The 53,054-nt window shown below is 44.0% G+C and overlaps 1 protein-coding gene across 2 annotated transcripts; it reads left to right on the forward strand.

Moving 5' to 3' along the window:
• Positions 1-3,353: 3,353 nt before the first annotated feature.
• On the forward strand, positions 3,354-50,011 carry LOC119460372 (signal recognition particle subunit SRP72). 2 transcript variants are annotated; one of them, XM_037721414.2, is made up of 17 exons: positions 3,356-3,566; positions 3,961-4,078; positions 4,193-4,313; positions 4,408-4,473; positions 5,195-5,269; positions 5,341-5,458; positions 7,012-7,084; positions 7,176-7,256; positions 9,900-9,957; positions 12,807-13,073; positions 15,807-15,944; positions 27,833-27,928; positions 32,448-32,629; positions 34,825-35,000; positions 39,875-39,994; positions 43,906-43,945; positions 49,817-50,011. In XM_037721414.2, the coding sequence occupies exons 1-17, from the start codon at positions 3,461-3,463 to the stop codon at positions 49,968-49,970; spliced, it is 1,989 nt and encodes a 662-aa protein (XP_037577342.1). In that variant the 5' UTR covers positions 3,356-3,460; the 3' UTR covers positions 49,971-50,011. The 2 variants fall into 2 exon arrangements, 1 of the variants encoding a protein (XP_037577342.1); XR_007466657.1 differs by lacking the exon at positions 49,817-50,011 and having other exon boundaries at positions 3,354-3,566; positions 34,825-35,006; positions 39,880-39,994.
• Positions 50,012-53,054: the final 3,043 nt, after the last annotated feature.

The raw sequence follows: 53,054 nt of genomic DNA on the forward strand, positions 1-53,054 counted from the left end.
AACATATAACCACATAGACTTACGGGAACGCACAGTTACAGTTATACGTAAACTAATTGTCACATTATATAAAATGATGTTGAATATATACAATGTAGACAATGGGCACTTTCATTTTGTAGTGATGCTATGAGATGTGTATTCACAGATAAACGCGCAGCAGCTTCAACAGTTACAAGCACGCGGCCTGCATAGACAATTCTGCGGGTCCCCTTAAAACGTAACAGTCGTACTTTCTCTGCTGCACTCTAGAATGATATAACTTTTTTTCTTCTTGTTATTACCATAGAATAGTTTGTTGCCGCATTTAGCGTAATTCTTTTTACTTGACTTCATTATAGAACGCGGTCTGAAATATATATATATATATATATATATATATATATATATATATATATTTAGAACCTTCATAGAACCTTAAGATATCTTCAGATAGCAACATATGGGCCGTTGTTTTACCTCGGTCACATTTACTTTATAAATTTAAGCAATACTTTCTCTCAAAATCTTAATTGTGCTCTCCGATGACGTTCAGAATTATGCTGCAGATATGATATGAAAAAGCTACTGTAGAGTGAAATTAAACTGGCAAATGGTTTGATCCACACACGACTTGCAGTAGGTCATTAGCAGTTAGATGGTTTGCAAACAAATCTCTTACAAGAGTATGCTACTTTTATTTAAGTAGTGGTGTTGGTGGGTTGTGGCAACAGGTGGGCTTAGCCTGACAATCAAGGCCGGCAACTGCTCCTTCCGAGTGTCTGTTACAATATCACTGCGGTATTGTACCACATGTCAATAAAACCATTCTCTTCCTAAAGGGGCCCTAAACACTTTTAACTAATCATAGAATGGCCTCACTATTAAATGACGTCGTCTCACGAATCTTATGCCGCAAAAAGTTTTCCAATCCTCCAACTAAAAGGATTGGAAAACTTTTTGCGGCATAAGATCCGTGAGACGACGTCATTTAATATACCCGCCATATATACCCCGAATTATATACAACTAATCTATGCCAGTATTGTAACACCAGAGCCACACTAGATCACATCCTATGGGCATGTCCAGCATTAATCAGCAATACTGGGGTCGCGGCCTTCAATGAGGGCCTTCGGGCGCGTTGGGGGACTGCGCTGCTCAGTTCAGGCCTGGACCAGCAACTGTGGGCTATCCAGCAGGCCGAGGAAGCTGCCAGGAGACACGGTCTCTCCGCTGGCTCCTAGGTGGGAACCCAGCCCAGCAATCTGCCGGAAATAAATAAAGTTCTTCTCTCTCTCTCTCTCTCTCTCCAACTAAAAGTGAAGTTACAACATCAATGCAAGACTATTTTCCTGCCTGCTAGCGTGCTGGAAGCTACATAGAGTAGAAGCCAAGACTGCAAAGTCCCGGTATATTAGGCAATACTACGCAATCTTTAAAGGCCACACACAGCTGATGCAGCTATGGCCAGTGCAAAAATGAAATGATTTTTGCCCTTTTGCGATTGCATTAACTCAAAAGTAGGAATTATGTATTACTGAGAATGCATGGCGGCTGCACGGCCGCCATTATCCGCCATGCTGACTCTATGATTGGCTGTCGATAGATCACGTGCTTTGAAGTTTGTGCCAAGGTATGTATGACCTTGGTTTGTGCCGGGAAGCGGCTTCTTTTGCAAAATGCAATTTTGCGTTTTCATCAAGATGCCGAAACGTGACGTGGAGCTGCAAATTTAATCGACTAATACTTTTTTCTGGTCCTTGGCAGCTATACTGCGACGTTAGCGCTTAAAAAAGAAAGTGATCGGTAGCGTGCTGAAGCCCGTGCAATTCATCTGCAATTTCGCAAGTGCAAGTGGCAATATCAGCATGCCCGGCGTCTGTTATTTACAAGAACGAAGCAGAAAAAAAAGCATAAACTAAACTGATAAGCAAAACTGGTTGCAAGATGCATTTTATCTGCGATATTTGGGTGCTTTAAAGGAATTTTAATATTTCTTTATGGGAGTACTGACACAAAAATTTTCGAACTTGTTTTTTCTGCTGTAATAAGTAGCTAATGACCCAGTAATCACGGCGCGAAACCTCATTTGCTTCAGAGCGCGACAGATAATTATTTGGAGTCTTCTTTGCAGCGACCAGTCGAAGTTTCGGTTTCAGAGAGCAACGAGATGGGAGAAGAGGGATTGTAAACACAGTGAGCACGTAATCGCACAAAACTGTGACGTGTTCAAGCCAGCGCGCTCGCAGGCGAGCGAGCCTCGTGTTGTTAGTTGTCTGCTACGCCTGCACGAGCTTTGCGATGTCGTTGCCGTCCTCGTTTTCGTCGTCCAGCGGCGACTATTTCCTCCAGGCGGGAGTCGCCACCGTATGACGTGGCCAACCACTTTTGATTCGATCCACTACAGGCGAGCTGGCGATCGCTGGGAAACGGTATTCGTAAAGCCCCTATATTTATACCGTCATTCCAGCGACGCAGGCGGCGCTGGGACACGTTAGCAAGGCGAACTTCGTAGAGACGATTGTTGGGGCGGCTGCGCTGACCGCTGACATGCACACTTTCGAGGTCACTTTACGCTAACAGTTATCTCTTGTCAGAAAAAAAAAAAAAAAAAAAAAAAAAACCGCCGATTTTTGTGCCGCCCTCAGCGGCGAACGAGGCCAACGTCTCGACCAGAAAAAAAAAAAAAAAAAAAAAAAAAAACCCACAGCGGGACAATCGGAGCGGCGATAAACTTGCTCGCCGGCCCCGCCTCGACGGCAGCGCAAACTCGTGACGTAGCGTTTTCTTGGTTATTTACAATCATGGAGGAAGGAAAATTTTTTTTGCCTCCATGTTTACAATCATTACGGTGGCTAGAGTCTAGATCTTCTAGGCACTATAGTCTAGACACTGTACCATGCACCGTACAATCATGTTTATTACACATGGAGGTAAAAAATACTCCTTCCTTTTTTTTCCTTCCTCATGTGTTTACAATCTCTCATTGATGTCAATGTCGCGAGGTGCTGCGCTTTGCGGGTGGCTGCGCACACGTACTTTTAAATTTGATTTTAAATATGTTCTAAGCTATATTTGCCGCTGATATTTTGTAAACGATGTGTGTGTGTCCACCTAAATCGATCGCACGAGTTATCTCGACTTCAAATTTTTGTGTCAGTACTCCTTTAACAGACGGGATAAAAGCGTCTGCTATGCGTTTTATTTAGAGACCGCGTCATCGTCTCCACACACAGGAGTTTAATTTTTTTCAGTACTTTATCAGGAGTTTTAGTTAGTCTTCGGTTATTTTAAGAGTGCTCTTTTATTTTTGACATCGATGCCTTGATTTACGAAATGTGTTAGCAGGCACCCAGGGGGCGCCGTGATCGGCCGGCCACATAGCTGTTGTCCATCGCTGGAGGCAACGAGGCAAGCGAAGCTGGCAGAAGTTGGTAAAGTTTGTGTCGTGTGTTTTTTTTTGTTTTCTGCCTGAAACATGGCTCAAACGAACACATCGGCTGCTCTGTCTGGGTTTTACCTTGAGCTTAGCCGTTGCGGGAAGAGCGGAGAGTACGACCGAGCCCTAAAGGTTTGTGACAAAAGTAAGTACATCTTCACATGATATATGTGCGCACTCATGTTGTGGTCTGTCTCGCTGTTTTTACCACTTAGAGCGCGTGATTAGTAGGTGTACACGCCTCACTTAATGTTAATGGTCTGTTTCTATTATTAACTTCCACTGAAATCCAGTCGCGATCACCGTTATTCGTCCAGTCCATATGGCGACACCCTTGCATACCATTAACTACTAAACAGTGCGTACTCGTTTGTATTGCTCAGTACCGATTAGTGCTTGTTGCAGACAAGGTATAAAACATTGGCTGTCTTCGTTCCAAATGAATTAACTGCTGTCAGTTAACCAACGCTCACTATTAAACGTGTTGCGTTACTTTGACATCCGCGTGTAGTACCTAACCGGTTTCTGTTCTGTTTCAGTCTTGCATGAGTTTCCGACGGAAGAAAAAGCGCTGCAGTGCAAAGTGGTGTGCCTAATACAATTAGGAAACTTCAAGGATGCAATCGACGTCGTCAATAAGAACTCCAAAAACATCGGGTATGTATGCAACTGTCGTAGCTGACTCGCGAGATTTAGTTTAGTGTATTTAGCATATAAAACACAGCTAACTATGATTGTGTACATTAATTTGCCCTGTTTATTTTGCCACAGGGACATGGCTTTTGAGAAGGCATATTGTCTGTACCGATTGAATGACACCAAGGAGGCGTGGAACTTGTTGAGTAGCATTACTACGCAGAGCTTTAGAGTTAAGGAGTTGAAAGCACAAGTGGTATGTGGCGTTGAAATACATCCAAAGTACTTTAACTATAATGCCAGTTGTGAAGTTGTGTTCAAAAGAAACTCTGTTCTTTCACTTATTACAGCTCTATAGGCTTGAAAACTACCAGGAATGCTTTGAAGTCTACAAGGACCTGATCAAGAACTCGGAGGTTAGTTGTTTGATATCTAACTGCTCATTCCAAGTAGTGAGAGGAGTACCATACTTTCTAAGAAGAATGTGAGGTTTCAGCACCGAACATCACATTGCGTGGTTGTCATGAGAATTTTGTTTAAGGAGGTTATGCGAGTTGTCTCATTTAAAATACTGGCCTACTTATATTTAGGTGCTGTGGAAAACAAAGTAGAGTATGTGCATACTTGGCAACCTTCATAATTTTTCATAAAGCTTATGAACTAGGACTAGTTCTACAATTTTCGAAAGAAATGCATTCTATCCTCTCTTTCCCCTTCGGTGTTGTGTCCGCGTAGTTTTTTAGAAATTATTAATTTCCCAGGCTGGCAGATATGTATGTGTGGACATAGAACTGTATCTGGTGACACAAGGTGGACAGCAATGAATGTTTTCTCCCAGGTGAAGCACAAATGTGCTGAAAACTTTTATGCTGTGCTAAAGTTTACTCACTTGACATATTCCTAATTTTTCAGGCAGTAAAGGGTATGCTGGCTTTATTGTTGATAAAATGTTTGCACTTTTATTGCATGCTTTCAAAGCGAGAACATTGAAGCGATAAACATAAGATATACACCAGAGCACTTGTCAGCCAAATGAAAACGGTTAAATAAGGTTTACAGAAGCTTTCCCTGCATGATTACTGTTAGTCTGAACAGCAACACCACATTTTTTGTTTTTGTTTTTTTGTCTCTTTTAAGGATGAGTATGAAGAGGAAAGACAAACAAATCTTGCAGCTGTCATAGCATCTTTGACAATGCAGACTCAACATGAGGTATGTGCTTTTGATATTTTAATGCCTGGAAGCAAGCTTGTGCTGTTCTGATGGTGTGGACACACTTTCAGGTGAAGGGTGCTCCAAGTTTAGGAGAAGGTTCATATGAGTTGTGCTACAACAAAGCTTGCAGCTTGCTGGGTCTGGCAAAGTATGCTGATGCACTTCAGAAGCTTGTGCAAGCTGAAGGCAAGAATTTTTTCCCATTGCTTTATCATATTTAAGTGTGACTACAAACTTTTACTGTGTTAAACTCATTCTTATTAGTTGATTTTGGTTAGCTTCAGGTACAAAAGTGTTTTTTTAATTAAGGGAGGCTATTTTCTTTGTTCACTCTATGCCATATTCCATAGTGGGACAAAGTGAAAAAATTGAACAGAGTGGTTCACAAAATTGGATGTTGTTCTATGCTTCTCTTTAAACAACCGCAAAACTTCGAGTTATTCGTGGGAGGCTGCTAAATATTTTATTACGTGAAAAAGGCATCCATTTTAATGGAATGAATGCTCTTATGATAAGTGTATCTGAAAAGAATATATTGTATGTAATTGAATTTCATTTTAAGAAAGCAAGAACACCATGTCTCGCACTAAAAGTGGTAATACGAGAAATAACAAATTTGGAAGTATGCACAGTGTATCATTATTCAGTAACTATGTCAATTCTACACACCACAAAAAAGTAAATGCCAGCTGGCCATTTCTGGCTATAGCCAGCTGGCCTTTGCTTTGGTGGTCGGGTGTGCATTCAGAATGTATGCACTATAATGCAGAGCTCATTGCTAATGTGAGTGTATGGCACGTGACGTGCTTTACAGGAAGCTATTTATGTTTGCTACCCTTATGGCACTTCAGTCTGACATAGTTATGTTGAGGTGAACCCACCAACCGAAGCTAAAAACAAAACTGGACCATGAAGAGATGGTTGTGTGTGACATGGTCTAATAGTTGTTGCTGTTGTGATTGGTGCTGGAGCCAGGGTCTTCAGTTCTCTTTAACCCACCGGATCATGCTTTCTTTAGCAAAGGCAGTTATAGATGTACATAAACTGTAATTGCTGTGACATCTGCTAAGATTTCATCACATGAGCAATTCATGTGCAGTAAAGATCTCTTTGAATGCAGTGCAGTTGGATGAATATTCGATCTCCAAAATGAAAGCAGAAATATGGCTGCAGTTTTACACCTACCTTCTCCCTAACCTCTGCCCTATCTTGTGTGAGTTACAAAATGTTTCTCTGGTGCAATAGTAAGATAGGTAACAGAACAGGTCGTATACCCCTTGTGGTTTCTTGCGTAATTGTTGGAGTCATCTCAGACTGCGAGTGTGCCTGTGGAGGTGCCAGTGCCTGAGTGTTTGCTGCAAACTTTTGGTCCTCCTGGTGATTTGGGATGTCAATGGCCTTCTCCCCTTCGTGGCTTGCCCTTTTACCTGGGTCAGCTCTGGGAGTGGCAGGTGCCGAAGTGGTGATGTTTTCTCGGAAAGGAGGGCAATGAACTCGACAAAGGCAGGCGATCTGGAGCGTTGCCCTAACTTGCGATGCTAAATTTCAGGCTCACCATAACACTACTCATTCGTAATAACTTTAGCAGAGTGAAATTTCATTGCATTAGGTCATTATTGTGGAAAAGTTTCATGAGTTGGGACAAGTTTTTCAATTCCTGTTGACTACTAAGAAGTTGTGCATGACAAATACACTGAGATTATGTTACTGTACAACTGCCTATTTTGCACTGTCAACAGAACTATGCAAAAAGTCGCTAGAAGAAGATGATGTACCTGAGGATGAAATTGAGGAAGAGCTGGCCATTGTGAGGTATGCTAGTGCTAGATGATCTCATGCCTTCGGCAGTTGCCCAGTTTGGGCCAAGGTGTCTAAGCACTTTTTTTTTTTCTTTTTTTTTCAGGACACAGCTAGGCTATGCCAAGCAGAGGTTAGGCTTCCCTGACCAGGCCATGAAACTTTACAATCTAACACTCAAACAGCGGTGAGTAGACTCCTGTAGTATTCCTGATATGAAAGCGGATTGCATAGAGCTTGGTTCTCAGCATTTTCTTTTGGTTTATGTAATTCAAGGTCAGTTGTGGGCCTGTGATGGAACAAATTGTTTTTATTCTGCAAAAGTGATGCCATTGCGAGGTTTTGTAATTTCTCTTCCAAGAAACTGAAAAGACCAAAAGTGAGGAGGCTTTAGCTTGGGACAAAGTCAAATTTGCCTTTGAAAGTACTGCATAAAAATTATGGAAATGCTCTCTATGGGCTACTGCGCAATCACTTTTAATACCCCTGTCAGACGGGCATCCGCAAACTCCTTTTAACTCCCTCGTCTTTATGTTGAGGGAGATGCATGCGATGTCACACGGTCGCCCTTCCACTTAGGGAGTTTAACGGAGCTTTTGGTCAAGGGAGATCGGCGATCTCCCTCAGCGGCTGAAGGGAGTACTCTCGTGCCCAGGCTTGTTGTCGTAAAGCTGAGAATTTAATTATTTTTGCATTAAAAATAATGTCGAGTGTTTTTCAAAACAGTTCTGTTGAAATAAATAAACGTTCAAGTGCAAATCAGCATACTCGCCATGCCGCAAAGGAACACAGAGAAGCACATGGTGGCTAGCGTCGCTGTCAGCACTGCTATGTTTAGCGAGTGCACTTTGATTTTTAGCAAGGTGTATGTTTTTCGCATCAAATATAATAAATAGTGTTTTTTATAGAAGGAGCGTTAATTATAATAGCTACGAGCGTAATTAGAAGTTACATTTTTGTAATTCTACAAACATCAAACGCCGCTGATAGCGCCTCTGGCGGCTTCTTATGAAAACTTGTTATTGGCCGTGTGACACGGCCACAACTTCCTTAAGGTCGAACTCCCTTAGGAAGTTTCGCGCTCCCTTATCCTAAAGGAGTTTGTGGGTGCCCGTGTGACACGGGTATAACAAGACTTGTTGCATTCAGGAGAAAAAGTTAAATGCTACTGACTGTTCAAAGCAAGATGTGCAAGGTGGTCAAAATTAGTCCGGAGTCCTCCACTACGGCATGCCTCATAATCCGAACTGGTTTTGGCTCGTAAGACCCCAGAAAGAAGAAGGCTGTTCAAAGCGTAATTTCGATCTAGGGCCTCAAAATTTGTTACAAAAATTGTATAAAAATTAAAAAAAAATAGAAGCACCAAGTTTACGGCTTCCCAACTCTGCACCAAAAACTGATACTGCAATTCTGTAAGCTGCACCCTATAAGACTGGCTAAAGCTGACAAAATACGAAGTACTTGTTGAGCGCTTACATGAAATTTCCACATTGGTTACACGAGTCTTGCGGAATCTAGTTGCAGAACATTGGTATGTTTCAGAATTATGTATAATTATCCATTTTGTCTTCTTTGGCTGTTCTGATTGATGCAGCCCAGAGTGTTATATCTGTTCTCATTGAGAAGTTATTGTTCTTCTGTTTGAAAAATTTCTGATTTTAAGCAAGTTTCTTTTAAAATGTTATAGCCATAAATAAAAAATCTGCTCCAAACATTTGGTAGATGTTAATATCACTCTTAAATGCAATGAGGGGGCTTATCATAATCACTTCAGTGAATGCCAAGCAGGACGATTTCTCTGGTCCCATGTATATTTAGTAGCTCATGATATAAAGCTTCCTCTTATGTGGCCTGCTCTAAGCAACCTCTAGACATTGGTGTTTATATAACCAAGTATGTTTTTCTTGTTGCATTGTACGAGGCCTTTACTGATGTGTTCCTTGTTTGGTCTCTTGCTTAATGTGCGAAAATTTGATTTCTGTTATGCCTACGTGGCCCTCTTGTGTGGACCTTAGTCAGCCTAGCTTGTCCGTAAGCAGATAAATGGGGCATTGAACCTTGCGCCTCTGGTGATGCACATACTGTATTGCGCACCATAGGTGTATAGCATGTATGAAGAAGGAGGGGCGGCACAAGTTGAGTGCACATTAATTCTAACAGAATATGAAACAAGAAGCACTGCTAAGGCGGATGCCCCCACAGGCTCTTATTTACATGCCTGAGCATCATGGATTGGGCTAGTTGGTAATTTTTTACGATCACTAGAGTCAACGTGAAAGCAGGACACAGGACCAGATTACAACCGACAGGCTTGTAATCTTGGTTGAAGTCTTGTCTTGTGTCATGCTTTAGCACTATGGCCTGAGAGCAAGGGTGTAGCCAGGTATTTCGGGAGGTGTTAGGTTAGCCTCTCCCAAAATACCCTCCCCTCAAGCCTGGGCATTCTTTTTCATAACAAGATGAGGATAAAACCACCGGTAAAGTATGATCAAGAAACAGCATTTTGTTTTACCAACAGCTGATACATTCCCATTGGAGAAAACATTTCGGGAAAGGTTAAAGAAAAGTCTGGTTTAATCTGCAATGTTTCAAAGATGAAGTTGAAAAATGAAAACCTCTTAATAAAAGCAAAATGGCTAAGGGACAGCTGTTGAAGGCACGAAGTATGGCCTGCAGTATAGTTTGCTCCCCTCCCCCTTGCTAGTAGAAAGCCCTCCGTACACCCATGCTACATACACTGAGCAGGTGTGGCTAACAAAATGAGCTGGACACAAATGTGCATGTTTTTTAATACATTCGTTGTCTATAGTTGAATGCCATTTTGTTACAGACCTTCTGACAATGCCATCATAGCTGTGGCAGCTAACAACATTGTAACAATAAACAAGGTAAGAAAATCTGTCTTCTTATGCATGTTTACTTATTTTCAAGTTACTTGCTGCTAACAAAACATATAGTAGTACGTGTACACGTTTGCATCCCTGAGGCCTTCCAGGATCACATGATACTCAACATGTGCACTTGCAGCAGGGCCCTCTGTTGAAGAGCTTGGAAGCGAAAGCTTATATAATGTTATTAATGGGACATTTTGAGGACTGCTGCAGTGATGCATAGTTTGCAAGAAAGTATCACATCTATTCCTCGTTTTCTCTATGCAGTACTAGTTTCTTGAATGTTCATTGATGTGCATACGTGCCAGTGCAAAATTATGGGACATGATTGAGTCACGTAAATCATAGGAGGTATAGGGGACTGCCATAGTGACACAATAAAAAAATGCTGCAATGTCAATTTATGGCCACAATCAGTTTTCAAACAAGTGTCACATCTATGCCTCGTTATAGAGTGTGTATTGGTTTGTTTGATATTCGATGGTGTGCCTCAGTGCCAGTACAAAAGATGTTCAGAATGAGCAATTGTTAGACTAGATTTCCAGGCTAAAGTTGCCTGCACCTTTCACTATCACCACCATTGCCAACTCTGGCACCTTGGGCAAGTTGGAATAAGTGCAGTAAAGAGAAATATTGAGCAGGGTTCGTACATGTCCTTGAAATCCTTGTATACCCTTGAAATTGTAAAAAGAGATTCAAGGGGGGGGGGGGGGGGGGCGGGGCTTAAAACTTCTTGAAAATAGATGCGCCCCTTGATTTTCTTCAAAACTAGGTTAGGGGGCAACTTCTGAACATTCAAAGTAATATACTCCGCATTGGTGCTATGCCGTGGGCACTGCCAATGATCCTATATAATTTCATTTGAGGGTTAGCCAAGCGATTGCAGTCTGGCATGTCCACAGCCACTGACAACAGGTTTAAATTGCCATTGTAGTGGTAGACGAAGCCAGATCAAGCGTCCAAATAATTGCAACCATCGTGGCTCTATTTTTTGAGGCCTGCACTCTAGAAAAATGCCTGGAGGAACGTAAGTTTCAGCCATTTGGCTTTAATGTGACGAGTATCTTTGAGTGAAGCCAGACACTACTTACCCCTATTGAGCAAAATGTGCCACAAGGCGATCCACATTGTTAAAATAAGAAAGTCGACTTTGAAAAGCCACCTGAAGAGCTTGAAGTGTGTGTGTAATGCAGTGACTGTCTTCGTTTAAAGAATTGCAGCTAAGAAGTAGATTTGAATATTTTTTAGTTTGTTATGACTGGGGGGGGGGGGGGGGGTTTAGTTTCAACCTCCTTGAATTTTGGCCTTCATCAACCTGGAAATCCTTAAATTGTCCCTGAATTTTGCATTGGATGTTCTGTACCAGCCCTGTTTGAGTTAAACTAAACTGATGGGTTGCCCTTCTTGAATTGTGAATAGGCCAGTCTTACTGTTAGGAGACTTAGTAAGCCAGGAAGAATGCATCTGTGTAAAGCAGGTGTTGACAGCACCTAGAAAGTTGTGCACTGTTTCCTTGCGACAGCATCTACTTGATGCAAGTTAGTTGTGTACCAATAAAATAATGACTACATTGCATTCAAAAGTAGATGTCTACACTGAATCATTTCTCTCTACAGTATGTGTCAGTGCTTTTGATGAAGTTATTATTGGTCAAGTTTTTTGCATGGTTCTATATGTAAATGCTTAATGACACGATGCTGTCCACCAGGATTGTTCCAGGAGCCTGTGAAGTATTTTTAACGCTGAAACATAAACATTTACTAAACGGAGTGAGTTTTTTGCCGCAAGTAGGTAGTTATATTGAGCTTCGATTCCTATATGCAAACATTGATCCTGTTCCTAACTTGATGTTATGCCATATGCTCAGCCAATTTTCATGATGTGTTGCAAATATTCATTTCCAACAAGCAAAGTGTGTGATGTATTTGTCTGAGGGCAGCAAAGCCTGTGAGCACTGGTCAATCAGCTAGCTCACACACGTAGGTGCACCACCTGCTTGTTATGCTGAATATTTACGCTGGATTTTTTATATGTGTAACAAACAAATGTTTGAAACAGGGATTTTATTTCAGTTTTTAAATGCTTTAATAAAAGTTCATTTACATTTAAAGCATTAGGTGGTTGCTGTCTATGCCATGAAAATTCCATCACCACAACAGGCTGCTACATTGTTTCTGGATACGGTCAACCTTAGGGTTAGCTTCATTTTGGCCATAAATCCAGGTAATTGGGCCTAGCTATAAAAAATGCTTGCATAACAAATTGCTTAATAGTATGAAATAAAGTTTGGTTGGTTATCATCACCTGGTGGCTTACATAAATTTAGCACTGCCTGGTAGTGGTGCTGTAATGTGGGCTGAAACATGCTGTACATTCACTGATTATAGAGGATGCCCCATGCTGTGCATTTTGGCCACAATAACAGTACGATTATTGTGTGGCATAAAATTCATGAATAGACATCAGGCAAAGCCACATCATTGTTGTGCTCATTGTGGTTGTTGCTCTAGTGGTGTTGCAATTGGAACACCTGTACTGTGCAAGTCTATTGTGGATTGATTTGCACCATTATTCTTGTTCACATTTATAGTGAGCATTTGCTGTAATGAACATTGAATTTTGTTTCTGATGCTACTTTGCTGATAACAAGTTTGTTCAGCTGTATATTTACAATTTGCTGAGATAGCAGTGCAAAAACACATGATCTGGGGCCATAAATAAATGACTGCAGTGTTTCAGATAATGGCTGAGTTCATGTTACTAGTGTAGGCTACAGTACTAAAGGATTCCAAAAGGAGTGCGTGTGAATAAGAAATATTTGTTGCTTTGTAATTTGCACTGCACAGGACCAGAACATGTTCGACTCCAAGAAAAAAATCAAGATGGCAGTGGCTGAAGGGCTGGAGAGCAAACTGACGTCACAGCAACGACGGGCCATAGCGCTCAATCACTGCCTGCTGTTGTACCACACAGGTCAGCTAGACCAATGTGTGAAGGCTGTCACCATATTAGAAAAGAATTTTACAAATTCTGCTGACGAGGCGGTATTGCTTCGAGCTGCAACAATGCACTGTAAGGACAAGCAACTTGAGAAGGTCGTGCAACTACTCAAGGCAAGTCAACCTTGAACACTTTTGTGGTTCTGACCTAAAGGGGCCATGTGACGTAAAGGGGCTGTGTGACACATTGAACATGTAGATTTTATTTTCTGTTAGTATGGGTTTTTGTAATGCCTCACCTGCTATGAAGTTCTGGCGTCAGAGTATTTATATTTTAATCTGCTCTAAAATGCAATGTTCTTGCTGACTGCAGTGGCATGCGGTAGTGACTTCTCATGGTGAATGTGATATGCTGCTTACTGGAATTGGTTGGGTGTGCACTTGGAACCTTTTTCTGATATTAGACAATACTTTAATGAAGTTTTACAGCCTTTTAGTCTAAAAAGCAAGCGCAAGAATAAACATTACAATACTATCTAGTTTGAAATCGTGGTACAGGGGCAGTGATGAGAGCACTGCTGACCACTTCAACTTTAAGCATACTTCACTTTCTTTGGATGCGCCCCATCTTTCTCCCCCATTCTCCCAAACTTACTTCTTTTTTCTCTCTCTCCTGTTTAGGTGTAGGCTGAAATCGGCAAGTGCTTCTCGGCTATCGCATGACCTACTCAGGGCATTAGTAGTGTTGGTGTGCACTTCCAAAATGGTGCCGCAAGAAAATGCGGGGGCTAGGCGTAGCGACAAGTCCACCTTAATATGCAAGTTTCCAGTACAGGGCCGGTATAATGTATAGATTCCTTTTGCTCTCTTCTATTTCTTTCTTATCATGCATTGCTTACAACTGGCTGATCCTGGTGATGACGTAGGCAGAGCGCTGTTCAGACCATTGATCATGCATAGAAAGAAAAAGAATTCGAATCGAATTGCTACGTTATTCTGGCCAGAGTTGATGAAAGCACTACTTGATGTCATTGGTAGTATATAGCATACTGGGTAACTTGAGCCAAGGATTTTTTAAAAAGCGGAAAACTGCAGCCATCATCTGGCACTCCATGAACTACTTTTTATGTTCTGCTAAATTAGTTAATTAACTAAGATGAATTATGAAAAATGTTTTATACAATGAAATCCCAATTGTAACTCTCTTAATTCAAATTGACTGATAGTTTGAACTGTTCTGTTGGTCCTGGCAAAGTCCTGTGTATTTGAATAGTGAAAAACTCTCCCTGAATTTGAGATAAAAAAAATGCGCAACGGTTATTTCGAAAAAAATTCTGACTCCCATTGCCTGCATTTTGGAAAAACCCGAGCCAAAGGCAAAGGCTCAATGCATAGGTACCGTAAAGATGATGCGGAAGGATGTGCGGGAAGCCGAGACAGAACCGGAGCAAGTAGCGTGGCTCACGCTCTGCTTTTCCCACCTTTTCCCAGCAGGAAGGAGCCCCCATTGTGCACTTGATAACACTCACCTGCCCTTCTCCCCTTTTCTCTCTCTCCTACCATGCGCTTGATCACACTACTGTGTGACTGATCACGTCATCTCCAACATTGGGCATGCCAGAGGACGGTGCACATCAATCCACCATCCTTCTCAGCTCACCCTCGCATGTTTTCCCTCGCAACCACAGCAAGCACCGCGCTAGGCGCAATCTTATCGCACTTGGATTTTATACGGAATCTAGACTTTTTCAATGCCTGTACAGTGATGGTTTTTGTTTTACCACACTATAGATCGGGCACTATATTTAAAGGCGCTCTTTCTAGTTTGAACTCAGTTTTATTTGAATAAATTTCTGATCCCCTCGGAATTCGAACAAACAAGATTCAACTGTATTCACTTTAGAGCTAAACACATTTCGTTACATTGTAGAGAGGCTTCAGAAACAACCAATCCAGTGTTTTGTGGCCACGTACCTTGTGCGTGGTGCTTTTTATCGTCATTTAAAGAAAGTGTGTGGAAGAAAAAAAAAAAAAAAACGTGACTGTGCTCATGCACTATCATATCGCATGCGATGTAGCATGCGATGGCTTGACTACCACTTATCAGATACGAAGGCACGTCCTTTTCATGCACAGCCGTAGCACGTGCTGATGCACTCTCAACCTGATGCCGGCAGTGGTGGCTGCTCACTTTGCCACGGTCGGCGTGCGTGCTTCGTTCACTCTAATTTTGGTCACACGCTAGAAGTTGTGAAAGGCCGTCCACGTAACGCTCTACTGCAAAAATTTTGAAAAGGGTTTCAGTAGTGGCAGATACAGAAACAAAGGAAATGTTGGAAGGCCATTGTGCGATGAGGCAACCTACCTTTCCTGCAGCGGACTCTCTCCCCATTGCCTCAGCCAGCACCCATGAGTGATATCTTTGTTGCTTTATACCACATCGGAGCCGAGGACCCACCTCGTTCTCACTGCTGTTCTCACTGCTGCTGACTTTTTGTGCACTACAGGCAATCTGTATGATGTGGAAGTGCCATTTCACTTCGAGTAATCCCGCTCAATGCTGCAGTGACTCCTACGAGGAGAAGCGTGCATGCTTTTGTTTGAATTTTATGGTGTGCATCAGTATAATATGTTGCCGACATGGTCGTCACCGTGTGATCTATGCACTGCAGTTGTCTTGTTTGCAATACTCAGATCTTTTGAAAGGCCCTTTAAGTGACACATAATTTGAAAAATGCTTTGTAATTTGATTTTACAATTCTGTGATTCATATCAATTCTATATGCTTTTTTCTTTTTTTAATGCAACGTTTTGATATAGTGCCCTGTATTTTGGTTTAGTGTAGCCAAGGGTGATTCAATATGTGGAGAAGCATGTCTTGATAAAAATGTCTGCCTTTTTCTTTAGGAATATGCTGAACGCCACCCGAGCCGGTCACTGTCAATGTCGCTTACCTTGGCTCAGCTGCTGTTGTCCCAAGGGCACCTCAGCGACTGCTGTGACATCCTGAAGTCACTTGGCACCACAACCTACAAACTTGGAATTGTGCGTACATGCTGTGTTTGAGACTGATTTACTTGTAGCACTTAGCGTCATATGTTAGTGCACGTTCATTTTTTGTTATCTGTGGTGTTTGTTTACCTTAAACACAATGTATGCCCCTCGACAGACAATGTATCCTCAAACCCTGGATTATAATTAAGATAATGAGTTATTTCAAGAGATACTCAAGAAGAAAATGATTTGAGCTGTGTTAGTACATTAGTACCCTTTTACAATGACAAAAAAGCCACTCTTTTCATAAGAAAAGGCCTGGTAAGTCATTAAAAAACGAAAGACAGGTGGCAACACTGCCTTAAAGATCCAGCATCAGCTTGCCACGATGTCATGGATTTTAATGGTGTCTGCTCACGCCGATTTAATTTTTAATCGGTGAAAATGGCTTAGGGTACATTGTATTCTAGATGCAATTAAGCCTATTTAATTTTTTATCGGTGAAAATGGCCTAGGGTACATTGTATTCTAGATGCACTTAAGACTGAACTTGCCAAGTTTCAACTACCGTTACTGATCCATAACGGTCCAAATATGAAAAATATACTTAGAAATCCGGGGCACCACACTGATACAGCAGTGCTGGGGTTTCCGCATGAAATTATGACGTTCATTTTCTTCTCTAATAATCAACCTATTACCAAAAAAAATGAAAATGTAGGTTTGAAAGAATACTTTGTATCAGTATTAACTGGTTTGGTGTTTCTGTTTAGTGTCCCTTTAATTTGAATGTGTAAGCATTCTTTGGCGAGCATCTCAGCAAAATTTGTCCATCCCGTGATTCCCTATATCTGCAAAATAAATGCATAATTGGTCAAGTTAACACATGTAAGTGTTATAATAGCGTAATAGGAGATGATTGGCAGCGTTAGGGAAAAAAAAAAAAAAAAAGCTTCTGATCGCTATTCTAACCATGGATTGCAGCTTGGCTGACAGATGTCTGTGTGAGCTACATTACATTCATGGGAGTGAAAGTTGCTTTGGCCTCAGTGTACTTAAGCGGTTTCTCTCCATTTCCTTAGTTTTGAACAGTCCTACAGTAATGCGTGAGGATTCTCTGGCAAGTACCCCAGCAAAATCTGTCCGTCCTGTGAGACCTTAATCTGCAAAATAAATTCATAATTGGTCAAGGTAACTAACACATGTTATTGTTATAACAGTGTAATTGCCATTGTTGCTGCGTCAAGGTCGTAACAAAAAATAAGGGAAAATAAAGTTAACACATGTAAGCATTATAATAATGTAATAGTATATGATCGGTACTGCTAGAAAAAAATACCGCTATAAAAAGAATCGGGTTACACTTTGCCGCATCAAGGTCGTAACAAAAAAGGAAAATAAGGAAATCAAGGTGTGTAATTGTTATAATAGTCTAATAGTAGATAATTCGTAGCGTTAGAAATTAAAGAAAACTGGTAATGTCGTCATCACTGCGTCAAGGTTGTAACAAAAAAGGAAAATAAACAAGGAAAAAAAAAAGTTGTGACGGCGTTACGGGTCAGTTGATACATATATCTGTAAAATAAATGCATAATTAGTCAAGTTCACACCTATAATCATTATAATAGTGTACTGCAGTTATACCTGCTTATAACGAACCTCCATATAACGAATTCCTGGATATAACGAAGTTTTTCTATTCCCCGCTGTTACTCCATAGAAGCACATGTATTTGAGACCTCTACATAACGAAGTGGCAGCGGGAGACCCCCTCGAAATAACGAATTTTCCCCGCCGACAACCTAAGATTTCGGCCCAAATTTTGTCATTTTTGCGCGAGCAGCAACCGGAAGCACCTTCTCCGCCGCGACGGAATGCGAAGCGTCGTCGTCGTGCTTGGCGCGCTTGAATTCACGGCGACTGCAAGACGAGAGCGAGCGCACGTGTGCGTGTGAGCGTGTGTGAAGCAGGCCTGCATCCCTCGACCCGGCGATCTTGCCGCTGTGGGCGTGACCTTTCACCCTCCCTTTATTCAAACCTGATTCCGCCGCTTGCTACAGCTGGCCTAGCCCGCCAAGCCGGCACTCTCCTTTTTCAGTTGATGTTGCCGAAGGAAAAAAAAAATTTTTTTCAACGCACTGGTAGCACCACTCTTTGGTTACGGCGCAAGTAAGTTGTATTTCTGTATGAAAGCATGAGGTGCACGGTACTACAGTTAAACCTGGATATAACGAAATTGACAAATTCCCGAAAAACTTCGTTATAAAGAGGATTTCGTTATATGCAGGTTCGGCACAAAAATTCGAAAAAGAAATGCTTACCGTATTTACTCGATTCTAACTCGCCCTCAATTGTAACGCGCATCCGTTTCCCGTTTTCGTCGAAGCACTCATCCTTGGAATGTCATGGATGCGTGGACGCGTGTCGTTTTGCACAATCGGGAGGAAACGAACAGTGAGCATCACGATGGCGTCGTAGCGTCATATAGTGTTACAGTAGAACCCCACTGTTACCTACCCGGGGGCTGCGTTTTCCCGGCTGTTACGTCGTTTTCGGCCGGTCCCGGCAAAGCTCCCATAGAACCCAATGCATTGGTAACCCTGCAGTTGCGTCGCAGCTGTGGGACCGTTCCCGCATCATACGTTGTGAACTGCCACCCCGCGCTGGGCCCGAGCGGCCATTTTGACTTTTCATGTCGCTTGGCTTGGTGGCTTGACGATGGCATTGGCCGCCCAAAGTGCCGGGGGCGACAGCTATGATGTATTTTCGGTTTCTGCCAGCAAAAGTATGGCCCTTGAGATCCGTATTTCAATCTATGATGGTGTCTATGACGCGTTGTGGCCCTAAAATTGGTTTTGGCTCAGATATTCCGTAAAGGGTGATAACGCAGTCGCTGCGCGCCGTATGCTGTATGTGCGAGTGAAATCGTGCGAGGGGAGCCGACGACCGCGTCTAAATCTCGCGCGCGCTAGAAAAGCAAGGGAGGAAGCTCACCTTTTTCTGTTGCACTCGAGGCACCGGCGAGTGAGCGAGGGGGGAGGGATAGTGGGGCGGCGTTGTACTCTACCCTGGCATCAACTGCGTACTGCACGGCGGCACGCGGTCGCGCGGGCTGTATGTGGAAAGCGATCTGCGTTGGGGCAGAGTCTAGCAGTGCAGGTGCGTCGGTGGCTCGTAGCTTTGTGCAGGCTGTGTGTTCTCGGCGCTCAGTTTGCGTTGAAGCGATAGAGAACAGCACGAAGGTCACTTCGCTCGCTTCTCCAGCGGCGCTTCCACATGCCTCCAGCGTTTGACAGCGCGTGTGAGGGGAGCGCTCATCGAGTGTGATGTGTCGCAGCGTGTACCAGCGCGTCGGCAACATCAACTGGAAAAGGAGAGAGTGCCGGCTTGGCGGGCTAGGCCAGCTGCAGCAAGCGGCAGGATCAGGTTTGAATGAAGAGAGGCTAGGGGGAAAGGTCACTCTCGCGGCGGCAACATCGCCGGGTCGAGGCGATGCAGGCCCGCCTTGCACACACACTCACACGTGCACTTGCTTCGCGGCGGAGAAGGTGCTTCCGATTGCTGCTCGCGCAAAAATGACAAAATTTGGGGCGAAATCTCTGGGTTGTAGGAGGGATAAATTCGTTATATCGAGGGGGTCTCCTGCTGCCACTTCGTTATGTAGAGGTCTCAAATACATGTGCTTCTATGGAGTAATGGCGGGGAATACAAAAACTTCGTTATATCCAGGAATTTGTTATATGGAGGTTCGTTATAAGCAGGTTTAACTGTATAAAGGATTTTTTGCGCTCTCTTTTGGTCATGGAAAACGGGCACGCGTTACAATCGAGGGCGCATTAGAATTGAGTAAATACGGTAAGCATTTCTTTTTCGAATTGTCGTGCCGAACCTGCATATAACGAAATCCTCTTTATAACGAAGTTTTGGGGAATTTGTCAATTTCGTTTTATCCAGGTTTAACTGTAGTAGATGATTGCTAGTGATGGGTAGACTTGCATAAGCTAGCTAAATATGTAAGCAAAAGCGAAGTAGCAGCCGAGCCAAAGAATGCTTACGCATTAGACAATTCTCAGAATTTGTGTCGCATTTTTTCTGAAACATTGTAGTGCTAAGAGAGTCAAATTCTATCGTAACACAAGTTACAGCAAATTGGTGAATAGTATAACAAAGTACTAAATGTAATTTCATTTGAAATTCCCATTAGAACATGCATTTTGATCCTGTTTTAGTGAAGCAAACATTTCCTAGAAATGGATATATTGAACCATTTTGATTCGGACCGAAAGTTTACTGATTATTCTGTGCCAGTTAGGCTGCAATTTGGCGGCTTGTCACGTTGCTAGCAACCTATCTGATGTGGCAGTTTGCAGCTCCCAGGAGTTTTCGGCTACCTGGCAAAGTGCCAAACTGGCTACACTACCGAGTCTGTGACCATGGCCTCTGAGATCAAGTGGTGTGCCACATACACTGACGATCTTGGACGCCACCCAACGGCTACAGTAGACTTTCATTAATTCGACTCCATTGAATTAGATGTCTGTTAACCCCTTTGGTGCCTTGAATGAGCTGAGTTCGTCCATGCGTTTTTGGTAAAAAAGGCCAATGATGAGCTCAGCTTGTCAAACGTACTTGCATTTTCTGGCAATGCCATAGACAAGCCTAATTTTATCTCTGTGCTTAGTTGTGTGTTTGGTAGATGGCATCACACAATCCATGAGACAGCGCAGGCAGAAGCGAATTTATTCTTTCTTAGGAAGTAAACTATGTTGGCAACTGGGGTCCTTAAATAAAAATAATTTGGCCATTTTGTGGCCAGAATTCTGGATACAGTAAAACCTCATTACAAGAGACACTCAAGGGACCTGGGAAACATGTCTCTTGTAACCAAAAATTTTAAAAACACCGGAGAGTCGGACTAGATCACTTTATTATACATCTGCTTAAAAGTGTGTTTTAATACATCTACAGGAAATTGCTCAGTATGGCTTAAAAAAGTCATTCATTGTAGTTCGTTTTTTAGTGACTGCAGATTGTTTTGGCTTCCTTCCCAGCTTCTGGAGGTAAAGCACTTCACTTTTCAAACCTTCCTGTTGCTCACAATACCTTTGAAGTGCTCTTAGATGTTCCATCAGCCTCATCTGCCGACGCTTTCTGCCTTAATAACAGAAAGTATAACAGAAAGTTCGGTGCAATTTATAGTCGCAGCCTTGAGAGAAATGATATTCGGCTGCGGAACGAAAAAGAATCGAGCCAAGGGAATGAAAAGTGCGGCGCATACCGGTTGGTACGACGTCAGCCGCGTTGCGTGAGCATGTCTGGGTTGTGTCTTCTAAATAGTGAAGAATTTGCTCTAGGGACCTAAAAAAGTTGCCCTTAGTAACCGAGTGTCTCTTGTAACCATGTCTCTTGTTCGCCATGTTAACACGGGGAACATAGGAAAACCAACCAAACCATTTTCAAATGTCCCTTATAACCGAGTGTCTCTTGTAACGAGATTTTTGCTGTAATAGCGTGACACGGAAGGTGTTGATTCGATCCTGACTGAAAGTCTCGGATGGCACCAAGGTAGTTCTATGGGCCAGAACTTTTGTTAGTATTTCAATGCTGAAATTGGCGCTCGCTGGATCATTCAAACTTGATTGGTCAGCATGCATGTGTCTGACTCCAGTGGTGGCCCCAATGGCTTCAGCGTCTGTATTGGTGGTGCCAGCGGACAGTGAGTGTGTCCAAGAAGTTATCACTCACGGAAAATGTCATTTTTCAGCTTGCGTCTGGCAGATTTTGAAGCCACATCATCAGCTCACAATATCTGTGTTTAGTAGTATTTACCGAATTCTCACACATGCATGTTTTTCTGGAAAATAGGTCTGAAAATTGCTTGTGCATTGCAGTGTAATACGAAGCCGAAAACTGAAAAACCAAAACTGGGGGAGTCATGTCATGCTTGTCCAGAGAGTGAATCTGCTGTTTGGTCCTTCAGGTGAATCCAGCTAGTATTTACCGTATTTACTCACCTAATGAAAGCTTTTTTTTTTTTTTTTCCGAAAAATGTGTGTGTACAGTAAAACTCCGGTGATACGATCACGGCTGGTACGAATTTCGGTGTCGTACAAATTTGTAGCATTCCCTAGCTGAAACACATTGCTCTTAATACGAAAGACATTGGCTGTTAGGAACGCGTTGCTGCGCCGCTGCAGATCATACAAATGCGTGAGCAATAGCGGCGGCGGCCGAGCCAGCCGAGCGTCCGGCACAGCGGAATCTGGGCGGGATCCATAGTCGCTAAGCAACCAGCTACGTCACGTGGCTGCGCTATCTCTCATTGGTCCGCTCATTGAGCGGACCGGACCACATCACGGCCTAGCTGATGCTTTGACCAGCAAGAAAGAAGACGAGGGTTGCTGCAGTAACGACCACCGTGGCAGCAGCCATGACGGCCGAAACGTTCCCACACTCGACGTGCTGAAGCGTTCAGTGGCGTGCGAAAACATTCGTTAGATCACGCGCGCGCACTTTTACGCTTTCCAGAAGGCGATGTTCACGATTTAGGCAAGAAGAAAACACACACAGATAGTAGAACCTTGTTGATACGCTTTTCAAGGGACCGCTAAAAAAAAAAAAAGTTGCAGTTTCGCCTGAAAGGCGAGGCAACGATTGTGATAGCAAATTAGTAGACAGCTGAAAGAAGTAATTATAGTAGTTTTATCGTGTAAACTTGTAAGGAAGCGCGGCAGTAAGGAAGTACAGTAGAACCCCGCTGTTACGTTCCCTGGTGCTGCGTTTTCCCGGCTGTTACGTCGTTTTCAGTCGGTCCTGGCACAGCTCTCATAGAACCCAATGCATTGGTAACCCTGCAGTTGCGTCGCAGCTGTGGGACCGTTCCCATATCATACGTTGCGAACTGCCACCCCACGCCGGCCCGAGCGGCCATTTTGACTTTTCATGTCGCTTGGCTTGGTTGCTTGACGATGGCATTGGCCGCCCAAAGTGGCGGGGGCGACACTTATGACGTATTTTCGGTTTCCGCCAGCAAAAGTATGGCCTTTGAGATCCGTATTTGCTATTTAAAGATGGTGTCTATGACGCGTTGCGTCACTAAAATTGGTTTTGGCTGATAGATGTTCCGCATAAAGTCCAAGGGCGATAACGCCGTCGCCGCGCACCGTATGCTGTATGTGCGAGGGAAGCCGACGACCACTTTCAGGGGGGAGGGATAGCCGGCAGCATTGTGCTCTGGCATCGACTGCGTACTGCGAGGCGGCGCGAGGTCTCGCGGGCCGTATCGTAAAAGCGATCTGAGTTGGGGGCAGAGTCTACGTAGTGTAGGTGCGTCGGCGTCTCAAAGCTTTGTGCGTTTCTGTGTGTTCTCGGCGCTCAGTTTGCGTTGAAGCGATAGACAACAGCAAGAAGGTCACTTCGCTCGCTTCTGCAGCGACGCCTAAATCCCTCACTGCGCGTGTCCGCGTTTATCGAGTGTGATGTGTTCATGTTTGCCTATGGGCGCTGACACCATGCTTGTTAATACAGTTAATAAGCGAATGTTTACAAGTTTATATGGATGATAAAACTACTATTCTTACTTTGTATAGCTGTCTACTAATTTGCTATCGCAATCGGGACTTCAGCTGTCGGGCGAAACTACGACTTTTTTCACACGCAAGAATTAAAATAACATTGTGTGCAGTTCAACACTACTCCCATTTCTCAATTTTTCCTGTTTATCGGCTCTTGCGTTTTCCAGCTCTTACGTTTTTTGTTTTTTTTTACGGTGCCTTGAAAAACGTATCAGCGGGGTTCTACTGTATACAGTAAAACCTCGGTGATACGAATCTCGCGGGGTCGCGTGAAATATTCGTATCATCAAAACATTCACAATATCAAGAAAAATGAATTTATTTTTACCAGAAAAGATTTTTAATAGTGGAATCCCATTGATACCTTCCTCGCTGCTGCGTTTTCCCAGCTGCTACGTCGCGTTTTCGCGGTCCCGACCTAAATCCCATTGACTTCCATGTATAGTCGAATCTCGATAATGCGAACTCGAAGGCGCCCAAAAATTTGTTCGAATTAAAAGAAGGACTTCTTTTTGAAATATTCGTGTACCATAACACGATGTGCGAATGGTGCGTTTCGTGAAATATTGCGGCGCGCAAGCACATATCGAGTGAGGGCCACGAAACTGCCGGCGTTCGCTTCGCGATAACGGCAGAGAACGAAACTTCAGGGAGCGGGCGTCGCAGGCACGGCGAGAGAGAGGGAGAGACATTGGTTGTGAAGAGGAAGAAGCGACATGGAGACGGGCGCGTGCGGGGACCGTCGCAGGTGAGGGAGGAGGGCGGCAGGGAAGCGGATTTGGCCTCGGCAACTCTGTCGCTTCGGTGGCTCCCCTCGCCATTCCTCTCAACACCCTCGTAGCCCCCTCACCTTCGACTATCTCCGTGCGCGTCCGCCGCGCCCGCCGGCCCGGCGCCGCTTAGCGCGCTCCCTGAAGTTTCGTTTTCTGCCGTTGAAGCGAGCGTTGGCCGGACTGGGCCTCCGCCGTTGCTTCCCTCTGCGTTGCAGCCACAGCGTTGGCTGAGACGTCGGCACGTGCACGCGTGTTCCAGCGCCACGCAGAAATGGCGACCTTGGCGTGACGCCGCGGTTCTTTTTTTTCTTTTTCTCCGCTTGGCGTTGAGGGGTCTCGCCTAAGCTTTTGCTCTATGGCAGTGTCGGAGCAATGCCGGTCGGAGGCGCCGCCACGTGATTTGGCGCACTGCTGAGAGCATTGTCGGTGCGCGGTATGTTCGAATTAACCATCGCAAATGCTTTCGTGTTCGACTAACCGGGCGTTCCCCGTGATACTTCGCCAATCTATAATGTACCAGCACGTTACGTTGCGTTTGAATGTGGCGGTCAGGTAAATGTAGCAGTGCAGCCAGCTTGTACATTGCAACAAGCGACCGATGCGTTTCAACAAGCGACCGGCACTTTGCAGATACGACGCACCCGCGCGGACCTTATCGTCAAAATGATCTGCGATGTTGACAAAGTGCGCCTAGGGCCAGTAGCTTCGTATGCGCTGTGCCTTCGACGTTTAGTTCGCGTTGAAGCGAGAGACAGCGCAAAGGTCAATTCGCTCACTGCTGCTGCTGCGTTTCCGTTGCTTCACCTTTCGGGCAAAACTGCGGCTTTTGTTATTTCTCTTTTTTTTCGCGGTCCCTTGAAAAGCGTATGAACGGGACGTTTTCTTCTTGTCCAAATCGTCAACGATCGCCTTCTGAAAGGCGCATAAGTGCGCGCACGTCATCTTGGGAATGTTTTCGTACGCCACTGAACGCCTGAGCACGTCGAGTGCAGATAGCGTTTCGACCGTCGGGGATGCGCCTCGGTCGTCGTTGCAGCAGCGGTCCTCGTCTACTTTCTCGCTAAGCATCGGCTAGGCTGTGATGTGGTCCGGTCCGCTCGACGTGGGGACCAATGAGAGATTGCGCAGCCGCGTGACGTAGTCGGTTGCTTGGCGACTATGGATCCCGCCCAGATCCCGCTGTGCCGGTGGCCCCGCTAGCTCGGCCGCCGCCGCTGTTGCTCACGCATTCGTATGATCCGTAGCGGCGCGGCAACACGTTCAGAACAGCCGATTTTTTCGTATTGTGAGCAATGTATTTCGGCCGGGGAATGTTACGAATTCGTATCACACCGAAATTCGTACCCGCCGGGTTCGTATCACACCGAAATTCGTACCCGCCGGGTTCGTATCACCGGGGTTTTACTGTAGTAAGGAAGCGCGGCAGCAGCGACTGTCTTTCGCTTCAACGTGAATTAAACATCGAAAGCACAGCACATACTAAGGTATTCAGCACTAGACGCACTTTGTCACTATCGCAGATCGTTTTGAAGATGAGGCCCGCGCAGGCGTGCACTTTGCACACATCGCAGATCACTTTCAAGATACGGCCATGTGATATGGCTCCGGCGATCGGCAATGTGCCGGTCGCTTGTTGCAACGCACCGGTCACTTGTTGTAGCGTACAAGCTGGCTGCACCGCTAAATTTACGTGACCGCCACATTCAAACACAACGTAAGATGCAGGAAAATTACAGATTGGCAACATATCAAAGGGAACTTATTACATGGAAGTAAACGCAGGATTTAGGTCGGGACCGCAAAAATGTAGCTGCAAGGAATGTATCAACAGGGTTCCACTATTAGGAATTTTTTCTGCTAAAAATAGGTTCATTTTTTCTTCTTGATCTTTTGTATGTTTTGATGATGCATATTTTGGGTGATACGAATATTTCACGCTACCCCGCGAGATTCGTATCACCGAGGTTCTACTGTAGTTGGGTGGTGTGTTCATTATGCGGGGTAAAATTCTGAGCGATTATTTTCCACGGCCACCTCTACAAAATTCGCAGTTTCGCCCGAAAGGCGATAGCAAATGCGTAGACAGCTATACGAAGTAAGGATAGTGGTTTTATCGGCTGTATAAACTTTCAAACATTCGCTAACTATTTAAATAAACAAGCATGGTGTCAGCGCGCACAGGCAAACACGAACATATCACACTCGATGACCGTGGACACTCGCTGTCAAAATGCTGGCATCAGGAAACGCGACAGCAACAGCGAGCGAAGTGACCATTGTGCTGTGTATCGCTTCAACTGCAAACTGAGTGGCGAGAACGGAGCATGCACAAACGTATAAGCCGCCGTCGCACCTACACTTAGCGTGGCCATGCAATACGCAGTTGCTGCGCCACCTTCCTCCCCCCCTTCTCTTCCTTCCCCCCGGTGCCATGCACGCAACGGAATACGGCGCGATTCCTCCTTTGAACGCGGGAGATTGAGCTGCAATCGTTGGCGCTGATGGCAAGAATGTGCCTGGATTGCCCATATAATTGCTATCGCAATAAAAGTAGGAGATACACTGTACGATTCGGCATCTGATACGGCGTCCGACACAATCGTACCCGCTGGACACCATATCAGACGCCGAATCGTACCGTGTCTCTCCTACTTCACGGCAGCAAGTTTAGGGTGCGGTCATTATGCGAGGAAAAGAAAAAACACTCTTCTTGATTAGAAAAGTGGGGGGTGCATTCATTACACGAGTGCGTTCATTATGCGAGTAAATACGGTAGTTATGCTGTCATACAGTGACGATTGTGTACAAAATCAGAGGCTTGCAGCATACTGCAATATTCTTGAGTACTGATGAGCCGAGTGATTGCTGTAAAACCTTTAAGCAGTAGTTCATTGCACGCACATTTGAAGGTTACATGGCTCAGCATGCATTAGAAGGCATGCACTCCACTGTAGAGTTTATTCTGGCTCAGTGGTACACAACTCTCAACTAAGGTGCAGTGTGTTTTGAGCACCAAGTGCAGGAGTCGGATGCGATGGTACTTGGAGCTTTGATACTCTAAAGCGCAATAGTGGCAGGGGTAGAGTACTGTGGTTGAGTGGCCGCTGACTTAGCAGTGTTTCGCATGTTACCAGGTAGCCAGCAGCTCATGGAAGTTCTGAACTGCCGAATCTAGCAAGTTACCAAACGTGTTGCACGCTGCCAGATTGCAGCCCAATAAATGCAAAATTATAAAAAATCTTTAGTTTGAATGAAACTAGAAGGGTTTGTTACCTATATCCACCTCTGTGATGTCAATTGACCCTGAGGGTAAGGTAAATATCAACTTATACAAAAATTTTGCTTCATTAAACCAAGGCATGGGTTTCTGCATGAATATATCCAGGGGAGTTAGTATTACCTTGAGTTAGTATTACTTTGTTTTATCCATTTATTAATTATTATCTATTTTTATGTAACAAGGCTCAACTGTAACTCTTTCAGCACACATAAATTATGCTCGGCTGTCATAGGTCAGATTTGTGTGCTAGCTTTGATAACTACTAGTAGCTGGAAAAAAAGGTCGAGCTCATAAATGTTTTGCTTTTTATAGATTTCAGCCTTGGTGACGCTTTATAAAAACCTTGAAGACAAGGAAGCCACTGCAGCAGTGTTTGCTGATGCTATATCCTGGTATAAAAAGAACAAGGTGAGTTGTGCCATTCATGGCTTAATTTTTTCCAATTTTCAGAAGGCATTTAACCCTTTCAGTGTCACTGATCTACCAGGACGTTTCCACGTTTCTGTCTTGCCATGTCACTGGCTTACCCAGATGTTCTTCACTCTCTCTAGTCAGATGTGTGCAGTAACATGAAGTTGGTGAACTATCATCTGTTGTATATTTCTACATAGAAGCATATTTTCTCATCTCTCTGGGCTTGATCAGTCTAGGTTTTTGTTAGTGCGCTGCGGAAAGCGCCCCTTCTTGGGTGCAGTTGCACTGCACAGGGCGCGCATCCGCAGATGGGAGGGGGACTCGGAGACTTTGTGCACTGCTAATGCAGCTATTCTTTGTTCAAGTATTTGTGCCATGGCACAAGGCTACCACTCTTGCATCTTTTTTTTTAATCTGTTGTACGTTTATAGAAGGTATTTATTTTTTTGACCCTGACACGGCTGCACTTTTGTGTAAGCATGCGCGTCGGAACGAAACTAGGTTGGAGAAACAAAACAAAGATAAAATGTGAGGACCATGGTAATTGTGCACATTGGCCATTAATCATGCAATTTTTTCCCTTCTGTGTAGCTGAAATAAACCGTTGTGTTTGTTTTATACAGTCGAATCCCGATAATTCGAACTCGAAGGCGCCCAAAAATTTGTTCGAATTAAAAGAAATTCGAATTAAAGGAAGGACGTATTTTTGAAGTCTTCGAGAACCATAGCACGATGCACGAACAGTGCGAGTCGTGAAATATCGCGACGCGCAAGCGCATAGCGAGCGCAACCACCCACGCCGGCCAATGTTCGGTTCCTGATAACGGCAGAAAACGAAACTTCAGGGAGCTGACGGCGCCGCCATGGCGACGGGCGGGTGTGCGCGGAGACCGTTGAAGGTAGAGTGTACTAGACAATAGTCGAGTCGCGTGTGGAAAAATTGTGCAAGGGCGCTGCGAGCGAACTGGATTGGGGCGGAGACGTGCTCCGCGGCATATTCAATGTACTTTCGCTGCGGGCGCCGAGGCCGATTGCGCATAGTACGCTCTTAAAATAGTGCTTTATTTCAACTGCAAATTTATGATTACACCATCTTGCCAAACATATATATATATTTGAGGCATGGATTATACAACGCGACGTCTTCAATTTTGCTGTCTTTGTCAAGCGCGTTGTCTGCTAGCGAGCGCGTGTTCGCTACGCGGATGCTGGCGGCACCCAGTTTTTCTCGCAGAACGTCTGTGCAGTACATTTTGTTTAATGTTTTAGTTGCTTTGGTGCGCCCTTGACTCTTGACGGCAGGTACCAAAGGTAGTTTTAGCCAAGTGAACCGCTGTTTTTAACACTGTCTTCTAAAAGCATAGTAACTGCATGGCGCGAAGAATGACCAATGTATTTCTAGGTAATTAAATCAAAGGGTACATAGACATATATTCAAGATATATATGTAAGGGAAAAAATATCAAATATTCTAAATGCACTAACTGAAAAAAGTGAGAACTTCCGACCGTGCACGTGTTTACATAAGAACCACACGTATTAGTGAATACTGCACATGAAACTCTCATTTGCAGAAATAATATTCATAGCAGGCAAAACCATTATATATATGCATATACGTATGCAAGTGTTATTGATATACGGTACGATGCCGAATAGTCGTTTCCGTTCGAATGTAACGCATAACAGCGCTATTGCAGTTTCAAAGGTGAGTGCCCGATGCAAGTGAGGACTGTTATTCCGAATGATTGTGCTGCCGGAGAGTTGTGGCTGTTCCGCAGAGGCGCAGTTCCTGAGAGAATTAACACAGGGGTGTTAATAAGTCCTGCTAATAAGCTGCTAATACGTCCTGCTAATAAGTGTAATAAGCTGTCATTCAATATAAATGCCCTGTTTTGGGGCAGCCTGTAGATCTGCTAACTTGATTCAGGCAAGGAAAATGTTTTTTGACAGTCTCACCATGTTTGCAACCCATTGAAACTGGGTGCACCATGTGGTACCACACTTATCTTCTTGAACGAACGCAGCAGATCCACACGTATCTCTACGTGTATGTGAGGTATGCCGTTTCTTAAATTGCTTCATTATTGTCGTTATGATATTGCACCGAATAACTGAAAGCAGCCATTTATAATATACAAGCTGTTCAGTTGAGCGGACAGACATTTGGGAATGGCATTACATTTATGTATGAAATATAGGATAACCGTAACATGTTCTTCTCGGAAATCAGACTCGAGAATAATTTATTTTGTTTACACTCCTAGAAAAAAGCCGAAGAACGCAGCCACCTGTTTTTTGTTTTTGTCTTTAGTTTAAACATATTCTTGGGTTTTATGTGGCAGAACCACGATATGATTATGAGGCACCCGGTTTAGATTTCCCCACCTGGGGTTCTTTAACGTGCACCTATATAGAAGTACACGAGTGTTTTCCATTTGTTCCGATCGAATTCCGCGACGGATTGAACCCGCGAGCTCCAGTTTAGTAGCGCAACGCTGTATCCACTATACCGGGTGTTCAAAATTAAGCTTTAGGGAATTTTAAAAAATAGCCTGTGGCAGCTAGCACAATTCTTATTGATGAACTGGGTTATTCGAAGAGGCGGGCATTAGTAGCACGAAAAATCGAAACACATATTCAACTTATTAATAAAAATTGATTAATGAACTTCTTAGTTAATTACTTTATGACACATATTGCAATTTACGAATTGTAGCCGGTGAGGTTGCAAAACACATCCACTTGAAATGAATTTCCAGAATGACACCAACTGCGATAAATGACTCCGTACTAATTACTCCGCATTCTGTTATGCGAGGAAGGCGGAAACTTGAATAGAATGTTGTGCTGCAGTTTTTTTTCAATAACAATGCTTCCCGTAAATCTGAGTACCCGCCGCGGGGGCTCAGTTAGCTAAGGCGTTGCGCTGCTGAGCACGAGGTCGCAGAATCAAATCCCAGCCGCGGCGGCCGCATTTCGATGGAGACGGAATGCAAGAAGCCCGTGTGCTTGTGTTGTAGTGCACGTTAAAGAACCCCAGGTGGTCAAAATTAATCCGGAGCCCTCCACTACGGCGTGCCTTATAATCAGAACTGGTTTTGGCACGTAAAAACCCCCAAAAGAAGAAATAAATCTGAGTACAAGGTGCCGGATGGGGCAGATATGTTTTACTTGTTCGAAGTGGCAAGCAGGAACGTTACATATGTTTCTCCGTCTGCGCTTCGCAAGACCTACTGATGGAAAACTATATGCGGAACAAAACACACGAGAGATACATGCTGCTTGAAGAACAAGAAAAATATTTGTTCTCCAAAGGGAACTGTACAAAAACCTTGTAGAATGAAAGCCAACACTGTGGCAGCAATGCACGCGCAATCACCGAGCGGCATTAAAAAATAAAATAAATAGAAAGAAAGGTATTTATTCTTAAGGCCTAAATACATGTCATATTCAATTATGAACACCATTTGAGCGGTCTGAACGCAAATACCAGCGCGCGAAGTAGTACGAATGACCCTGCTGAGCAGTATCGCCAGCAGTTTCCAATGACACGACTTTGATGCGGCCCAATCCACTTCGATTGCAGCGCCGCCACAGTATTTTTCCACGTCAGGCGCCTCACTGCAAAGCATGCGCCGCCCCAGCCACTCGTCTCACTCGACCATGTTCTAGTACACTCTAGTCGAAGGTGAGGGAGGAGGGCGGCAGGGAAGCGTCGCACATCGGTGCAAATGTGCGACGCAAAAGAGCAAAAACGACGTTGGCGTCCACCGAAATGCAGCAGCGGAGTTCGCATTGCCATAATCATCAGGGGAAATCGTACGTTAATGACAGCAATGCCGGAACGCTTCGTGCCTATTTGTGCCTTTAAAGCCTTTATTCTAGCGTTTACCGCTGCGCATAGCACCTCGTCGGCCATGTGCTTTCATGACTGCATAGTCGCCGTCCATGATTGCGTCGATAGCGACCGTGGTTTCATCTGCAGCGGTTGCAGCAAACAGTCGTTTCATTTTGACTCGGTGCGTGCGTCGGTTGCGTGCCTTCAGAACCGCAAGCCATGATTTCGTCCGCAGCGGTTGCGGCAAACAGTACTTTACGTTTTACTCACTGCAAAGTTGTCAAGGATGAAGAGCGCAGTAGTGAAAAGCGTCAGATGAAGACGTGCGCTTTGAAGGAGGTCGTGAGGCCTTCGCAGCGGCGAGCGCTTATCAATCACGAGATGACGAGGATTGCGGCTTCCGAACTGCTTTTGTGCAAAATAGAAACAGTATTTGCTGATTCATTCAGTAAATAAAACCGTGTTGACGTAATAAGCATTTGTTTATTGTTTTCTATATACCCTTGATAATTTGACATTCGGTTAATTCGGATGTTTTTTTCGGTCCCATGAAATCCGAATTAACGAGGTTTTACTGTAGTTTGTATTGCATACAGCATTGTAGCTCAGTGAGAAGACCATGCATTACCATGTATGCTGAGCTGGCATGTGAGTGCTCAGTGCCTCTTGCAGCCTAGATCTGCTGAGCTGAACCTGCTCACACGGGAGAGTGCCAAGTTCTACCTGGCAAATGGGCAAGTCCAGGAGGCAGCCAGCGTGCTGGAAGAATTACGCAAGGTGGAGCCTCAGGATCCCAAGGTGCTGGCACAGCTCATTTCAGCCTACTCAGTGTTTGACCCCAAGAAAGCCAAAATGTATCCTTTTCCATAGGGTTCTGGTGCTTGCTCTGCTGAGTGATTGATGTTGTGCCACTGAAGTAAGTTTCATTTGTGCACTGTTGTGACATACAAGGCATGCAACATGTAACAAAACAAATTTTCAACAATGCAACATGGAAATTTCAAGATTATTTTTGGTACTAAAGGAAATGTAAAATATGTTGGTGAGTGTACAACGATTTTGGAATGTGACGGGGATGATGAGTGGGGGAATAGCAGTGAAACAGTTTTCTCGTTTATGTATCCTGAAGTGATGGCTTGAACTTCTTGCATTGGTGTGGCTGGAGAGGTGGGCTGTGGATGTTCTCGAAGTGGCTCAGGAATGGTCTGGACAAGTGTATGCCTGTACACGTTCGTAGTTATGTTTTAGAAGGGTACAATGTAGTTGAAGGGAAAGTTGGCTCAGATGGCTGACTTAACAGGAGTTTGACCATCTTTTGCAACACTTGCAAAAACTGTTGCACCCCGTGTGTGCTGGCAGGCCACTGTGGCTGCGCAGAAGCCAGCTGGCACGGGTGATAATGGCTTGGGCATCACACCTCCATTTTGTAACTGTTGAGATGTGTAGGTAACTTCTGAGGTGTGTTTGGGTGGACAGTACTTCATGGGGCATCTAGTTCAATGCTTAGTACACGAAGGGTAATGCTTTCAGGTAGGCTGTGAAATTACTTGCGTTGTGCAGTAAAGATAGCCAGTAAAGATGCTTGCAGTGTACAAAGAAGCTGGCTAGGAGTGCCTTGCAGAGTGTTCAATATGCTAACGTTGGTCTGAAAGCACTGTTGCTTTGGCCACTAAAAAAATCTTTTCAATTGGGACTGATCAAGGTAAAAGAAAACAGTGTTTGGTAATTTTATTAAAATATATCTTAGATTGGGACTGCAGCATCTTGAAGTTGTAGTGGAAGTTGTGTTTTCTGATCTCCCTCTCACTCACTCTATTTTTTTTTTTTTGCTGTGTTTGCATGCAATACACAGTCTTTCAGGAATGATATCAAACAAAAGATGTCTCATCTTTATTTATGCTGTGATAGCATGAACACAGGCAGCATAAATACTAAGGAGACAGTTTCACAGTAATGCTTCCTTAAAGGGCTTTTCACCAGGTCTCGTTGAAAATGTTGCTTATACACTGGAAGCTGTAAACGGCCGTCTAGCGGGCCATTCTACTGCAAGAATATTTGAAATTTTTAAATGGATAGTGGAGATAGGAGAAATTGAAATATGGTGCTGCCCAAAGGTGAGCTACCCTCCCCACGGCATGCACTTTCCCATTGCCTTGTGTGAAACAAGAGAGTGCTTGCAGTAGAAGGGCAGAAAAGGGGGAGTTTATTGTCCGGTGAACAGTAGTAACGCGTCCGTACTGGGCGTTGAAATCGGTCTAAGAAGCGCGTGAACACGAGCGCGCTGCTTGCGCTGAACACGCTGGTCTTCGTTGTCGTCCTCTTTCTCTAATATTTAGCACCTTGCATAGCCTCAGCAAGTGAGATTCCTTCCCTGCGTTCTCCCATATGGGAGGCGAAAGGCTGTATCAGACGTCACAAGCCCCGCCTCCTTTTTTTTTCTTCTCTTCTTTTGTTTTTCGCTGCATTCACAGCAGCTTCATGCTGCAGTCCCGCAGCCTGTCCAATGCTCCATGGTTATGTGTCGGCACCTGCCTGAGCACTGCTAAGCTGATGCCACTAGAGGCGGTTGGGGCTGCTTGCATGAAAAAGTGCAGCAACGAGCTGATGACGTAGAAGTATGTCACTCTTTGCTGTGGTGCAGAGAAAAGCGAAAACTCTTGGACGTTGAGTTTGTAAATTTTATGATTTCTCAAAACAACAAGTTACGCAACAGAGAAACGCATCAAACAAAATATTATTGCTGCATTGAATGATTTACCGAAGTTCCGTGTCATGATGAATGGCGTTGCAAACAGCATGTCTGACACAGAGGCGTTAATGTGTGTGATTTTCACTTTCCGGCAGGAGGTGGGGCTCCCTCGAGGGGAAGGGGATGAAGGCTTTCGTTTGAAATTTCAGCTCTTTTCACACCATGCAGCAGTTTGTTACTTGTGTGATCTACACACTGATGGCGCTGTCTGCTGGTCGAAATGGTTAGCTGTAGCTAGCGGTTAGCTGTAGCTGCAGGGAGCCATGCTTGTCAGTGTTTTCTTTAAGTTACTGCGATCAGGGTGAGTGCAGACCTTCCACCCGCTGAAGAGATCACCCGTCAAGTTGATGTTGATGCACTTGAAACAATGTCGTGGACAATGGGTGCCCGCTACGTCAAGAAAGTGGTCAAGTCTGAAGCTTCTCCCATCACCCGTGGTCAGGACATCGTCAAGAAGAAGAAAAAAAAGAAGAAGGGTGAGTGTGCAGACTGTTCAGCTCTTTTACTTGAAGCTTGTAGTTTGTGTACTCTAAATGTGTTCCTACACAGTATGAACATAGAGTGGCTTTAGCTTTAGGCTAAGACGAATTTTGCATTTTGGTTGCAACAATAAAACTAACGCAAGCCAATGAAAACTTCTACCGCAATCGGCAAACTTCGCCAGGACAAAGAAATGCACAACTCGCCGCTGTCAAAATGCACGCTGCTGATTAAAATCTGCGTCAGCCAATAGGAGTGACCGTATGGCAGCAGTAATGAATTGTGTCGCTAGTTTTTTTATTTTTCGTTCTCTTCTTTTGCTTTTATTTCTGCACGGTGAAATACGGCACTGTGGCTATCTGAAGCTTAGAGTTCTCCTTACGATGGTTCCAAAATGGTGCCATTGCGTCTGCGGAAAATCTCGCTACTCACATGCTCTGCAGTGGGATGGCACCTCCCGACTACCTGATTTTTGTTAACAGTGTAATGAAAAAAAGCGATTTTGTCAACTTCTATGTCACGTTTCTTTCTAATATTTCCCCACGTGATAAAAGAACACCAAAGGAACCGGGAGGGGGGGGGGTAGGGGGGGTAATCGGAATCTTTGACCAGTTAACCGAGTGGTATACCCGAAGTGGTGTTCGGCAGTTACAACACCACCCACCGTGGGGAGAACCCCGTGTTAGTCGCAACAGATAGTGAAGCCAGAAAAAGCATAGGGAAAATTAACTTTTATGTTTTGATTGAAATGTAGAAATAATAAGATACAGTCGAACCAACTTATAACAATGCCGGTTTTTAGCAGCCGATGCACCGTCAACTTTTGTGTGTGTTACATGGTAAAATAAACTGCTTACTACAATGCTCCCATGCCGCGTTATTGGTTAAAGCAATTGTGCTCTGAAATTAAAAAGAACGGAAAATCCTAGGGGTGTGCAAATAGTGATTTTAGTGAATAGTGAATATAGAATACCTTTAGAATATATTTCAAATAATAGAATAGCCGTTATCACAGCTAATATTACACAATGTTCACATTCCAGTATTCTTAAAGTTAGCAAGTTTCTGTCATTACATAATACGTTATGAACGAGTTCTTTATTAAAAGCACAAAGGGAGCATTAGGAGCAAACAAGTAGTTTCTTCACATACACAGCGTTCTTCAGAGATAGTGAATGATCGCTGTACAGCCTGCAAAGTATGGCTACCTAAGTGACATAGCCTGCTCTACTACGCAATCTCTCATGTTCTACACTGTGTCCACAAGGGGGAAAACTTGCAGTACTTTTGCTTCAATTTTGTGTTTATTTGGGTGCACTTGACATTTAGAAATATTCCAAAGAGTATTACAAATATTCACATTTACGAATACTGTCTACTTGTCTCAAAGACCGAATCGAATAGGGGACTATTCGATTCATTATTCCAAAGTTTTGAATATATTCGCCCACCCCATGTATGAGCTAAGGAGCAGACAACTGGCCAATAAACCCTTGTGTGCTACCTCATGGCATCAAGACATCCAAATTTCGGGTTCTCGCTATGCAATGAGCAAGAAGAATGAGGGTGTCCGATGGGCTCGATTTTTTTTTCCCAGAAATGCACTTTTACATGATAGTAGTTTTGTATTTTCCAGCAAGCATACACATTGTTTACAAAGTTTAATTTACTCCTGAACTGCAGAAAACTTGGATGTTCGTTTATTGAATTGCTGGAGGCATGTCTGCACTAGAGGAAGCACCCTGCAAATGTCATTTTACAGCGAAGCTGTTTACCTCTCGTTGGTCGGAAACTTTCGTGGCGTAAACACAAAACTCCAGGTTAACAATTGAAGGCAAATGGCATATCTTTCTTTGCAATCGAGCATACAGCATATATAGGTATACTTAGTGACGTCACCACGCTTTCATATATGAAAGGGAGACCCGTCTAGCAACTATTCAGTTCATTCTAAGACTGCTATGGGTAGAGCACAGAAATTAGAGACACCAGACGAGCAGCGTGAATTTGTACAATGCTCGACCATGTGTGGTGTTTGATACAGCTTCGCTAGACATTCACGTTAGCACGGTGGGATGGCGGCCAATTTTTTAATAGTGTACTTGTGGAGCATGGAATTAACCAAGCATTTTAGGTTGCCTGTATTTCGAGGATGATTCTTTTCTCTGTATGGATTGTGGATGTTGTGGTCGGGTATGGCCAGAGCTTGCTAAAATGTGTATGAATGTTAAGAACTGCATCTGAGGTGTGCATTTGCAGTAACGTCCAAGTGTTTTTCCTCATGTCTTTCTTTTTTGTCATGCAAATGATCATTTTTGCAGAAACATAGTTTGTATGTTCTATGATATCGAAGGGTGTCTTCAGGTGCAGAATATTGCTCAGGTGTCGTTTATTTTGACTTTCTTCTGTGATATAAAGTTGACATTTTCTAGGACAAGAAAAAAAAAACAATTTTTTTTAATAGTGCTTTTTTTATGAGAGAATGATGAAACTGAAGGTAACACCCCTGTCACACGGGCACCCGCTAACTCCTTTCAACTCCGTCGTCTTTATCTCGAGGGAGGTGCACTTGATGTCACACAGTCGCCCTTCTGCTCGTGCACATATACTTGTTGTAAAACTGACAATTTAATTATTCTTTACATTAAAATGAATGTTGCGTGTGTTTAGAACGTTTTTATTGAATTAAATAAAAGTTCAAGCACAATTCAGCTACAGTTATGCTTGCTGCTGCACAATACTCTCGACCTAGGCTGCTTGGTGCCATGTTTCTCTTGTCTTTTGGAGCTTTTACATGAACCCAACAAAATCGGGTCGAGTCGGCTTATGGGGCTGGAATATGCCTGACGAGTTCATGTAAACACTAGCCGGTTGGACTGAACAAGCGTCAAGTCGGGCTCAGTCAGCCTGACTGCCTGGGATAGGTGCATGGGGTAGGTTGACCCAGCCCAACCCATTAGCAGCATGCACGTACACACAGACTGGGTCGGGCCTGCCAGCACCGAGACTATGCGGGCACACTGTGATGTCGTGATCTAGTCGTCGGCAGCGGGAATAGCATCAGAACGAGGCCAAGACAAGCACTGTGCAGTACAACCTCATTGTAACGATAAGACCCACGAAATAGAGCTGTTGCAGATGGCGTCAGGAACCAGAAGCCCAGTTCAAACGCGTTTGTGTCTCGGCTCGACGCTGTGTGTTGTTGTTCTCCAGACTCATCAGAAGCAAGTTCATGTAAAGTGGTCGCGTCGGGTTCATGTAAACGTAGCCTTTGTCATGCTAGTCGTCCATTGGTCGGTATGGTCACTCATGACTGACACTGGTAGAGTAGACAAAATAAAAGGAAAGCTCATGAAGTCACCCTGCATGAAATGTTGCGTTTTAGTATAGTTTGCAGCGGGATGCGGAGCCTACTTGCCACAAAGGAAAACAGGGTGGCTAGCGTCGCTATCAGCACTGCTATGTTTAGCGAGCGCACTTTGAGTTTTAATGAAGTGTATGTTTTTCGCATCAAATATATTGAATATTTTTATGAAAGGAGCGTTAATTATAACAGCTACAAGCATAATTATAAGATACATTTTTGTACTTGTACAAAAACCGAACACCACTGAATGTGCCTCTGGCGGCTTCTTTTAAAAACGCGTTATTGATCGTATGACATGACCACAACTTGAGGTCGAACTCCATTAGGAAGTATCGCGCTTCCTTATCCTAAAGGAGTTTGTGGGTGCCTGTGTGACATGGCTATAATGTTGTAGTTATACTAAATGCATACTCTAAGCTTAATGTAATACATCATAATGAGAAACATTCTTTAATTATGTAACCTTTACTTTGCTAAGCATACGTTCGTGCTGTTGAAGATGCAGAGCTTGTCTTATGATTAGTGTAGAATATAATGTGTCCATCTCGTAATGGATATAAACCTACTCTAAGCACTTCAGAAATTTTGTGTACTGCCCTCCTTAACACTTAGTATAGTTGACATTTGCGTCTTTTGCTTTTTCTGATCTCTGGACCAGATAAAACCCAAGCAATGTTGAATGAATAGTTTTAGGACTGTACGCATTTAATTTGGTCTGTGTATATTGTCTATGAAGAGTTGAATACTGTGATCATGGTGTGAATGACTGAGGCAGCATGTTTTTAATCCCTTGAGGAATCTTTACAACCTCAGCTCGTCATGCTGGATCGTCACTTTCTGGCTTATGACGAGCCTACCTTGTCATGAATATTTAGCTGCTTTCCTTGTGGTTACCTGCATGCAGAGGACGTCAATGTTTTTTTTTTTTTTCACGACGAAGAGAGCGATAGACATTCTATCATCATCACTTTTTTATTGTTAGTAATTTTTCACTCTTTTGCAGTCATATTTATGCGTTCGAACCATGTTATTGAAGCATATCACATCAACAAAGTTGGCCGTTATGGTGCAACTAAAAAAAAGTTGCCCCTAGGGGGTTAGAACAAAAAGTACAAGTAGTGGAAGAATAAAACACTTGCAGCAAGACCCGACGTTGGCAGTGGCATTCAAAGTACGAGCATGTAAGAAAATACAAACCCTGGTTCGACCTTGGCTAGTTAACTCACTTATGCGACTTGCAGTGTTGTCAGCTTTCGTTCCATGATATTTCAGCCAGTTATGTCTTGCATGATAATGAAAGCAACTTTATATGAAACAAGCAGTGCATCTGGTGACTAGGCATATCTTTTACTTTTTTTGGCGCAGCAACAAACTTTATACCAAGGAAATTGTGACCTAGGCAAGTATAACGAACAGTGAACTTGTAGTGTTACAAGTTTTCATTTCTGACACAGAATGCTTGATGAACTTTGGGTGTTTCAATGAATGCCTTGTGCCTTGCAGGCAAGCTGCCCAAGAACTATGATCCAAATGTTGACCCCGACCCTGAGCGTTGGCTTCCACGGCGCGAGCGTTCCACCTTCAAGAAGCGCAAGGATAGGAGAGCAGTCAGCAGTGCCATTGGTAAGAAATTGTGCTTTTTGGACTTCACCTTTATTCCTTCTGCCCCATATTGTGACATGTTGCCAAAGTTTTTTGATATCTCAAATCCTTCTGTAAAAAGCGATACAATCTTTTCAAGAAAAGAAAAGGAAAAAAAAAAAAAAAAGCTGACTTTGTATGGAGGATACTGTGCATTCATATACAAAGCGGTCCAGCTTGCATTTACTAGGCCTCTTTATTTTGTTTTTAAAGAACAAGTTTAGCAGTTTATTTGCATGAAACCAACTGTGCGTTGTTAGCATTTATTTAAGGGCTTTGCTGGTACTTTATACACTGTTTATAATGTGCTAATTGGTAATTATAACATTTTTCTGTGTACTTTACGGTCACTTCATCAATACTACTAGGTTATAAATTGCAATTGAGGACATCTATTTCAGTTGTTTGTGACATGTTACCTTTGCATAAGTTTTTTTCTCTCTCTCTCCCCACCACAGTTGCATTCTGATTGGGGCAGAAAGCAAAATCAACGTTTTGGGTAAAGAACCCCAGGCAGTAAAAATTAATCTGGAGACCTTCACTACAGTATCTTTCATAGCCCTTTGTGCAACTTCGAGTTGAACATCAAACTACAGAATTTAATTTTGGAAAGAGCTTGTGCAAACACATGTTTTTAAAAGCTATAAATTACACACTCTCTGCAAACTAGCAATAAACAGTTATGTGATTAACGATTACCAATTTGTTAAGTAAAACACAAAATATACGGCCAGCTTATTCCACAGACTTCCAGCAACTTACAGTTGGTTTCAGCAGTATAAAAGGCTTTGTTTTGTATTATTTTTTAAAAACTTGGTTCTAGTTAGCTGCAAAATTATATTAACAGTAAAACCTCGTTAATTCTACCCTCGTTAAATTTGGAAAATGGGATAATTCGGGCGCGTCCTCTGGTCCTGGCAGACGTGTTTATTATTTAGTGGAACTAAACTCGTGTAATTCGGACGTATTTGATCGCACACCAGTTAATTCGGACAACCCTTGGAGCTTGGCGAGCGGGACACGGCACAAATGTGCCACACAAAAGAGGAACAGTGGCTCTAGCAGCCAACCGAAACAAGCGGCAGAGTCTGCATAGCCATAGTCATCAATGGAAGCTCTGTACGGGATCATTGTAGGTACATCGCAATGAATGGGCGATCTGTTGGCAACCAGCTCACTGGTGAAAAAATAATTGGTTGTGCGTGCGGTAGTGAAAAGCACGTCTCTGATGAAGAGGGCAGGTTTTGCACCGCAGCCATGCTTTGAAGGAATTAAGTTGCTGGGCCATTACCGCTGCAAGCGCTGATCAGTCTTAAGATGACGAGAATTGCAGGTTCCACACTGCTTTTGTGCAAAATAGAAACAGGATTTGCTGAATAATACAATAAATAAAAGCGTGTTGATGCAGTAAGCATTTATTTATTGTTCTTTTGATACCCTCGATAATTCTACATTCAGTTAATTTGAACAATTATTTTGGTCCCGTGGAATCCGAATTACGAGGTTTTACTATATTTATTAAAAAATTTGTAGTGCTTCTCGGCATTATGTTTTTATGTTCTGTGCATCGCGTTGCCATTTCACAAAAAGGACTGATGTGGTGAAAGATTAAAGCACCTTTAGCACATCAGAGACCGAGGCCGACTGAACACTCAATTCCGAATACGCACGACCAAACAAATATAACGATGAGCAATGATGATGACTATGTAGTACATGTTAAAGTCCACACTTGGCACTAACATTATGAATGAAATGTGCTTTTCAGAATGATTAGCTTCAGTAAATGTTGTACCATAAGATAAACCCTTCAGTAGCACTGTTACCGATCGTATACATGAAACAATGTTTCTTAGTATGTAACACACTTCTGTGCCAAATACAGTGTAGACCGCTCATAACATAAGTCTGCGGAGTCGTGAATATCTGCACTATAAGCGGTACCGCACTTTAACCAAAACACCGATTTTCAAGCCCTGCACGTATGCAAAACATGTAGACCAAGCAGCCACGTGTATCTGAGAATTGGAGCGTGCGACTGGGAGTTTTGCATCCGTTTAAATTTACGAACGTTGAAAGGTTAATGTCCAAGTACCCCACGATCTTCGCATAAAGCAGACAAAGTAATAATTTTAAAAAATGTCTCAATTTCGCCCGAAAGGTGAAGCATCAATTGCGATAGCAAATAATAGAGAGCTATAAGGAGTAGGGATAGTAGTTTTATCGGCTGCACAAACTTGAAACATTCGCTTACTAACTGAATTAACAAGCGTGATGTCAACGCGCACAAGCAAACATGAATAGACTCGATGACCGCAGATAACCACTGTCAAAACGGGCCTGTGGAAACGCGGCCGCCGCAGCGAGCGAAGGTTCGTGCGGTCTATCGCTTCAACGGACACTGAGCGGCGTAAGCAAAGCGCATACAAAGGTCAGAGCCCGTGTGGAGATCGCTTCTAAGATACGGTGCGCGTGACAACACCGAGAGCCGGCACAGCGCGAACGCATTAGTTGGCAGAGTAGAAGCCGCCCCCCCCCCCCCCCCCCTCCTTCCCTCCCGTGCTGCCTTCCCGCTTTGCTCCTTTCGCGTGGGAGATTGCGTCGCCAGTTCCCCTTGCGCCCGGTTGCAAGATACGCATTTGGTGCCGCAGCACAGCGTCGCCCCTCCTCCCTCCCTCCCATACCCACGGCCTTTCGCGCGATGGAAGTCGCGTTTGCTCTCCGTGAAGGCACGCATCCCCCGCGTGCTTTCACTCGCACATACGGCGTGCGGCAACGATTTTATCGCCCTTGGACTCATGCTCCAAGTCTCATGTTCCTCCTCCGTATCGCCCTCGTTGATCTCCTGTCCCATCAGTGGGCGCAGCTCGTTGAGAAGCGTGCTCGCTACCGCCCTTGTCGGCAAGATTTTCCCTTGGAAGCTGCATTATAACCAGTATTTTGTCTCACGCGGCTGCACTGTAAGCGGTATGCGTATGCATGGAGTACTATAGGAAGATTAACGGGAGTCTGAAAAGACCGTACTATATCCGGTTCTGCACTATAAGCGGTTACGTTATAAGTGGTCTATACTGTATTGTGGAATGAAGGCACAGCTACAGCGGAAAAAGATTAGCACATGTGGCCGATGACCGGAGCAGGGAAATTGCAGTATGCCGCGCTCTTGTTCCCGTGCACACTGGTATCTAAAGTGCCACATGATTCATGTTTCAAAGAAGGGGTGCCTGTCACTCTCATTTTCGGCGTGCTAGGAAACAACAGCGTCGCCTGCCGCTTTTTATCTGATCGGGTGATCGGTCACTTGTGCTAATCTTTTTCCACTGCAGCTGTACATTCCCTTTGCAGGAGATGCTAGTATTTATAAGCAGCAACTTCTTATCCTGTTATCTATATGTTAGAACAAAAGTTATCTTAGCAGAGGCTGTGATTAAAAAGGCTGCTTTTGTTCTGCATGAAAGCTCTGGATGGCAAAAGAAATTTATCAGCCACTGGTTGACTGGTCTTTCCATGCCTTCATGCGAGAAGCTCTCATTGTAGAATAGTAGGGAATCCCTGATAGACTTCTCAATTCTTTTTTATGTAGGTGAAACAAGGATATATGCTGTACAATTTAACTGAGCTGTAGGCATGTGTTGCAAATTGATGAAGAATATGAAAATAAAACAAAAGTCCACAAGTGTATTGCAAAGCCTGGATTGCAGGTAGTGTGTGACAATAAGTGGTGCACATCAAGTGAGTTGCTGGTATTAATGGTTTTGAAAATTCAGAATTTTGCAAAATTGCGAAAATGTCAAAATTTGTTCAAACATAAAGAAACTATAATTAGACATTTTTTCATGTACTAGCTCTCCATATTACACAGTGTTTGGTTATGTGAAAATGTTCTGTTTCAGGTAAAGGCACGCAAGGAGCAGTTGGGTCAACATCTGAAGGGTGAGTGTACTACGTGGGCTGCATACATTTATTTGATGTCCCCTTCTGTTATTCTTTTTTGTACATATGCCTTAGAGCAATTTCCCTGAATTAAAAAAAAATTGCATATCAAAATAATGCACATTTTGTTAGTCAATGTTGTGATTTTGGAAATCAGTTTCCCTAATTTTGGGCTGGGTAGTGTGCTCTTTGAAGTACAGCCAGTGATGTAACACTAGTTTAGCGTTGGTGGTGTACCTAATCAGGTGTGACGAGGACCCGCTGCCAGAACTCCTCACTGAAATTTAAAGAGCTGCTTTTTCACTGAAGCACAAGGCCGTAGAAATGCACTGTACCCAGTTGTATTGGCTGCTAGAAAAAATGTGGGCAGCATTAACATTATTCTTTGATGATCTTTGTTTTTAAACTGTCTGGTTATTCAGTTTGTCACAACCTGTGAATCAAGAAGTTACTTGCCTGATGTAGGTATAACATATCCCAAAAATGTAAAGGCCAGTTGGCCCTTGTCATCGGAGGGCAGCTGACCTTTACTTTTTGCATAGGGTGTACACTTTAGGATAATTTTATAGTAGTAATAGTTACTGAGATAAGGTGAAACGAGACACCATTCTCCGTCTTATGAGTGTGCCAGCTCCTGTATATTAAACTTCTTTTTATCAGTTTTCATTAGTAGCAGGATAATATCCTATTCTTTTAACGGCTTAATGCTTTTGAATGCAGTGCTGACGTGTATGAGCTGGAATATACTGCAGCAATGAAAGAAACCGAGAAAACTCTTTCCTGTTCTCTCTCCAGTTTTTGCGGTGACCATAAGTTTAGCATTGCCATAAGTAGGGTTTGGGGTTTTATTTTCCCAAAATTTCGATATAATTTTTTGGTTTTTATTTTCACACAAAAATTCTGTTTATTTCGGTGAATATATTTTCTTGGATGGCATTTCACAGACTTGTTAGGTGATCATTTTTTTATGTCAATCTTTAGTTTTTTCCAACAGCGAATATCTGGGTCATGATTTTGTAGTGATGCCTTCTGCTTAAATTTATGCCACTCTTATCATCCACCTTTCACTGCCAGCTGATTCGATTGACAATGTGGGTGGAATATAGCTCTGTCCACTGACGAAGCGCGAAAAGGAATAGCATCAGAAAAGGCATCGCTACAAAATCATGGCCCTGGTTTACTATTTCACACTGAGGTGTGTTGTATGACTGTGCACGCTTCCTCAACACCATAGCTGCATTCAGTACACAGAGTAATAAAGTTTTCGAGACTCAGTCTGTAGGAACTGTGGGAAGCCACATGGCGATATGACTATGCAAAAATTAAGAGTACATCTGATATTCAAGCACAAACAGAATGAAAATTTATTTGTAATATTATGCATGTACAAATATCCACAAATCATTAAAAAAAATTACAAGGTAGGCACTACCCTGTGTTACTATCACTGAACTTGCCTAGTTCATCTGTGCAGTACGAACACCACAACCATTGGGCTAGGGCTTCCTTGACCCCTCTGTGCACCCCCATCCTGAATCTTGTTTGCGTCACAGTGACAGGCAAAATGGAAGCAAATCAGAAAAGGAAAAAAAAAATATTTCTTGGGCAGTAGGCTGAAGCAATTATCTTACCCTCGTATTTTACAATTTAAACTGAAAACACTCAACTTTAGTAACCATAACAAGAGCTCAGGGCTCTACTTTTTTAGATTACATTTTAGTACATACCTTGCGTTCCTGCAAATGTCCTATTCACATAATCATTAGAGAAGTTTGTCTGTTTGGGTTATTGACATCTTAAAAAAAGTATATTTCTTAAGACATCTTAAGAAAAGCGCAGTTGGCGGCGGGCGCAGAGTCGGTGACATAGCCCAATGGGGGTCGGAATATGGACGGTTAAACTGCCTTGTCACGGCTGATGCAGCGCTAGGTGGCTGAACGCGATTACAATAACGAGCGACGTGACCGGCATAGCTGCACGCAAAGCATATCGGTCGGTTGTCGGAAGTACTCCACCGGTTCGCTGGGGTAGGTCCCATCCATGTAAGAAGTCGCGTAGTACAGGGCGGCTGCTGGTATGACTGCATGACGGGCTGCGGTCGGGGCCTAGCCGTGACGGCATAACGGATAGGCACACTCAAAGAGAGTGGTTGAGTCCTCGCGACGACTTCAGCGTAGCTGAGTGGTGCAGCCGTCGGGACCTGTTGGGGCGTCGCGCCGATATCGGCGTAGCTTAGTGGAGTGGCTGCAGTAAGATGTTGATGCTGGTCTGGCAAGACCTCGGCGATTTCCTGCTCGATCTCGCAACGGAGTGTGGGCATAACATTCATTGCAGGCTGTTGCACATGGGGCGGCTGAGCGAAGGTTAGCAAGGAGAGCTGGCGTGCATCTTCTTCCCGAACGAACGCTTTCATTTCTGTAAGCAGTGCTGACTGGTCGGAGATGGTGGCCAAACCAGCAATGGTTCATCATGCGATGAAGGGCGACGTGCCAACGAGCACTGCCTTCGTAGCTCCTCGTAGCTTTGGCATAGAGTGACGATGTCTCTCGCAGACTGAGGATTTTTCGCAAGTAGCATGTCTTTGATCCCTTTCATGACATTTCTTACTTTGTCGGATTCCGACATCGTCGCGTTGACTCTTCTGCACAAGTCCAGAACATCTTCAATGTAGCTGGTAAATGATTCACCCGGCTGCTGTGAACGTTCTCGCAAACGCGATTCCGCTCACAACTTGCACACCTCAGGGCAACCAAACACCGCCACTAAAGAAGTCTTGAACAAGGACCCACGTCGAAAAATCGGTCTCATGGTTGCTGTACCAGAGACTGGCTACACCCGCGAGATAGAAGATCACATTGCTGAGCTTTGCGGGGTCGTCCCATTTGTTGTGAGCACTCACCCTCTCATACGTGGTCAGCCAGTCTGCCACATCGGTTTCGTCGGCGCTGCTGAAGATGGCAGAGTCCCGCTGGCGAGGCACACCAGAGCACACGACAGACTGAGGAGGCGCTTGCTGGGATGGGGTAGGTGGCACTTGCTGGGATGCGTCCTCAGGCATGGTTGAGCGTAGGGTACGGGATTGAAGCTCCAGGATTTACGCTGTAGGCAGAAGCACCCTCCACCACTTGTAAAGGTGTTTATTAGACACCAGCCGTTTGGGCCGACCGTTGTTTCAGGGTCCGAACTCTCAGCACGAGCCGCGTTTTTCAAGGAAAGCGCAGGAGGGATTGACCCACTAGAAAGGGCTGGAGAGCATGACCCACTATGGCATTCGTATCCTTCGCTACAAATGTTAGATGCATACACATATTTTGCCAGTTTCTTACCATAAAGTAAATGGGTTTCAGCCATTAGGTGACTGGGCTTTTCAAGAACTACATTTAATTTTAAAGCTTCATGCTCTTATGTGTACTGTATTTGTGCACTTATAGCTTTGTATGTGTGATTAGCATCTTGGAAAAGCAGCTTGCATTTTATAATCTGGAACTATGCTGGAAATATAATGTGAAGCATACTGTATATTCCTGTGTAAGGGCTGCACTTATTTATCCCTTTGAGGGTCCCATTTTTTTTATTACACATTTAAGTTCCTTAGAACAACTTGTTTAAAGAAAAAAAAAGTGAATAATTTTTTAGGTTAGAAGAAAGTGACAAATTTTTTTTTTTGATGTCTGTAGTTTTATAACTACATGGTTTATTTGCTGAATACATAAAGAACTAGCATAATTATTTTTTTAAAGATGTAATAACTTTCACAGAACTTACGTTTATGTTTTAAATAAGTTTTACACCACTAGGGCACGTATTTTAAAACATTCCATTTTATTTGCCACTTTTATCATGCGTCATTTCAATGGTGGGAACCCAACAAAGACAGTAGTACGGCGACCTCTGAGCAACATTTGAACCTAGGACGAAGGGTTAGAAGAATGGAAAATGAAGTGGATCATTAGAAAATGCGGCTTCAGGACACACAGCCATAGTGAAAGCAAGGAGACACGGCATGTCAGCACCAGCAGGCAAACGCATGCGGTGGAGCGTACTCATCAAAAAAACAAAGTGAGCGAAAAACTTGCAGTAATGAATTGTTAGATTGCTAGAAGAGATTCTATCACTTCTCGTGCGTCTCATAAAAAGAGATGCAAGCGCGACACTATTGCTTGTTGGCAAGCAATACTGTCGCATGCCTACGGGAGAGCCATGTGGGTGGTAGCCCTTTGAATTTTCAAAATATAGAAATCACTTTTCCTGACAGCTGTAACTGGAAACAACACACGCGAGAATGCTGATTATAAAGTGCACAACCGTGGGCGTGAGTATGCAGTAGTAAACAAGGCGAAGCGGGAATAGTACTCCCAAACTATCATGGCGGCAGCCACCATTGGGCGAAGCCAAAAATCAGTTTTAGCAGAAGCCGAGGTGCGGCAGCACAATAAGAATTCTTTCTAGAAGTCGTGGGAGGTATGCAACACTACGAGTGCGACGCTTAGCAGTGTTTCGTTCTGAAAGGGCACGTTTTTTCAAACTTTCCGTTGTTGCCGTACATGTATGGTCGTGACCACTTGGGATTTGTGTCCACTGCCGTACATTACAGTGATGACCCTCAAAGGGTCAAAATTTTATTCCGAATTAGTGGATTTTGGTTGTTAAACAAGCCAAAAGTAACTAAATGTGTATCTGCTCTAAAGAATAGGTGTGCTTGCTACCGTATGCTGCGACCACAGGATGGTTTTATTTTAGCTTTGCATGCTGTTTTATTCATTATCAGCTGCTGAGCTCTGCACACTTACATTTCAGTGGATTTTTTATTATTAATTTTTTTTTTTTCACTTTAGACATTTCACAGATGAAGCTGACCTCAGATGCGGGCTCAGACGTCACGTCGTGCATTAGGTTGCGTGATGAAAGAAAGATAGTTTTCTTGTGAAATAAGAACGAAATGTTAGAGTTGATTACATTGGCATGTGTTTCATGTGGTGTGGGTGCAGAGGAAGCTCGATGCATGAACCTATGTTTGAAGTGCGAAATGCCTGGATGTCCAGTGTGCATGTGCCCAGGGTGCAAGTGCTGCCTACGAAGAGCAGTGTATGGTGCACGAACAGGCATGCCCAGGTGGAAAGTGCGATAGGAAAAGCCATGGGACGCAAGGATACAAATTTTACGACGATGTTGATGCTTTGAGCCATTGAGCTTTCCACTACCTGTCAACTGTTACAGAAGCGAACAGATTGTAAAGATGAGCCAGATAAGCCACATGATGCATTTCTATGTACTGCACCTAACTGTACAGAGTGCAATGCATGACGCGCAGCCACACTTGACAAAGGTACATGATTAGGAGAAGTGGATGCAGCTTATGCAAGCATAATTTCCTAAATACTTTTTGTTAAATATATAGACGCAAATTTATGGGTGCAGCTGTTATGCAAGTCCTATACGGTAGTATGTGTGGGTTCAGTTTTCTTTAAATGGGTGCTTATTAAAATAGAGTACTCAGTCACCAAGTGACAGTGCTTTGCAAGAAAGCCAGCCAGTCAGCATTACACTGGACATCATGTCACATGAAAGTTAAAATATCTTTGAGAGTGATCAATCAGGAATATGGCCCCCAGCTTTTTTGTGTGGTGCAATGTTTTTTTACTTTTATAAATGTGCACAGCTATACATTGCAAGCAGCATTTTGAACTTCTGGTGGTCTGTTCAAGTGAATTGGAACAAAGATGTGCCAGTTTTCTGGAAAGCAATCAATGCACACACCACTCTCAAGTAATGTTTATGTGGAAGCTGTAGCTGTTACTTTTGGTCAATGTACTGTCACTGCATAGCTTCTTTTCACTCCAGCAGTGGCCTTGCTTTTTCTTTTTTTGCTAGGGACATGACCCAGAGAACAACACCCCTGCCAAGTCCCGCTGCATCTGCAGCACAGTCGTCACCAGGAGGACAGCAGTCATCGCAGCAAGGCCCCAGGCAACAAAGACCTTTGCCCGCACAAAAGAAAAAGAAGAAAAAGGGTGGTCGCTGGTAAAGACATCCGGCTACCCTCTCACTGCCACAGTTTTTTTTTTTTTTTATAAAGAGTTTGCATTGCCAAGGTGCACAACGTCCCTGTGTTGATATGCTTGGTAACACTGTAACATAGCGGTAAGCCGAACTAAATTTTATTTGTTCTGGTTTTCATTCTGGTTCAGAAAAAGCAGTTACAGTTCAATACCGAAGTTAAAAAACAACAGTTAAACCAATTCGAACCGGCTTATGTTTATGGCCTTCACCAAAGAATAATGAGAACAACGAAAGCTTAATCTGTTTGAGAAACTTGACACTCGTATTGGCACAGTGAACAAACTGCAATGCTGAGAGTCACTGCAATGACCTCAGGTGTGTTCCTGCGCAGAAAACAAGTACCCAAAGGCTAGGGACTTGCGTGCGTGCTGAAGAACCTTCTAGGCCACTGGAGTAGGCTGAAGCTTTGCCTTCACCCTCTTGCAGTTTTTTCTTTTTAATATACATACAGTAGACTGAAACCGGAAGGGACAGAAAAAATGGTTCCGTTATTTAGGTTTTGCTTATGCAAAGCTAGCAAAAATCACGAAAAATTGTTTACTTTCAAAAGCATCGAGTGCTTTAATTTCACTGCAATTAAAAAAAATATGTTATTGTACTCTGCTTAGAATAGCACAACTTCTTTCGCACAAGGCATTTGTTCATGGGCTGTCACTTTTTGACTGTGACCATCACGATGCGCCAAGGAACATGAAAAATAGGCCACGTGAACGCCACAGAGCAGCCGCTAATGCACGAAAGCGCAACTGGCTGATACATTAGATTTTCTTGACTATTTGGCATAACCATTTGATATGTTTGTTTACCTACTCCTGTTTCATATGAAGTATGACGGCTGATGAGCTTGGTGCACTTTCGGTTCCAGTTCCGTTCAACTGGAATTCACAAAAAGAAGTATTCCATTCAAACAAAGTTAACATTTTAACATTTGTTAACATGGGTGGCCAACCAACATTGGTACCCTTGTCCTGTTTATCCGGTATTTTCATTTAAGTGAGTTTCGTTTATCTGGAGTCCACTGTATGTGTTTTTACCAACTCTACAACTGGCTTTTATATTCTTAAAGCAGTGCAGTGTTGCTGCAGCCATAAGACCCTCTCTGTCATAAACCACTGTTTTCCATATTGTTATGACTTCTTTGATTTATGCTATAGCTCAGCACTTCCATTAAATTTTTTGTCTTACTCGATCGGCTCCTCTGGGCCCGATGCTGTGCATTTTGCCGATTCATTGGTAGACTTCTGGGCAATTGATGGTGTAGCAAATGTGCGGCAAGCAGGTATGTATATTGTCCATTGCTACAACACGTCGCCCGATACGCTGATGCCACCGTCGCTATTAAAGGGACACTAAAGAGAAACACTAAGTCAGTGTAGAGTGATAAAGTATTCCTTGCAAACTATATTGTTTATTTTGTGATAATAGGTTGATCTTTGAACGAAGGTCAAATGAATGAATGAACGAATAAACCTTTATTTGAAGCAGTGAGTTAGTTGGCAGTCGAGGTGGGAGGGTCCCTTATTCCAGGAACCCTCTGGCTTGGATTGCCCTCCGGGCTCGGGCGACGAGTTCGCGCTGGTCGACCAGGTCCGGCTTGGAGATCGCAGCCTCCCACGTCTCTGCAAGGAGGGTTGGGTCTGCGTCTGCTGCTATTGGTTGTGTCGTCGTGATGCTTGCTTGGGTGTGCTTGCATTGCAGTAGGAGGTGTGCCAGGGTGTCTGGCACGTTGCAGTGTGGACAGGTGTAGCTGTATAGCGTCGGGTGGAAATGATGCAGTAAGCTTCCGTGGGTGAAGGTATTGCTCTGGAGTCGCCTGTAGTCGGTGCCTTCGTTTCTCGTTAGTTTTGGATGTGGTGGGGCGTATACCCTGCGTCCAAGCCGATAGTGCTGCAGTAGTGCTTGATAAGTTAGCGGTATTGTTTCCGTTTCCTCTGCTGATTTGGGTGGGTGGGACATGTCGAAAATCTCTTGCGGGGAATCCCAGTTGACGCTTGCGCAGGCTGCGGTGTGTGCCGCTTCATTCCCCTCGAGTCCCTCATGTCCTGGAACCCACATGATGCAGGTGTAGGGGGGAGGAGTGTCGCCACGTTTCAGTATGTTTATCGCTTTGACGGAGATCCTGCCCTTCATGTAGTTGTGTGCCGCTGTTTGAGAGTCTGTGAAGTCCACTGTGGCATCCTCGCTTGTATGGGTGGCGAGTGCTATAGTGGCCTCCTCTGCTGTGTCCGAGTGTTTGGCGAGAATTGTCGCCAACGCCAGTGTCGTTCCCCTGTAGTCTGTGACGCTGATGGCGAAGGCGTTTCGGCCCGGATACTTGGCTGCGTCCACGTAGCGCGCCTGCGGGTCGTTACGGTGCTTGTGCCTGGCGAGCCGTCTGCCTCGATGGTGTTCTGGATGCATGTTCCGAGGGATCTGATGAACTTGTAGGCAATCTCGGAGCTTCGACATGATCTTTTCCTTACGTTCGCCATCAAGTTCTAGGTTGGTTGCGTATCCTGTGCGTCGGAGGACTGCTCGGCCTGTGGTTGTGAGCTTGAGTCTCTCGATCTGGTTGATGATGTGCGCTTCCGCGAGTTCTTCCCAGGAGTTGTGAACTCCCATGCGAAGCAATCGGTCAGTGGAGGCGGTTGTTGGCAGTCCTAGGGCGAGCTTCGTGGCCTTTCATATTAGGAGGTTTAGCTTTTGTTTCTTGGCTGTCTTCAGGTTGAGGTAAGGAGTTCCGTATGTAATGCGGCTGTAAAGGAGGGCTTGTACGATTCGCAAGGTGTCGTGCTCTTTGAGGCCATTGCAGCGATTTGCCACCCATCGTATCAGATGAGTCAGCTGTGCCACAGTGTTCTGTAGTCTAGGAACCCGCCGGGGTGGCTTAGTCAGCTAAGGCGTTGCGCTGCTGAGCCCGAGGTCGCGGGATCGAATCCCGGCCCCGGCGGCCGCATTTCGATGGAGGCGAAATGCAAAAACGCCCGTGTGCTTGCGTTGTAGTGCACGTTAAAGAACCCCAGGTGGTCGAAATTATTCCGGAGCCCTCCACTACGGCGTGCCTCATAAT

Source organism: Dermacentor silvarum, chromosome 1 (assembly GCF_013339745.2).
Source record: "Dermacentor silvarum isolate Dsil-2018 chromosome 1, BIME_Dsil_1.4, whole genome shotgun sequence".
Taxonomy (NCBI): Eukaryota; Metazoa; Arthropoda; class Arachnida; order Ixodida; family Ixodidae; genus Dermacentor; species Dermacentor silvarum.

Coding starts and splice junctions, on each gene's coding strand:
- LOC119460372 (XM_037721414.2), top strand. CDS start 3,461: ATGGCTCAAACGAACACATCGGCTGCTCTGTCTGGGTTTTACCTTGAG. Junction 4,474..5,194: donor ACCTGATCAAGAACTCGGAG/GTTAGTTGTTTG, acceptor GTCTCTTTTAAG/GATGAGTATGAAGAGGAAAG. Junction 32,630..34,824: donor GACCCCAAGAAAGCCAAAAT/GTATCCTTTTCC, acceptor TACTGCGATCAG/GGTGAGTGCAGACCTTCCAC.